The sequence below is a fragment of the Cajanus cajan genome, chromosome 3 (genome assembly GCF_000230855.2).
Source record: "Cajanus cajan strain Asha chromosome 3, NIPB_CcT2T_4, whole genome shotgun sequence".
Lineage (NCBI taxonomy): Eukaryota > Viridiplantae > Streptophyta > Magnoliopsida > Fabales > Fabaceae > Cajanus > Cajanus cajan.
In genome coordinates, this window is record NC_138519.1 from 16,810,608 (window position 1) to 16,882,696 (window position 72,089).

Here is a 72,089-nt window from a genome sequence, read left to right on the forward strand (position 1 = left end):
ATATTATTCTTGATAAATTAAGTAATATAATATGTTTGATTACGATATTCTAAAAAATATTCATGTCAAGGTATCCTATAGAATTTTAAGAATTAACTATTTAGGATTTCGTTTTATAACGTGCTTGAGGTCTAGTATGGGTAAGCAGGTGAATAAGAGAACGTCAGCTAAAGTGGATAGAATTGGATGGTACAAGTTTAAAAAATACTTTTTATTATTTTTGTTGTTTCCCTACATGTTTAGCATCCGGTTGTAATGAATGTATTATTTTGTTATGGGCATATGTAAGTATGATGTATCCATGTAAACACCAACTTGCAATTAATGATGGGCTATTTTTATTGAATGATGTTGTTTTTTTAGTTTTTTCATGTGTTTTTCATATCATTAAATAGTAAATTGATATGAATTAAATTTATACTATTGATATAATGGATTAAATATAAACCATTAATATAATATCATTCATTAGATTAATAGAAGAGTATATAATGTCATAGGATCAAATATAACCAAGTATTATTTAAGTTAAATCATGATAAATACTTTTTATTTATCAAAATTATAATGATAACAATAAGATTTCAATCTAAGATCTTGTGTATATAAATAGTTTGTATAATATATATATATATATATATATATATATATATTCCTTTGTTTAAATTGTTATTAATCACCACATATCATTTCTGCATCTGAACATTCTAAACATCAAAGATTCAGAATGCATATTTGAAAGAATTTTTGAACAAGCTTAACTTTATTGTAAAACTACATATTTGAATTATACAAATCGGCTATACTAAAGTTACTTTAAATCAGTTCAAATGATTTATAAATCAAGTATGAAAGCTTTAGAAAAAAAAACATAAAATTGGATTTGAGCATCAAAATTGTTAAGAAATATTCTTAAAACAACTTTCTAAGCAGTTTTATATTTAAGTATCGATCGAATCTGTAACATTGTTAAAAAAAAAAAAAAAAAAAAAAAAAAAAAAAAAAAAAGAGGTTGATTCAGTAGCCCAGAACGGGCCGTTCCCAAACTGGAACGTGCCGTTCCAAGCTACTGAATTGAACTACATATTGTAGTTGAGAACGGGCCGTTCTGGGAAGGAGAACGGACCGTTCTAGAAGGAGAACGGACCGTTTTGGAGGGAGAACGGACCATTCTGGAGGGAGAACGGGCCGTTCTGGAGGGAGAACGGGCCGTTCTGGAGGGAGAACGGGCCGTTCCGGAGGGAGAACGGGCCGTTCCGGATGAGTCCCGGAACGGGCCGTTCTGATTTCAGAACCGGCCGTTCTGGGCGTTAATTTTGTGCGTGATTTGGGAGTTCGGAACGGGCCGTTCCGAACTCGGTACGGGCCGTTCTGGGCCAATCCGAAAGTCTATAAATAGGGGGTTGGGGGCCTTCAGGAGTTTTGGAGTTTTTAGAGAGAAGTTTTAGAGAGAAGGTCTCTGGGTCAGTGAGCTCCTTTCTCTCCCAAATTTCTCTGTTTGACTCCTTTTCTCCTCTAGATCACTAACTCCTTCTGACTTTTCTTGAAATTCATATTAGAAAGCTTGTTTTGGGAGGACTGAAGTTCCGAGTTGAGCCTCGAGGGGAAATTATACTTTTGTTCAGTCTTTGGCTATCTGAGCCAATCTTCAGGTAAGGGAAGCTAGAATGTTTGTTATTTAAGTTGCATGTGAGTTTAGAAACTCAATTGATGCATGAAAGTTGAGGATCCATGGCTGGATCGGAGAATTCGCTAATTGTTCAAAGTCTTGGAAAAATGGGGGTTCTAGTGAATTTGATGCATCAGATGGGTGCATGTTGATTCTAGGTTTATTTAAGTTGTATGGAGTCTATGCATTGTATTTTGTGTTTGCATGTGGCTGGATTTGTTGGTGTGGATGAGAGTTTGTGAACTCTGTTATTGGAATTTAGGCCGGGCGCAGGTTGAATGCGCTAGGCGTGGATGAGTCTTGGGACTCTCAGGCTGGGATTAGGCTGGGCGAGCTCAGGCTACGTCGAACGTGAATAAGTTTATGAATGAATTGATGCTTATGCATGTTTAAAGTTAAAGTTTTAGATTATGTATGTATGATATATGATGTATGGTGAGGTGTGATTCATATGTATGCTTTGTGATGATACGTATGAATGTTTGAATATGATATGACATGCGTATATGTTCATATGTGTATGATTGTTGATCATGATGGTGGGCAGACCATTATGATGTATGATGCATTATTGCATGTGATGTCTTATGACATGTGTATGATTGTTGATCATGATGGTGGGCAGACCATTATGATGTATGATGCATGATTGCATGTGATGCCTATGGCATGAGTCTAGCCTAGGACTTGAGGAGAGGAAAAATATTTTCGAACTGGAAGAGCTCACATAGAGTTTCTTGAGAGTGGTGCTTGGATAGACCACTAATATATGAGAGTGGTGCTCTGGGAGGCCACTGGATTTGGGAGAGTGGTGCTCAGATAGGCCACTGGGTTGGGTGAGTCTCCTCTAAGTCCTTAGCTAGTGTTGGAGCGGGGTATGAGGTCGAGGGTTTTTCCCTTAACCAAGTACTCGGGAAGGTGCGTGGATCCTTGCGGATAGTCGGTGGGCGAACTCCACAATTGACTTGGTTAATGCATGCCAAGGTCGTGGTAAGCCCATACCCAGCTGTGCTATACCTGACGGTGGATCTGGACTTCCAAGTGTGTAAGTGACATCATCCGAGTAAACCCGAGGGAGGATTATATCCTGTTTAGCTGTGACCGAGCGGGCGCTTTGGGCGTGAAAACGGTTGGGGTGGTTTCGGTAGGATGGAATGTCACTTATACAGCTCTATTGTTGTGGAGATCTCCTAGGTGTATGCGTGACGACGCATTAGATGATTGATATGCATTGATATCTGTCATGAGATGCATTTATTGCATGATTATTAATATGATGAAGTGTGGTGTTTGACTTCATGATTGGTGGATTGTATTTTTTATGCATGAATAGTATTGGATAGAGTGTATGGTGTGACTCTATGAATACGATTGTGTAGTATAGATTATTATGATTTATTTGTGAATTCTAGCTTACCCTTCTGTTTCCATGTGGTGGAACTGCGATGATCATACTTGGTATGGGAGCAGATCAGGGCTAGCTTGGAGTCGAGGTGACCGCTGCGAGACGGGGAGTTTGATCCTCGTGTTAGGGTTACCATTTTGGGTAGCGATTTTTGTCTGTTTGACCGGCACTAGGAAATATTATTTTTGGGATGATTGTACATATATGACATTTTATTTTGTATTTAAAGAATTTGGTTATTTTTATTCTTATCTATACCTGTATGTATGAGTTATCCAATTTAATATTTTCCGTAGTTCACTAGTAGTAGTGCGATTCCACTAAGTGTAGAGACCATGGCGGGTCGTTACAGAATCTTTTGAACAAATATGTTTTTCAATATAAAAGCCTATTAAGAAGATTTCAGAACAGTGTCGTTGTCAACACTCAACACTCATGATCTTCTGAACATGGAATTTTGCATATACAAAATGTATCTTGTGAACATGAGCATATGTGACTGGATGTTAAGTCCTTAACAATAAACTAAAGCATCATGCAATAATTGTTGTAAATAACCACTTCGAAAGTTAAACATTAAGAACACCAAGTTAGCCTCAAGTAAAAGTTCAAAAAACTCTGGAAAAGTTTTCATTGTCAATATCCAATCCCTCTTCTCGTGACATTTTGATCCACTTTAGACAGATAGTATAATACCCTATAAAAATCTTACCCTTTGAGATTCCAAGTAAAACTACATTTTATCGTTTACGTTAGTCTATAAAAGTGGGTGTTTGTTTAGTAACGTTGTCAATGGAGTTGTAGTCACGCATTATGTGTCAAGTAATGTCCATGTTGGCCGTCATGTGGCATTCACATAGAATAAATTAAAAAAAAAAAAAATACTTCTTAAGTGTCTATTCTTCCTCTTCTTTCTTCTTTCTTCTTGCTAAAATACTAATTTATAAATTATATTATAATTAAAATTTTTAAATAAATAAATATATTTAAATATGTAAATTAGATTTTATTGTATAATAAATAATTTAAATTATGATATAAGATTTTTTTAAAATTGAAATGGATAAGCAATTTAGAAAATCATGTATAAAGTTAAGATAAAATGTTGGTAGTTTGAGAAAATTGACAATTTGTTTTTAAAAGAAGAGTTAAAAATCTCTAACCGAAATAATGAGAAAAATGACAACTTCACTGTCTAAATTAGATATTTTAATTTATAATACAAGAATATACAAAGTATTGACTTTTAAAAAAAAAAACTATGAATATGTTAAGTTAATTATAATAAGATAGAATGAGATAAGATGAAATTATTTGATCTACCAAGATATAATTATTTTAATCTATTATTTACTTTATTAAGTTTAGTGAAATATGCATCCCAACAAGAAAACATGATGAAAGAGTTCTTTTTCCTTTTTAACATTCACCCCTCACCCCGTTTTAGAATGAATTGAAATACTTACTGTGCACCATATCTTCCTAAGAATTATACTTTCAAAAAACATATGAAATCATGTAAACTAAACTCGTTAGAGAAAGGCACCAGAGAGAGAGAGAGACTATTCGCTACATTGGCAATGTAGGAAACAAAAAGCACACACACACACAAGGAAGCTAATAATAACATGTCCAATTTGTTCTACAACCAATCTGATTCCTCTTCTTCTTCTTGTTCAGCAAGAAGCTTCAAAAATAGTGACAAGATGGATAGTACTAATCACATAGTGCAGCCAGCGTGGAGCATGAGTTCCCTCATCACTGCTCTGCCAGAATCTCCCTCAACCACACATAACTCCCATTATTCACACTATGCCACTGAATTCGCCACTCCAAGTAACCAGGTTTGTATTTCAAGAAACTCCTTCTTTGGCTCATTTTCTTTGTCATCTCTCACATGTCTTGGACATGCACGTGTTGTTTTCTTGGTGCCTTTTGATTCTTTTCATATATTTCTTTTTTGGGTTCTTGAAAATGTCTGCCAATGCTCCATTTTCATGTCATTAATAACAATTTTCTTGATTCACCTGGTTTGGTGTTTGTCATCATTAAACAATAATGATGAACTCATTACTCACCAACCTACCCTTATTTTGTTTCTGAACTCCAGAACTTTGGCATCGCCAGCAATATTGACATTGATAACAACTTGTCAACTCGCCTCTCAGATATTGATGAATGGTTGGAACATGCCAATAAGTTCTGCACATCCTCTAACCATCTCACAGGTTTGTCATATCGCCTCATGCATGTGTACCTAGTAGCTGCTTTATACTCATGATCTATAATCTACATAAACATGTACGTATATGATATGGCGTTATAGTTATTTTAAAATATATAGAAAATCTGATATAAAGATATGTTTATTTTAAAATATATAAAATACGTACGTGTCTTCATATGCATTAATATTCATAAAATATAATGTGCAAATAGTAATTTTGATCAAAATTCATAAATATAGAGTCATGATGCATGCTCTAATGTTTTCATCAGAATCTGTTCATTCGGGGAGGAATAGAAGCCCAGAAGAAGACTCGAGATTGTCAGCAATATGCAACACCTACCTTGGGGCTTCAGAGCATGAACTTCACAACATAACATTACCCTGTGTTAGAGAAGAGAGTCCTGTTTTTCAGGGCCAGACCTGCACACACAAAACCCCAAAATATGGAGGTGGAGGCTATGAACGCACAAGACTGATGGAACCTTATGATGACATATTGGATGGTGTGTGGAGGAGTAAACAGGAAGCTGAAAGAGATGCACGTAGGAGGGCCAAGCATGTTGAACTTATGCTCAGGTGGGTGAGAGCAAAGCAGAAAAATCTAAAACATCACTTTTGTTGGTTTCATAGATTTGAGACACTAACAAGGCAAGTTTTGATGATGAATATGTTGATAGGATGAGAAGGAAGGAAAACGCTATAAATGATTGGGAATTGCTGCAAACAAGAAAGGCTATGGACAAGATGGATAAATTTCAGGCATGTAAGCTTATTCCATTCATGACATACATTTTAATATGTAGATTGTTCATAAGTTATACCCTTCTAGACGTGAATGTGCAAAAGTAACTATTAGTTTTTTTTTTTTTTTTTTTTATCAAAGTGGACGTGATTATTCCTTGGATGTTTAACAATCTATGCCCATATTTTGATCTGAATTTTTTGACTAGACTATATGGCATGATTTTGTGAGGGGCTGTCACCTTATGCCACATTAGCAGGATTTTGTGAGGGGCTGTCACCTTATGCCACATTAGCAATATGTCTTGATTGTCCCAATTTTTTTTCATTAATCCTCTCTCCTGTGATTCCAGAATGAGCTGGAGAGAAAACAATTCAGGGCTTCAGCCAGGACTCAAACGAAAATATGCATGGTGAGAGAAAAGGCAGAAAAGCAAAAGCTGATCTTGAGGCGATCAACAATGAAAATATTTCAACGGATGCAATCATCCGAGAGTCGCTCCACTTCAGAAACTTCTTGGGGTTCATGCCTACCATTATGTTAAATCCATGCAGCATTAATACACATATTGTCCCTTGTTATTACTACCAGAGCTTTGTAGCTCATTGTGCAGAAAATAGTTGGTTAGAGTTTATATATGAGTGCAAATTGCTTTGTCGAGAGGCTGAAGATGCCACACTCAAGGCATCGCTGAAGTTCCAAACGTTTTCCAGTAAGATATCTTGAGAAGGGTTGGAGGGTGAGAGTAGTAGTGTTGGAGCTTTTACACCACCCTTTCGTGAATAGAAACTAATGCTGTTCCGTTGAACAAATGGGTTGAATCAAGTTTTTCGTGAGTGAAGTTAACTTGATTTTGATTTTTCTCCCGTTATTTCAACTTTATTTTTACTTTGTTTGGTAAGTGAAAATATGTTATGTTGTAAATAAGGGAGTAGAAAAATCCATTTTAGAAATAGTGATTTTTTATTTCCTAAGAAATTCTCCTCTTTCCATTTAAACCAAACAACTTAGTATCGGGCACTTTAAATTTCATACCATGGTGAAGGGTTATATCTTGCTAAAACCAAGGTAAAATTTTGGCTCTTTTAGAAAGTAGTACTACTATGGTAACTAACGACTAACGAGCTTTATTTATAGCGAGAAAGCAGAAGAGGAAATCAGTTTCTTTTCTCCATTTATATGATGATGTCGTATTGAAGCTCTACAACTACGTATCATCTGGAATTAAGACTCCAGCTACAATATAATTCACAACAAATACATCATTTACAATGTAGACACAACAATGTTCGGTTAACAACAGTGTAAACAATTAACATGGTTAGCTAGCCTACACAGAAATAACAAAGCAGAAAATACTATGGACACTACAGTCAGACCCAAGCCGAGACCATACTATCATCAACTGGTTTTGGACCTCCACAAGATCTTGACACTGATTCAAAAAGTTTTTCAATCTCCGGCGCACATCTTATGAAAGTCCGGTTCCAGAAATTATACCTAGGATTCTGGAAAGATGAAAATAGATTCTGTTAACACAGAAGAAAAGAGACTGTTGATAAAAGAGAAAATTACACAAGCAAAAAACGAATATACCTTGATCAGCTCAATAAAGGTAATGAGGAGGCCCCAGGGATGAGGACGGTTAACAATTAGGCGTTCTAACAAGACCCTAGTAATTTGTTCTTGGATAACTTCCTGCCATGTCACAAAATGAATATACAGTTAAATGTATGCTATAAAACATTGGCAATATAAGTTTAATAGAAGTGCAAAACAGGCTTCACTTTTTGTTTTTGAATTCGTGTAATTGGGCTACAAGATAAAAATATGGCACAAGTTTAGATGTACCTGGTTTGATTCTGCAAACAAGTAGAGAAGGATGAAGGAAAAGTAGTGTGTATTAGTGTTAGGATAACGCAGTTGGTTAGCAATAGCATTTAGGAAAAGGTAGCGTCCTTCAGTGTCCAAGTCCACAATTAGTGTCTGGAAAATATCCAATGCAGCACCAACAGAAAATACGGCTAATGGGAAAGCATTTGCTGATGCTTGTGTATGGGGAGTTCCCTGAAGCTGCTGGATTGCCTATACCCAAACACAAAAGTTTGTTAGGCACTTATGTTAACTATTTATAGCTACAACTTAAAGTTAGTCACAGTTCAGTTACTAATTTGTTACTTGGTAATCATCACATATGTTGTTGACTAACACTGTCAAAATGAACCGAAACGCATGAGCCAACCCCAAAACCAGATTATTAGGTAGTTAAAAATTAACCCACCACAATTACGAACTAAATGTGACCCGGCTCACTTGGCTTGCGGGTTGAACCTATGGTGCACTGAGCTGGTTCACGGGTTGAGAGTACACAAATAAAAACTCACTTTTCTATATGTATATAACATATCCCATCCCTGATTAGTAGTTATCCTCTGGTGCAACATTAGTTTAAAATCTAATTGTTCAATTATTATAATATTTTGCCACAAAATATATAAGGTTTTAATTTTATTTATTTATTTTAAGGGAGTCAACCTGTTTAACCTCCTAACCCATGGTGGGTTGAGCCAGGATGAGTAACCCTTGACTCACCAAAGAGAGTCGGGATCAGTTGGCTTACCTTTTAACCAACCCGTGGGGAGCTAATCCGGGGGAGAGCTGGGTTGGATCACTAGACAGCTCTTACCAGTTACAAACATTTTTGTATAGATATCATTTTCTAATGCTTTTAAACAATGGAATAAAAACATAATATTAGAGATCATAGCTTCACGGTTTTCGGCTTGCCTTTTCTTTCTCCATCCCATCTTATGCTTTCTTTTATTAACTAACATTTTCTATCCTGTTTTCTCAAGCTTATAAAAACGGATTACTCTTGAGGACAGAACCTAGACATAAACTATCACAAATCTTCAACATTGAACCATTATCCTAATGAATTTCAACACCAAGTGGGCCTGCATTATCCCTGCTTCAAGACCAATGCAGGTCTTCACCTAACGGATTAAGCTTTTGGGTTGGCTCAAGACAGATTTGCTAATATAAATATAAATATACTAATATAGACACTAAAAACCTACTGTTGTGCACTAAACAAGATTTATAGTACTATGCTTGCTTAGAACAAAAACATCCATAATTTTGAAACTACAATTTAAAATTACAATCTTAGTCCATAGCATGAGGTTATTGACACATTAATGCAGAGGAAAATATAAAAATAGAACAGTTTTAATTTAAAGTACCTGCATTCCAACATATAGCACGAGTGAGTTGATTAATGGAACATTGTACCGAGTCCCAGCAGAGGCAGCTTCATTGGGTGAGAGAAGCAGCTTCTCTTTCAATTCAGATAAAAATGGAGAACTTTGTTGCCTTGTCTGCAGAAAATTTGATTGAACACTTGTAAATAAAATATAAGTTAAAAAAGATGAACATAGAAATACAAAATCTAAGCAAGATAGTATGTACGTAGCAGTAGCTGAAAAAAAAAACGGAATTGGAGTGAACAATTAAAGAAATAAAAGGAAGAAAATCTACACCGAAAAGAATCAACAAATTATAGATAGGAAACAAATGCAACAAACATAACCATTCTGCTGAATTATAACATAACAAACCATCGATTAATAACAAACCAATTCAAAGAGAGATGGAGTCAGACCTTAAGGTATTCGTCTACATCAGCCTTCATCTGCTTTGCCTTAAGAGCTGCATCAACCTCAGAAAGAATGCGGGGTGATTGGGTTATTTCTTGAAGCAAATCAATCTGCATACATAAGCACACGGAAATCACATCAAATTAATGTTCCTTAACCTTAACAAAACGTTTAAGGGGAAATATGAGATTCTAAAACCTTCAAATTAGGAGTAGATGGATCTGGCAGCCTCATACTACGCGGAAATGCACTTAGAATTATATTTCTCATCTGAATGCAACTTGGAGGAATAACATCACAAAAGGTAAAGTGATAGTCACAAAGAAACTCAGGGAAGTCGTGAAGTAGCACTAAGAGCACCCTGAGTGTGCCTTTATAAAGGACACGAACCTGATCATAAATTTTAAAAGAAAAAAAGTGTAGATGTAAGAAGCATTATTGTGCATAGACCAGGTTGGAAGGAAATAATTGAGGCAGAGATAGAGACAAACCGGGTCTCCAAGTTCAGCATGCCTCAGAAAAGGCTCCATAAATTGGAACAGATCTACAAGCAACCTTTGGATATAAGGCCAACCTTTTTGACCATTACCAGTCAACATTTTTGGCATGAAGCTCCTGTGACTAATCAACTCAAGCCATGCAAAGCTGAAGAAACATTTCCACAAAAAGAACAAGTTATAAAACGAATCAAACAAAACAAGTATTAAAAATTGGACATATATGATAAAATAGGATTTGCAAACTTCACTTGTACAGACAAAAATAATCAAATGAACATAATAGAAGGTACTCACTCCAGAGTCCAAACAATGATAAAAGCTAATATCAGGAAATTAACATATCATTATCATTCCAATATATATGCAAAGCCAGTGAGAACAAAATACCTTATGGACATTAGTGGAAGTTCAAATTCTATATAGAGTACATATTATGTTAAATTCAAGAACCTTGAAGGCGGATATTTGTCTTGCCAAAACAGTCAAGCAAGACACACACACACAAAGATGGATGGATGGATAGATAGCCACCTATTACTCCTTTCAATAAGGAAAAAGGCATCGCCAAAAATTATCATATCATAATCAATACTCAGGTGCATGTCAAACAATGCCAAGATAGCAGACTATAAATCAAGTCTGCTCAGATTAGATTTAAAAGTGAGAAAACTAGTCTTAGGTTAAGTCAGCCTCAGTTTTAAGATTGCATAAAATAAAAGAGTACATGATCAACCCAAATTCCAGCGTAAGTCAAGCATAGTTAATGTGTATTATTTTTCTGATGTATTCAGAACCAGTTCAAAGTCTTACTTCAACATAAATTTGAAGGTCAAATACCCAGCCTCTTTACATATACTTCCATACCAATTGAGCAATGATAAAATACAAGTCTACTACTAAATTGAGAATGTGTTATCATTGTGTTTTGCATCATATGTAAAAAGTTTCAAATTCTACTATTACAATTCTTGGATATGAGCCACCATGACCAGAACCTCTTAAAATCATGTTAAAGAAGAACAACTCTAGCTAAGGTCTCTCCAAGGAAATCTAGCAAAAGATGCATGACTAAAATAGGAAAGACGAGAAAAAGTAAACTACATGTAATTATGTAAACGACTCCTAATCTACAAAACTTCCATCTTCCCACAAAAAGGAATTCTCAACAAATCCAGCAACATCAGCAATTCCATGATAACAGAACACAAACAGTTAACAAGGCTACAATCAAATAGCATTCCATTACAACATTGCCATTAAACTTAAACCACAGCCAACTATGAATCCCAAGTAAACAATCCTGACCTGAATGCAGGAACTTTGAGGGGCTGCAAAGCATGAAATGCATTGGCAAAAGCAGTCAAAATCTGCAATATATGAAGTGGTATTAGTCAAACACACGTCTGTAACATTAACTTATTGGGTGGGTGAAAGGGGGTTGAAATGCATTGGCAAAAGCAATCAAAATCAGCACAAACAAAACAATAACCAGCTTAATGACCAGTTTATAGTTCAATTATAAACAAAACAATAACCAGCTTAATGACCAGTTGTTTATTGGTCAGTTATAAAAGCATCTACTGATAAAATTCAACAGTTCCAAACTCACAAAACAAGTGTTAACTATGTTATAGGGTATAACGTGTTACAACCGCACCATGCCTCGTTTCTTTGACATGATTTGCATCTTGTTGATGTCCTTCAAGATAGCAAATTTTATTTTCAATATGTATGTCAACAACTCTTAATTATTTAATTTTAAGAAAATACATATAAATATATATGAATTGCAAAATTACATCAGATTGATTTATTCAATTCAACACTGATGTATTGTGATTCTGAACTCAGTTTAGTTTTACCATCATTTTTTTTTATTTCACAACAAATCTAAATGGAATATATGTAAAGATTCATTTTGTCATAAAGCATCATTTCATGTGACCTTAATTGCTTACTAATAACTTTCACAATAACTTCTGTATTAGTTGTTGACAAATGTCAAAGACCGAAGTCATCAATAAGAGCAAAATTTCGATCATTTTAATATAGCAAGTCGTGGAAAAGGGGGTTTTGTACCCCAAAAATAAAAACAAATAAACTAATTAACAATTGAAGAAGTAATTGAAATTTACAAACACCTGGAGATTTGCACCATCAGTAACAGGCTCAAGTGAACCAAGATCTAGAAGCCAGTTGATGAATAATCTGAAAAGTGGCCTTGGATTAAAAGAGGTCTTCTTCTCCTCTGCTTCTTTTATAATGAATCTGACAGTAACTGCCAGAACCTGCCATAAAGCAATGAGAAGTATTAGACCACAATTAAATCACCCAAGAGAGAGAGAGAGAGAGCTGCCTTCAATTTTTTGTTTATTACACACCTTGGAAAGAAGAAAGAGTTTGTTTGGTCCCTGTTCCACATCCAACCAAACAGCTAAGATGCTAAATCTAACCAAAAAAAGAATAAGAGAAACGAAAAAGATATACAGTGTACAACCTTCAAGACTGAGAAGATAAGCTTTGCATAAATATCAATTGCAAGAAATGACATTGCCTGCAGCGGTTGAGATTGCAGTGACCCTGAATTAATCATCTCAGAGGATAAGCAATGTGCAACAGCTAGTTCCTGAATAAAACGAAGGAAAGAGGTTAAATTGACAACGGGTTATCAGTAGAAAAGAGTAACCAACGCAAAGAAAGAAATGCCACCATCAACAGTCGGAAAAAACGATCTGTAAGATCATCTCCCTTAAGAAGCCCATTCTGATGCAATTGTAAGATGAAATGAGTAGAAGCTGCATCATTGGCACCAGGAAGTTCACATATCCTATACCATTCTGTAAACAACATGGAAACCTACAATATGTGTATAAAAAGTAATCATTAGAAATTCAAATTTTCTTTCTGCTGTCTCATAGAGATCATTGAAGAAAGAATTTAGCAAATACATTCTATATTTTCTTTTATGACTTAATTAATTTAGCAACAATTCCAGATTACCTCAACAAGCATGTAGTATTATTAAATGCATTACTATCAGATTTTAAGGTTTCCAAAATATAGCTTTTAAAAAGTACAAAGTTTGGAAACAGACCAAAACTCAGAAATATCTGGTTCTAAATGACAACTCTTGTGCGCAAGAGGATCCAGTAAAATTTCCAATTATTTTGGCATTGCAACTTCACAAAGGGTGCGTTTGGTAAAACTTATTTACAGCTTATGTGGACTTATATTATGAGTCTATGACATAAGCACTCATGTAAGTGTTTGAGAGAGCTTTTGATTATAGCTTATGATAGAAGAGAGAATACAGCCTAAGACATCTATCAAAGCAACTAGAAACAGCAAACAATAAAATATCTAATGGATTAAATATATTTAGTCCTTGTACTTTTGCCAATTTTCACTTATATTCCCTGAAAAAAAAATTATTTGGTTTAGTCCTAAAAATTTTCCATCATGAACAAAAAATCATAATGTCAAGGACCAAACATGTTAGAAGGAAAAAAAGTCCAGGGACTAAATGAAAATCAGCAAAAATTCAAGGACTAAAACTAGTAAAAAAAAATTGTTCATGAACTAAAAACATATTTAATTCATATCTAATTTTAACATGGCTTACTTCAATAAGCTCTACAGAACGATTTTTAAAACAGTAACTTCTTATATGAAAACAGTTTAAGTTTATTTTCAATTCAATTGTAAAAAATAAGGGGAAAATGTCTTTAGTACCTATACTTTCAGTCAAACATGGTCAAGGTCATGGTACTTTTATATCTATGAATTTGGTTCTCAAACTTTAAAAAAATGGTTTTAGTCCCTAATTTATTATAGATGAAAATAAAAACACATTTCCATTGATATGAATGTACAAGGACTTACAGGGACTAAAAACACATTTTTCCCTAAATACAACATATATAGGCAATCATTCCATAAGTTCTTCATTATGTTGTTTATACATACAGGCCTAAAATATAGCACTCTTGCACATTATATTCCTTCTCCTATGCCAAAGCTTATAAATATTACAAGGATGCTAAAAAAAATAATCATAATTTTGAGAGCATTTTAAGGTGTAATTAGCTCTTTTATATTCACATTCATGAATTATTCTACTTAGTCAAACCTCAGGTACAGCTGAAGGAAATAAAAAATTGGATAAAAACAATACAAATCATATAGACACAATGCATCTTTACAGTCAAATTATATAGCAGTTATGATCCATATACAACACAATTTGTGCCAAATAGCCATACAACAAAATTCAAACTCATCTATTGATTTCAAGATCAGGATACCTGCTCCCGGAACCCAGCAGGATCTGGTTCAATAGAATCTATGCTGTTGAACTCTTCCCTGTTAGCAGGTAGCAGACCAGGACCCTGTTTTTCATGAGGTGACAAAAATCCGGATTTCAGGAAAACCAAAAACAACCACAGATAAAAACAGAAGATAAAAAGTGCATAACAATATTGGCATTTGGCAGTTGAACCACAATTCTCGTGACCTTATTGTCTCTTGATTGTCTTGCCTTATCCTCTTTTCCAGCATTACTAGAAGATAGAGAAGCAGGATTCTTGAGCATTTCAAGAAGCTGTTGTAATGACTCAGGGCATCCAGGCTTTGTAGCAAGCTGAAAAATAAAATATTGCAAGGAGTTATTGAGGGCATAGTAAGGAATGCAGATACTCATTCGTAGATACAAACCTTAGCCAAAGCATCAACAAGATTGTGAAGTTCTGAAATAACTTTAGGTTCCTCAATAACCAGGATTTGAAGAAGGGAAATGGAAAATTCCGTTGCAGCCTCTGCACATTCATCCAGTGAAGTTGATTCATTATAATAATATAAGAAAAAGGTAAAACAATAAAAGATATTTTCTTTTGACATACTGTTCCTTCCTCCATCAATAAGTTTTGCCATATGAACATTATACTCGGTAAGATTTAGCAATTCACTACGGATGAGGCCAACAGTAATTTCTTTGTTAAATTTCCTTTCTTCTTCCGAGTAAATTACCTGCAACGAGTATACAATAGACACTTTATAAACAAATCATGGGCAAATGTTACTGCTGAAATAGCTGCTAGCTGACTGCCTTTTCCTCCTTGATTGATTGTATCCATAATATAACTAAAACATCAGTGACTAGAAAACTGTTTCAAGATTGTATTGGTTTTCGGCCAAATGTAAAACATCTTTTGTAACAATCATTTACTATTTTTCATCTTTAAATATTTTGTTCTTTATCTGTAAACAACATAAGAAACCTAAACCACCAAATTTAAGGAACGAGATTCAATAATTTTTATCAGAATAAACAACTTTTATTTATAAAAAAATGTATGCAGAAAATATTATTAAAGGTAAATAAAAGAAAGTCAAAAATTAAATTCTAACAATCTATAGAATTTCTTCATTCAAATAATGGCAACTTTTGTCAGTTCAACAAAACATACCCAACTAGTAAGCTCCTTGACAGCAAGCTTGCAAACATCACGAATTGCAGTCAGAATTGCAAGATGAGCAGAGACATGAATGTTGTTTGATGCATTATCATACAAACCCTTGAAAACCTGATTAAAAAACTAATGACTGTCAATTCCTTCTTGAAAGTGGGAGTATCAGACGTAAGGCAGACAATAAGTATGAAACTACTGAAGTAACCAATTTATGACGATACATCAGGCACTAGACTTTCAGTAAAATTCATGAATAATAAAATTCCCTAAAGAGGAAAGTCCACCTTTTGAGCCACAGCTAAAGCTGCCTCATCTCGACTAACACATCTTAGTATGATCTCAGGAACCTCAGAAATGACACCCTAAACAAAAGTAAGAACCCAAAACAGATATTAAAACATGGAAAGGAAATTATCAAGGAAAAATACGTTATAAATTGGAAAATTCTGAACCAAGCATTATACCTGTATTTCTGCATCCCTGGAATCATTGCTGACCATTGCTTCCAACTGAAACCAATGGAATACAGGCTGTCAATAAACATCTGAAACAAACTTTACATGATAATAGTCAAACAAGAGAAATAATTAACAACCCATGGCACAACTGGTGGCCCTATTTCAAATATGTAGGTTTAGGTTAATGCCCCTTCGGAGGATAAACACTGAGCAAGTGCTCATCCAACATATTGGCTTCCGCAATGTCCCCCCATAGATGCCTAACAGCACCTTTATCCCCCTTTGTCAATATGGATAAGAAGACAACAAAAATCAAAGAAGAATACAAAGCAAATTCCATCGAGGTGAAAGCATTTATTTTAAAAGGTATACCATTCAGAAAAGCTATCTGCTTCTAAACACATGCAATACCAGGCATAAGTTGAATTTACTACTTCACTTATCCTAAAAGGTTAAACTAACAAGAACAACACCAAGTGCATAAGAAACCAAGCCATGTCAAATTTCCAACCTCAGTAGCATTTGCATTTAATCATAAAATGTAACAGATTATAAAAGATGTCACATGAAACAGACAATGCTGAAATTAACTAAAATTGGTAATGTGTCAATTCACCAATAATTTCAAAAACCTAGTTAGCTAGGACAACTCTTCCATCACGACAGCCACACAATATTATGAAGCTTTTCTTATTGGTATACTTTGTACTACCTGCCAAATCCCAACACATGCTACCAAAGGTAAGCCTGTTATTCGAAATTAATGAACCACCCTCCATGAATGGAGCAAAACAGTGGAAATTTATTCACACTAATTTGTACAATTGTATAGAAAAATATATATATATACTGGATATATTAACCTTCTGCAATGGGATACACCAATTAATATCACAAGAATCTATGAAGATCAGTAACAACCTTTTGTGCGACAATTTGGAATTTATCTAGGGCATCTCTTGTAGTGAGGGAAGGCTCCAAGAAACTGCTTCCAAGGCGCTCCACAGCACCTGACGTAACTAGTGGCTGAGAAGTTCCAGATTCCTTGCAATGGTTCAAAATGCATTTAGACAGCAATCATGACACATTAAAAGCACAAGCAATAATGATGTTTATGTAAAATTCTCACTTTCACATCTGAAGAATCCACCGCATGCAACTCAGGGGTGGAAGCAGCTGAAGGAAATGAGGCAACAGAGTCTTTCTCCAAACTATGCTGGGAAACACTATCAGCTGCTCTAATGTGAATTGAGGGAGCACTGTAACATTAAATGCAGATTATGAATAAAAGTAGAATTAAAGACTGACTAAGAAATGGGCATAGTAAACAAAATCTGGACCTAAAATGTGGAGCCAAATTAGATTCTGTCATATCATCCAATGGTCGAGACACTCCTTCATATCCTGTGCTCACAGGGTAACCAGGGTTAATTTGCCCTGATACAGAACCATTGGTGCTAGAAAGACCAGCATTGCCAGATTGAACAGCAACACCAGGAGACAGAGAATGTGAACTCTGGCTAGACTGGTTTTGCCAGGGAAGCCGAACAAAGTCCTAATATAAACAATCAGATCAGACGTTAAACTCTGTAGTGTTCTTCTTAGTGATAAATCCCACCAAATATTTAACACAAGCCAAATGCATACCTCATAGACACGCTGTTGTGAGAGGGACAACTGACCAGGCTTGGGGCGAAGAGGCTCTGGAACACCACCCATTGAACCTTGTGGATACAAATTGGCATCAAAAAATGTAGAACCCATACCTTCTCGATGCTTCCTTCTCAAAGAGAGTTGTTGACCAATCTCTGTATCAATGGTGTTTATTGCCTGTAAAATAGTTGATAGCATCAAAGACAACAAGGTCATAAATATTCAACTAAACAGATCAAGCCCTTAAGAAGAAAAAGAACTTGCATTGTTTATCACTATAAATTCAAAATCTAAAGAGAAATGGTAGTTCAAGCCACCAGTATTAACCAATTATCTTAAAACCTCAAAACTCCAGTTACTCGAAAGTCGAAAAGCAATATATAAGTTAAAAATCACATAAAAATAAGATGAATAATCAAACCTAAGTAATACTATATTTCCATCAATATTGGATTTAAACTACTCTATAGATAGGCCCCAACAGAATATAGTACACATCAAAAGAAAGCCATCACCTACACGATGTACATTGATATTGCACCTATTGAGGTGCTCTTTAGGGTAGTACATTTTCATACATTCAAACAATACAAGGATAAAACAAATTGAGCCTATGGAGGTACTTCATCCTGCTTTTGTTTCGCCAGTTAATTATAATACAGAAAACGATTCACAAAGTAATCAAGTAATCACATACCAAAAAGGATACAATTTGATAAATACTCATTCTTGCAAACCCAAAAAATTTACAGAGGTGACCAATTGGTAGTTCACATATATCATTATGATATACTTAGGTAATTAAAGCAATAGAAACATCTAAAATATGGTGCAAATACTCAAAAACTAATTGTTATAATACCAAATTAATAAAGCAACAAGAGCACATTTCCCTAACTGCGAACACTGCCACTAAAACCTACAACCACAAACCATATTTAGCAGCTAACCTTATCAGTAGCAGCCTGTTCGATAACGGCACAGCCTAGATCAAGATTATCATTGGTGACAAGTTGCACAGCTTGTTCCAAAATTTCATTAGATATATTTAAGTTCTGAAGAGAAGTCCTCAGTTGACCAGATATTGATGCCCGTAATGGTTCCTTAAAGAAAGAGATACATTAGAGAGAAGAAAATAAAACAAAATTGAGCCTAAAAGCGTAAAATCCCAAAAGAATTTGCTAAGGTACAAACAAACAGGATATATATCATATTTAAAGGCATTACTTTGCAGGTAACATGAGCCAAACTCCCAGCTAGACTAGCAACCATCAAGTGTGCCGCATTTAATATACGAGTCTCATCAGATTCCATAGCATAATCCTGCAAATGAATTACATAAATTAAAAGCAAGCAAAACAAACAGGCACAAACTTCTTCTGTTGAAGGCGTCCAGTTAAAACAAAACTACGAAAGCCATTTCTATACACATTACCTAACAACAACAACCAGCAGTTAAAAGATACTAACACAACTAAAAAAATTGTGACATTATAAACCATAACATCTTATATATGTCTACTGTAGCAAAGATTAAATTAGGAAAAAACAAAAAATGGAATTTCAAAATCAAGCAGTTAGAAACAAGGCTTCACTAATATGTAAACCTTTAGAACAAGCTCTTTGGTTGTTTGAGTTGCTATGGAAACACTACGCTGCACAATACTAGACACAATCTCTTTGATAGCCCTGTCCATTGCAATGGGTACCGCTCTGAAATTAACAAAGATAAAAAGTAAATCGGTCATATAGTTTCAAACAAGAAGCAGAACAATATAGTGAGAGCACCATACCTCTGAAAATGCATTTGCAACCCAAAACCACTGAGTTTTTGATTGATAATAACATGAGTCCCGATATTAGGTATCTGTGTTGGAAGCTATAAGCCAAAGTGGAGATAATCAGTTATGCTTGAGAATAGTGTGCCATTAAGCTAAAATTGATCAAAGGGAAACAAGTTTTGGATTTCATACCTGGCTAATAGAAAAAGGTGCTGGGGATGGAGTTGCTTGTAACAGTCCTTGAGCAGAGGGAAGTTGATCAGACAGTCCCAGAGGTGTAACCTTTTCATCTTCCATCAATGCTGCCGATGACATATGAAGAGGACCAGCATACTATACATACAGAAATATCGACAGAAACAATTTATTAACTAATAAGGAAAAAGGGTTCACCAAAGCCTAAAAAATGTATGTAATAACAAACCTGAGACAGTAGATGTGGATGAGGCCCTGTATTAGATGGATTGGTGACTTCAAGAGGTAATTCCACTTGATTTACTGGAGGTACAAGACCAGATTTTATATCAGTAATCATTTGTGCTTGAGATGCCCCAACGTCTTTATTAGAGAAATCAGGATTTCCTTCAATTTCTCTTTTTCTATCCTTCAGGAGAGAAGTTGGTGTGACATCCTTCATATCAACAAGAAGATTTTTGAATAAAACCTGTATAGCACAAAGATTTCAATAAATGTGGATGAGGGACAAAATTGTGAAAATGACACTCCAGCAAGCAAACAAATAAAAAAAAAAACTGACCTCTATGTCAAACTTGAGGTTCATTTTCAAGTTTGGCATTGAATAAATCTCAGCAAGCAATCCTAAAATGCCCATAGTCCAAGGATTAGGAGGTTGATAAGCAAGACTGTTATGGCATGGTTCAAGGACCTGCAAAACGAAATTGAATCATAATGTAGCACACAACTGAATATAACCACTGAAACAGATAATCAAAATCATAAAGTATACCTTTGAAGTAAATGGAATAACAGCAATCATTAGCCCCTTCTCATATGCCTACAACATGGGAAAAAAAAATTGATAAGCAAATGATCACTTGAAAAGCCATCTTCCTCTGACTAATATTCAATTTATTACCTCCATAATCAAAGACTTTGGGTCTATTTCACGAGCCCTCAAAACCTGATTCCGGCCAATTGTTAACTTCCCAAGCCAACTCCCCAAGTTTTTAAGCAAAGAACGTTCCTCTGAACTTGATTTTATGAGCTCTGATCCTAAAAGAACCTGAAGAATATGCAAACACCAAGAATATGTAAAAAAAACTTTATTTTATAGACACATCTTCACTTTAATCAAGTAGGGAACATAAACAAGGCTCAAACCTTGCAATTTTCATATGTTGCCTGGACGATCTCTTTGTTCAAAGCCTTTGAATTAACCTTATCCAGGAATTTCAGGTACAAGTCATGGAAATTTGGCTCAATGCTTGCTCTAGAAAGAAGTATCAATTGGGTATAAGTGGAAGTAAATGGAGGTACCAATTATATAGATCAATATAGCAGCTGTATTGTAGGATGTGTTGAAAAATAAAGGAAGTTGGAAAAAAAAAAAAAGGATTCATTATATAGGAACAAAAACAAAGTAAAACATGAATCTTCCTCCACCTCCAAATCCGAAAGCACTCCCTTTAGATCCTGAGTTTTAATGACTTCCTGTTCTCTCTTAAATTCATTTTTTACTTACAATTCAAACTATAGAGAAATGGAAAGAATATTAAAAATGGGTTTTTTGTTTCATCTAATACCCCATTCTTGGCATGTTTAAGCTGAGTCAACAAATCAGTTAACTCTTGATTCAGTATATTTTGTATGGCAAATTGAGTACACCGAAAATATCTATTATTTCAACATAAATCATAATACAAGAATACAAAATGTGATTTTATACCCAAATTATACTTTGGTTTATTGGTTAACAATGCAGTAAAGCAGGACTAAAACAAATCCAACGCCAAATTTATGAGTTTCTAAAATCTGTTATAGTACCCTACGCTATTTATTTCTTGATTTACCCCAACAGTCCATTTAAACTTCCCAGCTGCACTTAATCATCATAAAACCCTAAATATATACCCTTGCCCCATATTTCTACATGGATTCAACTGTTTTAAGGAATTAGATGATACAAGAGTTGACTTATGAATCATGCTAACCTTTTCATAACCATATACTGAGCAAACCAAGGATAGTACTGCTCTTTCAAAATTTCAGTGAACTCTTTTGCTTTAGCTTCAATATTAGCAGCAGAAACATTATTAATTATAAATAATATCTTGTCCTGAACCTCTGACCCTGGAGCCTGTTAACAGCAAAATGAGGGTTAAATTACCGCAAAAGAAATCCAAATCTAGATTTGTATAAGATATTAAAATAAAATATGGAGCAGATGAAACACAAAACACTTCAAAACTATTTTTAAGTAGCTACGTAAAATAATGGAGAATCTAAATAACTAAACAAATCCATTAACAAAACTCAAGAACACAGCCAATCTGTTCAATTTATTGTAAAGGGCTAGAGCACCTCAATAGGAATTTCTCTTTTCTCAGCAGCAGCAACCAATGTTTCAATGTTTAAGGCAGATCCAAACCCTGCATCAGATGCAGAGATCAAAAGAGGGCAACATATATTCAGAAAATGAAAGCATAATAAAGGCTAATATAGGCTTTATGCTAAACAATAGAAACTGTTCACAAGTAACAGAAATATACTGGTAGAAGTAGCTCCACGGGAAGGACGAACAAAACCAGGTGAAGCAGAAGACAGCATTGACGAGGAGCTGACTGTGCTATGTAACTGCAAATGTAGCAACAAAATTAACTCCAGTATAAAATGATATGAGCATGAACAAACTATAAAGCATGAGAAACTGAGAATGTGAAGGAGTAATAACAAGAGTAATATTTAAGAAAATCACAAAAAATCACTTATTAAACAACCAACACAGTTACAATAGAAACTAACAGCTGTAACTGAAACTACAGAGTATCCTTCTCAACCACACAAGAATGTCTCTAACACAATAACAGTAAGAATACAAAATACTGCATGAAGGAGATATAAAGGTGGCACACCATTCACGTCATGCTCTAAAAACAAGATAGAAGTATAATACCTTATTAGTACTAGAAGCATCAGCAGGTGTTAGTACTGATGATTGCCCCAGAGAAGATAACAGTGGTTTCACATCTGTAGATGAACCAACAGAAGTTTTGTGACGATCATCCAAGGGATTTTCACGTCTCTGTTGAAGCTGCAGTGACAAATGTTGCTGCCCAGGTTGTACGACGCTAGGGCCGCTCAGCTGCTACAAGGATAAAGCATAAACAAAATATGTTACCTTAAACAGAAAAATTTTAAGGAAGTAATTAAACAAAGAAGCAAATAACTTGTCTACTATAAAGACAGAATATAATTTTGTCATTCTGCTATAACCTTATCAAGTAACAGGTTTCTTTCCCTACAATTATCACAGAAAAACAAATACCACAGCAATAGGTCTCCGCAAAAATAATTATAGATGAATAATGAGATGTAGGGGGAAAATGGGATTTGGATCCTCTCCTGCTGCAATCCTCTCTCTCCAGCCTCTCTCCAGCAACATAAATAACCATTGGATATATCTAATGGCTCAAATTCAATCTTATAAAAATCATTTAAAATAAATGTTAACTATTAGATTAACACTTAGACATTCTTTACCAGCTTCATCTCAACTTCTGCTTCCTCTAATGTAAACTCATAACCCACCCAATAAAAATTACATTGACAAACAATCCAAACCATGTAACCTCTTGTATTTTAATGTGCAAAAATATTATTACAAAACTAATCAAACAATCCAGCTTCATCTCAAATTCTGCTTCCAACGTAAACTCATAAACCATCCAATAAAGGCTACATTGACAAAAAATCCAAACAGCGTAACCTTTTGTATTTTTTCCAAAGCAAGTTAGCAATGAAAGTCAAATTTTTACCATAGTGAAAACCAAGATTTAAAGAATCACATAATGTTGAATTTCTCATTTACCATGTAATTTCTAAGTCAAAGGGCTTAGGTTTTAATTTTTCATACTGAAAACTCAGTTTCATAAAGATTACCAAAAAAAATAAAATTAAGCGGGAAAATAATTTTTATTCTCAATATACTTGTATATATTTCTTAAATAATTTTGATTATTGCATAGCCAAAAATATTATTACAAAACTAATGTGATTTCTTAAATAATATTGTAATAATTTTGATTAGTTTTGTAATAATATTTTTGCACATTAAAATACAAGAGGTTACGTGGTTTGGATTGTTTGTCAATGTAATTTTTATTGGGTGGTTTAGTGGTTTACCAGTTTACGTTAGAGGAAGTGGAAGTTGAGATGAAGCTGGTAAAGAATGTCCAAGTGTTAATCTAATAGTTAACATTTATTTTAAATGATTCTTATAAGATTGAATTTGAGCCATTAGATATATCCAACGGTTATTATTGTTGCTGGAGAGAGGCTGGAGAGAGAGGATTCCAGGAGAGGATCCAAATCCGGGAAAATGCTTGAGTGTTGAAGAACACGGCAGTATCTCTATTTATAATCATTTCAGATTGAGTTACATTTAACAGCAATAATCAGACTATGCAACTCCCAGGGTTAGAATAATAATAAGCTACTATACGTGAATCTGACCATTCAGCTCTCCTAGACATTAGTTCCCTGGTAATAGAAATCATTTCCAACACCCCCCTCCCTCAAGCTGGAGCATTCAAGTTGAATGCACCAAGCTTGGATCAAATAAATTGGATCTGTGGTCCCCTTAAGAATTTTGTCAAGATGTCTTCTGCGGGTTGATTATTTGAGCTAACAGACTCAGCATTGATTTCTTAGGACATAACCTTTCCACAAACAATGTGGCAGTCAATTTCTCTGTTAGGTCATTTGAGCTAACAGATCCAGTAATGGTCATGGATATTTTAAATTGGATACTTTTTTAGATGTGCATACAGAATAGGTAGCCTTGTTGCAATTTTAGTTTTCCCATGTTACTTGTATATAAAATTCGATGATTTTAAGGATAGCGTATTCTCCCCTACTTGTCAATTCCTTTTGTTCATTCTATTAGAATTTCATCTTCTATCAAAAATTGACATTGCTGAATGTCAACCAAATCCACATACCTCAAGCACAATTAGAAGTATAATCATATTGAACATAAGAACATTTATAAATGATCTTTTTTAATACAAAAAGTAGGTTCAGAACAACCAACTTAGGCACCAGTGGCAATATGTGAACAAATAAAAATACATGAAATGGCATTAAAAAAAGGCATAAACTGAAATCCTAACTGACTATCCATGGGCAACTGCACCACCTAACGCAAATTGTAAAATTAAACTGAGCCATAAGCTAGAAAAAGAACATACAAGACAAACACAAAGGAAAAAAAGAATTTACTTTTACCTCTACATGCCCTAATGTAGCCTGTGCAGAATGATGGTTACTAATGACAGAAGCATGACTCGCCCCATCAACATCTGAATGACCAGAGGAAATTCTGGCAAGACCCTGTTCGATGAAAGCAATTATTTCTGCATGTGTATTGCGCAAATGGGAAATTTGAAGAATATGATTGCAATACTGAGGCCACTCAATAAGACGTTCCACAAACTGCTCCAATGCCAGACTTCCAAACAAAAACATCTGTAACATGAAAGCACGATCAACCCTGATACCAGATGAAAACAAGAAAGAAATTCACTCTTCAAAACAATACAAACTTTCGAATCTACAGGCTTGCGCAATGCATCAAGAACATAACGAAGAGCAATCCCCAAAGATAGATGAGTTACAAGCTGATGCTTGATCACAGAACCTGATACACGTAAAAAAACATAAATACATTGTAAAATGATGCAAAAAAATGTATCAAAAAAGGTATATGCATTAGTTCCAAAACTGTGCACAGATAACATTAGCTAAAGCAAGCAGTGCATACTGAAAAAACATCAAGTTATATAGCATACACAAGTATGATGCAGAAATCCTCTTAATTAGTATGCTCTACATAAAAGAGATGTTTACATATAAGGATTACAAGTTTAGAAGTTAGAAACATAAAGTCTCGAAGGAATAAATTTTCTTAAGTATACAACTAGTATTGTCTCAGACTCAATTTAGCCCAGTCAATTTTGTCTGCAAACAGAATTACTAAAACACATCATCTAAAAGCAGTTATGCTGCCTTATGTATACAACATTCACCTCAGTTCAATATATGACACTAATAATTACAAAGAAGATGTGATTAATAAAAACACCTCAATAAATAAGTGAAGGCACTGTCAAACAGTAGCAGTGTGAACAAGTTGAAATCAAATTAAGTATTTCAAAAGGATCAAAATATGGGATGAACTCCACCAGGCTTGGTAAAAGCTCCACTTAGCTCAATTTGATACTCAATGGTATTAACTCAAGTTTGCACAATTATATATAATTTATTTTCGACATTCATTATAATAAGTTAGACAAATATTTATTTATATTATTATTTTATTAATGACATGATTCATTAGAAATCATTCACTCATTACCTCAAAGTCCAGCATCTTAATTGCTTTAACATTTTGGAAAATCTCCAAATTTAAATCTAGCTCAAAAAGGCATGGCTCATGATCGATATCAGTTATTTCTTGTTCAAGCTCAACATAGATTCAATCCCAAAAGTTTAAATGCTTACAAGATGAACACTTACAAGCATATTCAAAAACATTTTACTTAAATTGCAAATTACCAATTCAGATCTAAAGTTGCCTAGTTGAAACACCAACACAAACCCCAATACACTGGTGATCATTAAAAAGAAGTTAAATTTAATCATCTGCAATGCCAAAAGCAAACTTACCAAAGAGAAGAGCAGCAATTTTAAGTTGCCTTTCAGGATACTTTGGGAAAAATCTATACTCCTCATACAAGTTTGCAATCATGCATTCAAAAATTGAATTCTCCCTGTTAACTCGCACCAACATTGACAGGAATTTAGTACTTAACCAACAAGGACCACATAATAATTAAGCAATCTGGAAACAAATGATATCAAAGAGATCTAGTAATGTATTATTCCTGAAAAACTTCCAATTAAAGTTTCCTTTAATTTAAATACAATAACAATATACATAATTAAGACAGGACCCGCATGGTAAGGGTAAAGTTTCTTATTATTATAAAGAATACAGGCACATTCTCAATTCAAGCATGATGATAACAATCTTCAATGAGACAAGAAGATACAGATCAGATTCACCTACATGATAGAATTTTAGTTGGTCCAATCATGCATAAAACATTATGTTGAAAACTTAGAGTAAATGCTTAACAATGGTGATCTACAACAGGTTCAAGGATCAAACAATATTTAATGTATTTTTTAAATGATTTACAAAAAATTTCAATAGTTGATAGATCTATATATTATCTAAAGTTGTAAGATAAAAAGATACATATGATGCCATTGACAGAATTTCCAAACAAAGAACAAGAACATACACATGAACTTGACCTTGAAAGTTTAAATTTCCTAAGGTCTAAGGGTCATTAATAGATACAGTAAGCTTAAAGAACCACTATAGAAAGGTTACTACCTATCACAAACACAAAGTTTTTTTTGAACTTGAGCTTCAAAAATAATACAATACTAGTTATTTAAAGAAATGGACTGTCTAAATGAAATTTAAAAAATATAACCTGGTCAATGATGATTCCTTGAATCGAGCAAGCATTTGGACCATTGCATTAATGGTTAACTGATCAGAAAACATTTGATGGAATAAGGTGTTTGCTTCTGCTTCAACGTCTTCTGAATATCCATCAGAAGTAGATGAATCAGCAGTCCCACCATTTTGAAGCCTCGGATTCGAATCTATAATAGATATATGCAGCCTCTCCAACTCTTCAGAAAGTTGTCCAGAGGCAACTGAGTCAGTATGGGATTTAAGAACCTGAAATTGGAAAAGGTCAAATCCCACAATAAAAATGAAAATCAAATGAGACTAGTACAGGCAGGGAAACAAAATGATTGATGTATAACCTTCAAGACGGTAGCAGTTGTCTCGCTGTATAGACTAAGAACAGCACCAGACTGATGAAAAGATTTGCCAGAAAGGTTCTGTGATCCACCAAAATGGGCATCCTTTAAGAACTTGAGGCACTCCTGCAGAGTAAGCCTAACAATATCAGCCACTATTCTGCTACAATAAATTTAGAGTCGAACTAAAAATGCACAAGACCAAAAGAATGAAAAAATATGTAATTGTACTGTCTTTAAAAATTATAAATCAAGGCATGAGGGAAAACATTATTACCTCAAAAAAGACTTCCTTGAACGTAGTTAAGTTGCTACTCAACCACTTCTCAAGGTCAAGGAATTCTTTTCTTGATGCAACAGCTGCTAACCTTATACTATAATAAGAGGGGATAGTTTCCACCACAGATGATAGAATCTGTATGACAAATAAAAAACATGAGTTAAAAATGGCAAAAAACAATATCGAGACGTGATTGGCATTCATGAAGACAAACTGAAAAGCTTATTGCAAAGAAACAAAAGGACTCAAGGAAAGTGAAAATGGCTTATTTGAACAGAGATTAGATTCAAACAAGAAAAATCATGATAACTAACAGTGAAATCTATCTATCATGAAATCATACAAAATGATAAATATACACTTAACAAGGGAACAACCTTAAGCTCCTGGCAGATGTCCACAATTCTTATAATGCTGTCTGCATCATTGTTTTGAGAATCAATAAACCCTCTAAGGACCAGACTGGGATTAACATGCCAAAGGTGTAGAATCATCCCACTGCCTACAGCACTTTTGACAATCATGGGAAAAACAATCGAAGATACTTCCCGCAGCAGGAGGTTGTAGGCAGTCTGCAAGAACAACAAATGCAAACTTCATATCAAGAAAAGACATGAAATGGGATACAGTGGAGAACCAAAAAATATGAATACAATAAATTGTACATTAACATGTGCCATCCCAAGAAGCAAGACTTCCGGACAGTGTTTAAGGGGATACTCAAGGATTGATCGAACAATACTGGCGTGACCCTTCTCAGCTAGCTGGCAGAGGACATCTAAAAGATCAAGACACAGCCATGCATGATTTGCACGTCCATTTTGAAGCTTGTGACCATTAATTGCATCAACATATGCCTGCACAGACATTTGTTGTCATAAAAATTTGGCAACAGGAACAAGAAACAGAAAATGGGCAAACAGATCATAATACCAGCAATCTTCCCGAGTGTGCAAAGGTAAACATTTCTGGTGGTGCTGATACAGCATATTTAAGGAATGACAACTGACCCTCAGTATTCTTCCAGACAGACCCACAGATGGCATGGAGAGGAAATGGTTCCTGCTAAGGTTCATTTTCATACATTCAGAATTTTAGGCCAGTTTGTATGCAAATCAATTAAGCCCCAGGAAAAGCATATGTAGAGTTCCGATATTATACCTTACAGGCAAGCTTATACACAGACATGAGAAAAGAGAACGCTTCTTCACTAGGAAGGAAAAACCCTTCATGGTCAAGACTTTCAATAACACGTACCCAATTGGTTTGAGGTGCCTGTATCAGAAAGCACATTAAACTGAAAGCATTTACTTCATTCATTAAAATTCCACTAACTGGAATAAAAGCTTATGACGAGATTGGATTTTAAGTTTTATTGAAGAAAACTCACGAGATGCTTGACTGTATCAATCAAGACATCAATATTCCAAGAGTTCAGCGGCGGCAACTCAGACACATTGTATCCATGGGCTGCACGAAAAGTTAAGTATGTGTTTTGGTCGTCCTCCAGCCCAGTATGGGTACAAGCAATAGCACCAAGTAATTTAGAGAGCGTATTTTCAGTTAAAGGTGAGAAGAGCGAAAATATTTCCTTGCACTGCGAGACATCAACCGTACATCCATAGCCTAGTTCCTTCACGATATCACCCATGCTCATTTCCCTCTGTATGTCTGCCAAAATAGCATCAAAATCATTTTCCCCACACTCGTGGAAAAACTCCATATTCCTGTAAAGACACAGGGAAAGCCACTAAGCAAGCATGTAATTCAACATCTATCACAGATATAGCAACATCATAATCTCATGATTGAATTGATTATTATCAATAAAAAATAATATTAATAATTAATAATATAAAACAAATGTAAAATTATATTCAAAAGTGGATTCCAGTTTTATTTTACCAACATTTTAAATTTAATTAACGGTTAAAAGGATTCATATGTTAACCACTTATTTCAGTAGTTAAATTAATAAGTTTTCAATATTATTGACACAATGATGAGCAGTTAACTTATAAAATGGTAATCAGTCAGTGTTCTGTAATTAACATGACTTTTGACCATAATGCTTCACTCATACAATACAATACAATGAGGATTACTAAATAAGTTGCCACCTTAAAAAATCAGCCTCATGCATCTCATCAGGAAGCAATGGATTCAAGACAAAAGGTGGCGTGTCTTTGAACTGCACAAGTGATAATATCTGCATAAAGGAATCCACATGCTTGGAAAGACCCTCAGACTGCTTAAGGAAGATGATAATATTGTGAATTTGATCATGGCAACTCAAAGAACCAGGGTTGACACACAATTCCTCAATCCGAGCCATGCAAAAATTTTTGCCTGTACACAAGCAATATTTTAGGCCAAATATATAATAATAACCACAAAAATATTAACACAATAGATAGTATACAATGACCATGAAACTATCATTATAAAAATATGTAAACATTATTTGTCAAGTAAAATATATGTAGGAAAAACAATAAGAAAGAACTGAAATTATAAATTATCGTCATACTTACCACACAGCCTGACATCAGTATTCTCAGAATCAGATAAAGCAAGACTGGTGACAATTTTTTCCAATAAAGATAACTGCAATCCATTACAAAAACTTTCTAAAAAGCTTTCATTAATTTCTACATTCTTCATTGACTCAGAAAACACCGTACTAAAGTTTGGTCTGTCCAACAGGTACTTAATGACTGCCCCAAGAATTGGCTCATACTGCATGTCTTTCGTATCTCTTCTGAGATAACCATAGTGATCCAAGCAAGTTCGAAGCAGCAAAATGCATCCGGTAGTTCCAAATTCCGTGAACTGTCAGCAGAAGAAATTACAAATCAATAACCAATCCAATCGTTTTGACAATGCAGAGAAGATTCCAAATATGAATTAATTACAAATTAAAGATCACCTCTAAGCAAATATACTAAGGTCTGCACAAACCAATATTTGCTTATTATTCCACAAATTAAGGTAATTCACGAGAGCATAATGCAAAAAAGAGAGAACTGAGCAAGACAAGAGATAAACAAAGATGCAAGCCCATAAAGCATGCAGAAAAATAATAGCATAGAACTTCGCTCAAGATTCCATAAGTAAATCATGGTGAAACATCAAACATCATAAACCACCAGAGAAGCAACATAGAACACTGGACCATTATCGAAGAAGACAACTGTCTCAGTATCTTATATTTGTTCACTAAAACCATTAGTTTCCCTCGGGAATCCCTCGATTATGCAAACTTGAATCCAAGGGACAAAGCCTCCAGATCCTATCCTCTATAATCACCTCCCAAACACTGTCTGCTCTTCTCAGCTATTCACAAACTCAACACACCAGAAAAACAATGATTATCAATGCACAAAGCTCAAGGCCTACAACATCATGTTCTACATAAGCCAGAACTCATCAGTTAATCATCTCATACCCCAACTTACTAACACAAATCAGTGGGCAAGAAAAACAAAAGCTAGATTGATTCTCCTTGTCACAGGAAGATAACAACACCTAATGCAGCATTTCAAAAGAAGACCAACAGCATCATACGCATAAAACTGGATACGGAAAAACAACACTGGCATAAACCCTAAAAACACGCTCCTACACAAATCCACAAAATAATTTCCAAACACATCATATTCAACAACCGTACACCACGCTCGCCAAATTAAAGCATTGAACACACACACAAAGCACGTCAAGACAATTTAAAATTCGATTCCCTAAAAGGGAGTTTGGTTTTCCGCAACCCCACATGTGAAAGGAAGAAACTTGACGAACCCCACAAGACACAGATGAAATTCGAAAGAAACCCAGAAAGTAAAATTTGTAAAAAGAAGATGGGGTTTGGAGGAGAAGAAAGGGGAATGAAAAAATGACCTGAGAGAGTTGATGGAAAACGGAGTCAAAGTTGACTTCGTTGAGGGAGCTGAGGAGAAAGCGAATCTGGTTGGAGGAAAAGTTGGTCATGGTGGGCAAGGAATGAAGAAGTGTCATGACAAGGAAGCTGAGAAGAGAGAGCGAGAGCAAGAGAATGCGTGAGATTTGAGTGAAGAAGGTTTTTTGTTGCTGGGTGGTTTGGGTCTGAGAAATGGGGAAAGTGACAATGATGTGCGTGTGTGTGATAGTTATGTCTTTGGGTGAATTGGGTGTCCTTCAATTCAAGACTTGGACCATTTTCAATAAGGTGGGCCTTATCATTTTTCTTACTAATACCACCTCCCTTTCTTCTTTTTGGACTTCCTTTTTTCTACAAACTATCCTCATTTCTTTTTTCTTAAATATGTTTTTAATTTTTTAAATATGAAATAATTTTAATTTTAATTTTTTCATTTAAAAGTGATTTTTTAATTCATGCAATTTGAAGACTAGTTCATTTTGTTTTCAAACTTCTCCTTTTATCTATTTTCTTTTAATGGTGTATTTTTGTGTTAAAAAATTATTTATGAAAAATTATATCATGTGAGATAATAAAGAAGAATGTATATGATTATTTTATTATGCTAATTACAATATTATTATGCAAAATCTCATGGTGTTATTTTGGTTCAATTCTACTATGGAAAAAAACTTGACATTTTTGGTGCTAATAAACTTCAAAATGCCCAACCTAGAAGAATTGAGTGAATAAACAAGCATGTTAAGACAACTCATACACACGTTTTTTGGCTTTGTTATAAGAGCATACACGACCAAACTAACCTAGTGTTGATTCTTCATGTTTGCACCATCTTTTTCCATCGATACAAGTAAGTACATCAATAACAACACTACATTAGTAGGTTACACATGGACATGTAAAGTCACAATGCTGCTACTTAACATGTATTTATAGGCTTTATGTAAATGTTCACATAGAACATATCATTGTCTTTAAAATTTTGTCACATGTTGCGATTCAACTTGAGTTCTAGAATTGTTTTTTGTAACAAATCAATGGAATAAGAGGAGAGATTATGAGAAACAATTAAGAGTGGGGGATGCGAGGAACAAATGTTGAACAAATTTGTTTCAAGCTTAAGGTTTGCAAACAAATGGTACATAAGATTTGTAACACCCTCGATCTCACATACCATAATACTTGAAATAAATAAAATTGAATCAATAAGTTTATCATAATGAAAATCTATCGTGTTCAACACAGAGAATATCACATTTGAACAAAACAAAACCAATTAATATCCAAATGAAATCTAATACATTAAAGTAACCATAGTCCAAAGCATAACTAAAGAAACATTAATTATAAATTAAGCCTTGATATCACATCCTATCAGAGTATAAACTCAATTGCAAGGATTAGGCCTCATCAACAACATATTCAATCTTATGATGTAAATCAATCACCTGCAAGAACATACAATAAAGACAAACACAAAATAAGGAGAATAGAATCATCTCACTCAAGTTCACGGAATAAGATATAGTTGGACAACCAAACACAAACAAGACATATACATATATACACAACATAGATAGATTGTTAACAATAATTCATTTAACCATTTCATGACATAATAATTAAATACCACATAACATTAAGATGCATTATGCAATGGACACAGACTATATGTTATTATTCATGTGGCACCAGTAAAAACATCACATATCACATTTGTGTGTTGCTACTAGTAATACATGCAAAGTAGCCTAAAAGTATATGCCGGATTACATCCTCAACGCACTCGCTAGGAGGATATACTATCAGGGTTAGGTCAAGATGATTGAGTAGTGCAAGATACATCCCATACACATTAAAGACAAGATTGGGACTTCAAAACCAAGTTATCCCTAAGGTTGGCTCCCAAGTTTTTACATAAGGTGAAGTTAGACATGAAACACATAGAAGGGGGTGTTGAATATGTGTGTGTGTGTAAGAAGGAATTTTAAACTATTTTTGCAAGAATAATGTTCTTCGTCCAATGCACTCTTAGTGTAACATTCCAAAAAAATTTTATTTTTATGTATTGGAATTATTAGAAAGTTTATCATATTTTTATACGAATTTTACTATTCACGTATACGTATTGTACTATTTATATATACATATTTTACTATTCATATATACGTATTTTACTATTCATATATACGTATTTTACTATGCAATTGCATAGTAAATGGCTGCTGAAGGGAGCTCACGAGGGAAGCAAGTTTCCATTTATAAATGAATTTGAATATTTTAATGAATAGTGCATAGTAACTTATAATATTATTTTAATGAATAGTAACCTATGCATAGTAACTTCAAAAATTCTATAAATAGGAGCTTAAGGTTTTTGAAAATTCATAATTTTAGAGAGAAGAAATTCTATAGAAATAAAAAGAGAGAATAAGAGAGGAGGTTCTGCTCTAATTCCGGTCCCGATTTAAGAAAAAGAGGAGGAGGTTCTGCCCAAGTTCCTATTCATCCAGGTACGGGGGAAAAGGGGATTATTTATATGTAGAGTACATGAGGGAATTGGGTAGAGGAATAATTTCTTAAGATCACGTTTAATTTATCTGAATGGAAGGCTGAGCCTCCTATTATTTTGTAATTTAAATGTTCTTGATAAAAGACTAAAATTTACATCTTTGTTATATTTTTTATGATTTGGAAAATATAAATGGATTCCTAACTAGGAGGCACTGCCACCTTTACTGGAGTTAATTTATATTTTCTTTATTATTATCTATATATATATATGTATTCCTAGTTTTTCACTATATTGTAAGGATAGTACTTATAAGACTTAATCTGGTATGTATGAGTTTGAATTATCACATTGATTCCATGTTCTATGTATGATTGAGGTTGGATTGAGGGGAAAAGGTTTTGGTTAGGGTTTTCATGATTTCTTCATGATTTCCATGGATTAATGGTTAAAACTTAATTTGATTGCTTAAAATGATGTTTTTTTATATTGTTTATGTTTTTTTTAATGGTTCAAATTCGTGTAATTTGGATTGGATTCATGATTGGAAGGAATTTTCAAGGTTTTCATGGGTTGCTGGTTGCAGAATGCGCTGGGCGCGCTGAGTGCAAGTCTGGGCGCTGAGCGTGAATATTTTGATTTTGAGGTCTTAATGAAAGTTGTAGCCTTGGATTTTAGCTTTCCAATGGCGTTGGAATCACCCAAAAAGGAGGTCTAGAACTCCAGATATGGATGTTTTAGTGAAGAGGGGTCAAGCTGTCAGCTTTATCTATAGCTGTTGCGGTTTTTATCATTTTTCACAAAGTAGATGATGGAATTAGGACTTGATGTCTTCATGAGAGTTATAGGAAATTTTCTTATCTTTCATATGAAATAAGGATGAGCATGGTAGGAGTAGTATAACCCCTGATACGCTGTTTATAGTTTATACTAATTATTCTATTGATTATTATATTAGTTATTGTTACGTTATTTGATAGATGATATTGATGTGAATTTGAATTATGAGTTGAGATATTGTATGATTATGATTGTGATGTCTCACATTGATGACTAGGATGGCACGACCCCTGGGTAAGTGGTGCTATAGGGAAGGCGTGACCCTAGTATGATGTGGGATGAGTAGGACAGTTAACACCACCACTTATGTCGCTTATGGCAGCCCTGGCATAGGGTTAATTGCAAGAGATTGTATTGATTGTAATGTGATTGTGTTTCCTCACACCAAAATGGCGAGGGACGGCACGGCCCCTGGGTAAGTGATGCTACAGGGAGGGCGTGACCCCTGGTCTGGTGTGGGTTGAGTGAGGCAATTAACCTGTATCACTTGTGTCAGATGTGGCGAGGCCTTGGCATAGTGTTAATTGTTGGATTGGCACGAATGTTGTATGTGAATATGATGAGTAATTGATATATATATATATACACTATATAATGAGTTATGATGAAATTATACTGTGATATGATTGAATGTATTTTGCATATAGATAATTTTTCTTTTCTCACCGTATAAATTGTTGATATTTTAGGTGGAGAGGATCCAACTGCAAGTGGTATATAGAATGCCATCCGTTAATTTGGGAAATGCTCTGATAGTGTGACATCGGGGCAAGAGGATCTCTAGGATAGAATATTTGGTATTGTAATAAATGTTATTTTCTTTGAAAAATGTGTAAACTCTTGAATTTTATCTTTCAAGTTTTATTTTTCAGTCAGAACAGTTATGAAGTATTATGTGAACCCTTTTACCAACTTAAAAAGTTTATTTTCCTTAATTTTTTTTTATTATATTTCGATATATGTGTTGGGGTAGTAAGGGTGTCACACTTAGATACTAGACGGTTATGCAGAATTTGCTTAACACAAGGCCATTGCGTCTGAAAGATTTATCATCTACTGAAGAAAAATGTTTCATATAACAATAATGATTAAAGTTCTTGCATTTTCCTTTTCAAGATAGTTTCATTTAAAAATAAGCAATAGATAAAGTTCTTCAATATACTAGATATGTTAATCAAATTTTGTGTCTGCATCTGAAAGATAATTTCACTTAGAGGTTATTGGTGGACAAAGTTTTTCACAAAGATTTAATAAGTAAGGAAGATATGCGTCTAAAAGAAATATGACAAGTGGTGTACAACATTTTATACTGGTTCGCTCAGACTGAGTTACATACAGTCTCCTTCAACTGAAGGGTTCCACTAAATATGCAATTAAGTACATAAGTATTATCGACCACTTCTGGCCCGTTGACTTCACTCATCAACGCTAGTATTTTCTTATCAGCCTTTTCAAGCTAACATTGAGTATTATCGTCCACTCTTGGACCTGAGTATTCTCGACCACTCTTGGCCTGCCAACTTCACTCACCAGTGCTAGTATTTTCTTATCAACCTCTTTAAGCTAGCAATGAGTATTATAGACCTCCCAGGTCACGACCACTCCAGGTCACGAGTATTCTAGACCACCCAGGTCACGGCCACTCCTAGTCACGAGTATTCTCAACCACTCCTAGTTGGCTAGCTTCACTCACCAGCTCTAGTATTCTTAAACCACTTGTGGTTCCTCAAGTATTCTCGACCACTTCTAGCCCGCTAGCTTCACTCACCAGCGCTAGTATTTTCTTATCAGCCACTTCTGGTTAGTAGTGAGTATTCTCGACCACCTCCTGGCCCGTCGACTTCACTCGTTGACGCTAGTATATTCTTATCAGCCACTTTTGGCTAGCAGTGAGTATTCTTTGACTAACCTCTCTAGGCTTTACAAGTATTCTTTCCTTAGCCTCTTTAGGCTTTACAAACGATAAATGTATAATCAAGTTTGAGTGTTTGGGTTACTCTCACAGAGAGGATACATATATGATTTACACTCTCTAAGGATTCACTACCTTAGTCCTCCAGAGATTTTGAGTGTGTGGGTTACTCTTTACAAAGAGGATACATAAGATTACAACACTCACTAAGGTCTCCTTCCTAAGATACACTTGGAACACCTTAGACTACAAAGACGAATACAATGATACATTGTAGATTTGACTATGAAGAATCAATCTCTGATTTCTCTATTTTTCTTTTGGGCTTGATATTACTTTTGGTGTTTAATGATAAAAGCCCAGGGCAATGCCTATAGTAATTCTTTCGTTACTCCTTCCCCCCTCTTTAGGTTTGAGGTTATTGTTTATTTGTAGGCTCATGGAATCTGTCTGTTGCATATGTCCTTTGAAGCTGATATAGTCATTCATAACCAATTTGATCCTTCATTTAATGCTCAAGATCTTGCATTAAATGTTGCTTCCTGTCTTTAGACATTGTGTGTACTCTTCTCTGTCCTGTTGGCAGCAGTGTTTGACTTTATCTGAGACCTAGGAATTGTTTGTCTTTTTTTGATCATGCAACAATATAGTTGTTGTCATTATCTGAAAAAGTAACGTACTTTTTCTGACACATGCATGCTTTCTATTTTGACTCGTTTCTCTTCTCCTTCTTTCTTTCCTTTAACATTGAGAGCTTCTTGTATGATTGTGGATGATGTCTGAGTTTTCCTCTAAGATCTAATTCTATTCTTCATGATAATTTTTGTCTGCGTCTGATCATTTCATGTGCTTTTCAAGTTTTGGATCTTCATCTGACTTTCTCTGATTAGATTAGTCAATGTGTAATTTAGAACTTTGAACTTCGTCTGAGTATTGATGCATTGACTTCTCCTTTAGTCTAGTCAATTATGTAGATAGACTTTGTTTTCGTCTGAGTTTTTCTTTGGTCTGTGTTGTTTTTCTTGTCATGCAGTCGACTCTTCTTATTTATCTTTACCATCTTTCACCTGGTATATTGCATTCTCGATTGTGCATAGTACACCTTCGTTTGTTATTGATTGTCGTCTGGCGCATGCTCATCCCTTCCGTCCTTTGATCTTGTCGTTATTATTTTTGAATGATTTTGGCCACATTAATATGCTCATTGTCTGAATTTGGATGTGTTTGCTGACGAGGAACTCTTTTGTTGATGCAGATAGGAGATTTCTTCACGGCTATGTAGATCTTCTCATTTAATGCATTTGCTTGTATATGCGAGATTTCTCTAAACAGCTTGTTTCCTTCTGATGTCTGACTCTAATCATGACTTGGGCATCCTTGTATTTTGTGTGTTAGTGTGACTGCACAACGCTGTCTTTCTCTAAAGAGTAAGTGTCCTTCTTCTGACAGACGCAGTTTTGACTTGTGGATTTGTGCTTGCCTATTCTTTCATCTTTCTCTTTTTCAGACTTGATGTCCTCGTGTGTTCCTTTGTGATTTGAGGACAATGTTTGTTATGAGCTTCAGACGTGCTTCACTATTTTTCGACTTCGTCTAGATATTTAAATCTTTGTTTGAGAGGTAGACTCTAGCTTTTCACTCTGTCTTGGTCAAGTTTGAGAATGGAAGATTATGATTTCGTCTGGAATGCTTCTTCGTCTTTTGTTACTTGTTTTCTTGGCACCTTAGTTGACCTACGTCTTTATCTGTTCTTTGTCTGGTTATTTTTCATGCTTCATCTGATAATTTCGCAGACTTTAATCATGTACATTGGCTTGGTCTTGTATGATATTTGGTTCACCCAATCCATGTTCTCATATTGTCTAAAACACTAATACACATGTTAATAATAACAACATGCATTATATTTGTCTTCATTCAAAACCTTAGTGGGGCTTACGAATTGCTTCCTCTGACTTAACATAAGGGACCTTCCTTGATGGTGTACTTCATTCGTACCCTCAGAAACATTTTTATGGATATGATGTGTGTCAAACAGACTCTATGCATAACAAATCATATGATCTCACTAATTCACATATCACATGTCTTATCATATCATTTCACTATCAACTAATCTCAAAATAACAATTAATAATTCAAACATATCAATTAAATATTAGCAGTCAATTGCATAAGAAGCACAACACTACAATTCATACATAGCTCATAATCATATCTATAACATACTCAAATACCACAACTAGTTAACAATATTAATTAATACAATGATTACACATGTTTGCGGTTTAAACATAACTATGGAGAAAAGATAGATACTAGAAGGGGAGGTTGAATAGTGTATATTAAAAACTTCCATGTTTGCAAGTAAATAAAGTAATATCTACGATGGACGAAGTGTTAGCAAGAGTAATCAATGAACACAAGCAATTTTTATACTAGTTCATCTCAACCACTGAGGTTACATCTAGTTCTCAATTTAACCAGATTGAGTTCAACTAACTTTCCACAAAGTTACAAGTATTCTTTCACCAAACAACTTTTGGCTCAACACAAGTGTTCGTTAACTGGCACACTACAAAAAAATATTAAATAATATAGGTTATTTTGCAGAGGTTTTAAAAACCTCCTTAAATTATTAAATTAGGTGCAAATACTGCAATTTTTTAAATTAATTTACGAAAGTTTTTAACCTCTTCTAATTAAAAAATATTTTCCCGCTTAAATCTCATTTTTCTCTAAAATAAATTATTTTTCCGCTTAAACCCGCGCGTCCCTCTTCTTAAAAATCAGAATTCTCTTTTGTGAAATGTGAAACCCTAAACGACGTTCGAGTGGCATTCGTAGTGAAGCGTGGTGGCACCCAACAATTACATCTCCGTGCTCACGCTGCTGTTGCATTTCGTGCTGAGTTGGGTGGTTGTCTACAAATTGGGGTTTGGGCTGATTGGGTCATCTTTGACGCTGAGTTGGGTGCCCAGTTCTTGCACATACTTACTCATCAGGCGATTCTTGCGCACTGCTGTCTTTCAAAAGGTAAATGAAAACCCTTTAATAATGGTCGAAGATTAAACTCCTGCCAGTATGTTTTTCTGCATTATTTTTGTTGACTCAGAGTAGACATGCGCGTTGATTTTATATTCGAGTTTGAAATCCTTCTTCCATTTTACACTTCATGGGAAATTATGTGATGTTTAATGTTAAAATATGTGTTTGGTTGGAAACTGAATATGTGATTTTATATTCGAGTTTGAAATCGTTCTTCCATTTTAGTATATTTGTGGAAAAAAAAAATTCTTTTTGTAGCATGACCATTAGTCAACAGAAACACCTAAAATAATACCAGCTAAATAGCTTTCAATAATTCTACACTTACCTTAGCAGCACCAACTGTGTCATCAACTGCTTCTCGCACCAATCCGAATTTTGTTAGCGTGTTCTCACATTGAGCAAGAGCCTGAAAAATGTTAGTCTAGGATATGTTTGTGATTCATGAAAAGTCCTATGACATTCAAAAAACATATAAATTTTGATGGATTATGTTATATGGTGGATTTTGAGTGACCTTTTAGTTGAATGTATAAATAACACTCATTCAACAATCCCACCTAAACCCTTAAGACTTCCCTACTCTTTCATTCCTTAGTTTTTCACTCGTGGCCAGACTGTTGTTTCTTCCATCACACAATCCCTTCACTTTTTGTTGAAAGCAAATAGGCAATACAGACATTGATACAGTACTTTACAGACATTAGTTGTAAATGTCTAAATTCTTTTAAGTTAGTTATACCTATGATTCTAAAGTATTAGATAATGTCTTTTCCTAGTTTGTATAACAGGAGATTGGATTTTCTTAGGTTTTGTCACTCTGTTAAATAGAAAACTTTTCAAGAATATTCACATTTACAACTTAAAGATCGATTTTTGTGTATGGGAAAACACTTGTATTTTCATTTCCTATTTTCTCTATTAATTATAAAAATGAATTTTCTTAATTTGTTTCTTAGTTTCAAATATTAGAACTTGAAATGATGAAGGGAATATTTTTTATACTAATTTTATTTGTATTATATATGTAATTAGTTAAATATTTCCTAGTGGATTGTGAATTGATTAAGGTACATGTGAATTCGTGATTCTTTGGATTCTGTAACAGTTTTTCTGTATTTTCAAGTTGTGGAGTTTTCATAACAAAGCTGTGACATAATGTATAGCAGATTAACTTTGTATTCTTTATTAACACTCTCAACAATGTACCATATCTTTCTGCATTTATGCAGCAAGCAAATATATGGAAAAAAAAACATAGCAAAATCGCTTCTACAGTTCTAAAATAAACTTTTATTACATGAATATATAATAGTAATATTATTTTACAGAAACCTGTAATATATATTGTTGTTTTTGCAACAGGAACCAATAGAGAGTGTTAAAGGTGCTGTGTTGTGTAAGAACAAAACCATATAAGATTAACCCTTTTCTTTTGCAGAAATTAAGAAAGGATCTGACCTTGCACATCCTATGAGCTGAATCACAGATCCAAAGAGAAGGAAAGTACACTTGAAAGCCAACCCCACTGCTTTCCAATACAGACCCAACAACCCATCAAGCACCTCAAACCACTGAAACAGTGAGTTTCAATTTAGAATATAGTTAATAGTTAATATGATATTAGGTTCTCCAAGTGAAAATTGCTTAAGTATTATTTATATACATGTTCTTGTATTTGCTTCTCCAAGTCAAAATTGCAGAATTTATAGAATTAAGCTTAAAAAGAACAAATAAAAATGAGAAAATGTTGAGGGGCTGCAACTTCCTAATCTTCTACTCCACCTACTTCTCTGTCTGCCTCTTCATTAGTCACTCTTTTACCAAATTCACTCCTTTCTTCTACTTAGGAATTTTCTAATTCCATAGTGGATATTCTCATTATCTTTATACTGCCCATGTGGTGGTCTGAATTCTGATGCTGTGTAGCCCTTGTTTTCTCTTTTAATATGCCTTTTTAATAGGAGGTTTAATTTATTAAAATCGTTATATGTGGGAAAGATCTAGATGGGCTCGTCATCAGCTGTTATGTGGAAAACTTGATGTGCTAACCAAAGTGCTTGTGAAGCATGATGTCTGCTAGCATGTTTTGATTGTGTTCTGTGACATGATCACTTACAACCTGCCTATGTTATCGACCTGTTACTTTTGGTTGCATGCTGGGTCAGGTTTAGAATAGTTTGTATGAATTCCTCATACAAGTTGTCTTCAAGCTATCATTTAACTTGGGCTGTTATGCATGACAAACAAGTAATTTCTGTAAAATATATCTGACTTGTAGTGAAAGTTAATAATGAATTGTTAGAAATACTTGGAATATCACTTGTATCAATACAGTTTTATTTCATTTTAACTTTTAAGTAGAGCTGGTGCAGGCTCTTATTATAGAGACGTGCTGCATTGTATCTTTTCTTAGTTTTCTGTTTTTGATTCTTTTAGAGTTCAGTTACAACTGAACTATGTAATCATTCCTATGAATTACAATTTAAAAGCCTAATTAACTAAAGCAAACAGTTTCATGACAAGCTGAACAATTCAGTGTAGAGCCGCGACTTTAAAGCACGATTTTAGGTCTGAAAATGTCCAAACTGGGTTTTCGTCCAACATGAGAATTGTAGATCTCTGTCTTATCTTTACAGGGACACCAAGTTTTCCAAATTCCGAGTTGAATAGTTCCAGATATGGCTTGTACAAGAAACTGTGTCAAAACAGGAAATTCTTACGGAAAATTAGTAAAATTTATAACTAATTCCTAAATGATTCACTAATGCAAATCTAAACTAAAACATGAATATAGGATACTAAAATCAAATAAGGTAAAAACACATAACGAAAGATATACTAAAATATGACTATCAGTATGACAACTTAAACTGATATAAGCTGAATTAAAAAAAAAAATTACTATATAAGTTTCTTGTATACAACATATCATGGGCCATTTATATACCTTGAGAGTATTATCTGGTCTCAGTGTATCTGCTTTCAGTTCCCTCTTATTGGCTGTGTTTGACAAAATGGTGGATTCAACTATATTTCATGCTAACATAGGATTAAGAAGTGTTTTTCATAGTTGTCTTTTTGCTAAAGAACAAGTCTCTCTTTAGAGAGTTCAGTCAATAATGAACCGAATTATCAAGTCAAGATAAATTTGATTATGTATAGTTAGCAAGCATTTTTTGCATTGACCATTCAATGCTGGGTTGTTTGTAAAGCACTATTATTGAAATTAACAATAATACATCTAATATATGCATAAATTACTTGCTGCATTATTATAGGATGCTTATTCACATCTGTTAGTTGCTGCAACCACTTGTTATATGAAATCTTCATCTTTAAAATTGCGAAATTATGATTTCAATATGCACTTACAACATAGGTTCTGTGATTTTCTTTTTCAGAGCTACAAGGAATTAACTGGAACTTCTTGGACCTATTTGTACTTCATTAGCTTCTACGTAATTACTGTTTTGCTGCTTTTGAATTTGGTATGGTTTACTCTGTCCTTATTTAATACCTTTTCCGCTGTCAATTTTATGGAATACAAACTATATATCAGGAATGAGAACATTGAGAAGTGACAAGTGTTTCTCGTATGGACATGCACAATTCTAATTCTTTACAATTAAATACAACTTCTAAAATATATTTAATAGAAAACAGTAATAAAAAATCATTTTTGTTGAGATCTTTACAATTAATAATAATTGTACTGCACTGATTTCTCTATTTTTTTTATATTAGAGAACCCAACAAAGAACATGAAAAATAAACTATATTTAGGTCATTCATAAAAAGAAAACACTGCAGCCTATACCTATTTTTTCTACAAATCCTTACAGGAAGAGTTTCCCATATTGCCTCATCACTCATGATTTCTATTACAATTTTTGGTTTGGCTGGATGTTTTGTTGGTTTAGTTCTAGTTTTGGTTGTTCAGAGTCTGAATGGACTACTCTCAGTCCTTGGTTATTGGGTTGGGAACTAGTTGGCTGCTACACATCTCTAGTTTGGTGTTGCTATTATGGTTTTGGCTTCATGGAGTTGTTGGTTTGTAGTTCTAGTTTTAACTATGGGTTATGTTGTTGGTTACATTAATTGGTTGGTCTGTTTTGGTCCTTGGCTAATATAGTCATGGGTGTTTGGAATTGTCATTATCATATAATATTTTTATATATATTTTTCCTGACTGAGTGTTTTTTCTTTTCTTATTTCAGCCAAACGATGCTTCAAGTGTTCCTAATACACCTTTGGATGCAAGAGGATCATCTGGTGCTAGCAACCCTTAGTTTGCATATAATGTATTTTGGATTTAAAGTTTAGTATGAGGCTAATTTGACAATGTTATGGATTTTATGTTGTACTTGGATTTATAATAGAAGTTTGAATTATAAATCTTTGAACTATATGTTGTGTTTTTGGTTATTAATGGAATTTCTTCATCCATTTTATGTGTTTTTTTTTCCACTAAGTTTCTTATAAATATCAAAAGTGAAAATGGGAAATTGTAATACATGTAGATTATACAATTAAAATGAGTATAAAAATTATTATACAGGAAAATAGGGAGGATTAGAAACTCCACAAAAATATATTGATTAATGATCGTAATAATTAACTTACTTTAAAACCTCCACTAAATAATCTTTACTGTTATTCCACTTCAAAGCCTCCAGTAAAAAATCTCTGCAATTAGCATAGCTTTAAAACCTCCTTTAAAAAACCTCTATAGTTAGCATATCTTTAAAACCTCCTTTAAAAAACATCCACTATTAGTGTAGGTTTAAAACCTCCTTTAAAAAACCTCCACTATTAGTGTAGGTTTAAAACCTCCATTAACAAAATCGCCGCTAAACACTCACAATACCAGAGGTTTCTAAAAAATGCTGTTAATTGCTTGCGGCGAATGTAACTACGGAGGTTTTTAAAAACCTCTGCGATTTATTTTGCGGAGGGTAAAAACCTCCACTAAACGTAAAAATAACCTCCACTGTTTAGCTGATTTATTGTAGTGGCATTTTCAAGCCACTACCCAAGTATTCTTTTTACAAATAACTCTCTTAACTCAATCCCAAGTATTCTTTTGCAGACAAACCTCTTTAGGCTCTACAAACCTCTTTAGGCTCTATCTTATAAAAATGGTTATGAAGGTATTACAAGGTTGTTGTTGTTGTCTCTTTTTGACGTGATTATAACAAAAGTTTAAGCACAAGAGATCTTTTGAAAAAAAAAATCTATGTACATGATTCTCTCTAAAGTTGTATATGTTCTTTATGTCCCATTTTTGTTTCTTGAGTTCCATAACTTCTTATATAGTAGCTTCGAAAGAGATGACCGTTGGAGCTTCTTGAGTCTAATTCATATAATTACTTCATCTTACTCCTTCGTTTGTCTAGAGAGAGAAAAAGTATCCATTGGTGCATTAAATGCTTTAATTAATGTCTTTCACCTAAACATACTCATTATCTTTGATAACTCAAACTACTTATCAAATTATAGTAACAAAGTGGGTACAACAAGAAGTAAAGTCGATGTGCAACGAGAATGCAGTACTTTTTTAATGATTTTTCCATAAGATCCCGGATCTTTAATTGTCCTTTGTTCTGATACTTTACATGCCTTTATACACCTTTAATAGAATGTGAGTTCCAAAACAATGGTTTTCAATAATTCATTTGAAAATTCAAACGCGTCAGTCATAATAAATAATAAACGTTAAGAACATGATAGACATTTTTGTATGCTTTGTCTGATTTGCTTTGTCTTACAAATGCTACTTCATCTAAGTCTAAAATAATAAATTTTTGAAAATGTTTTCTTCTCGAAAGACAGTGTTTGTTATCATTAAAACTTACAAAAAGTTAGGGATCTAAGATCATCTTTTGACCTAACAATAACAATTACACAACATCATCCGATACTCCTTAGGAAAAAATCATTATTAGATCATCTAATCATATTCTAACACCTTGATCATAGTCACTAAGTATTCAAATCAATAGTTTAACTAGCTTAACAACCTTATCAATATCACACATTAAGTCCTCATACATCACTATCATCAAAATAGCTTGTCATTAACAATCAAACGCTTAAAGGATAAAACTATTCATCATCCTCAGTTACAAACTACATTTTCACAACTTTAATTTTTTTGAGACATTGTGTGATCTAAATACCCTATCTAGAGCTATATATATGATATCAAGTTGAACTTAATATTATTATTAAGTTAAAGACAATTATCTTCAACTTCTATATGTTGACCTCGAGATATAATTATATCATCTACTATTTTTAAAAAATACAAAATTGCAATATTTCAACCTAAATCTGACAATCTAATCTTTGTTCACTAATTTGACCATAACTCGAGTTATAGAGCTCTTTTTTAAGTGATTCCAATGGAATTTGAAAGCTAACATCCAAGGCTACAACTTTTATAAAGATTACAAAACCTAATTCTACCATTTAAGTCTATTTGAAAGGCTTACAATGTACACACGTTACATTTTGCATATAGAATATAAGGTTCATCTTTTAACTCACATAACTCAATCATTCCTTAACATTTTCATGTGATTCTTGAATATTAACTGTAGCCCCAAATGTGTATTTTCTAACCCAACAATCAAAACTCAATTTCATTAATCGCATAAGTATTAAGGTATATTCATACTAGAATTTTTAGAACCATACACAACTCACATCCAAACTCTTTTCTCCTAATCTAATTGGTAAAAACATAGATTAAAGTTTGATATTACTCTATTATACCATCCAATACTCAAATTCAATCTCAATTTCACATAATTGGATACTCATAACATCTTCTCATACGATTATCCAAATGCATTCCCTTAAGGTTCCCACAAGAACACGCACCAAATTAACCATCAACAATTACAATTAACATCAATAGGAGAGTTAAAGAGTCATGGAACAAATAACAAATCACCAACATAAAACAATAGGGTTTCCCCCTTCATATGTAACATCCCAAATTTTATTTAATGAAAAGAAATATTTTTTTATGTATTTATTATGTGAATAAGTATTTTATTTATGTATTTTACTATTTACGTATACGTATTTTACTATTTATGTATACATATTTTTACTATTTATGTATACGTATTTTACTATTTACGAATACGTATTTATGAATAGTATTTTACTATTCATATGAATAGTAATTTTGAAAAAAACGTGTCAAAACTCAAATTATTTGGATGAATAGTATTTTACTATTCATGAATAGTAATTATATTATTATTTTAATGAATAGTGCATAGTGCATAGTAACTTCAAAAATTCTATAAATAGGGGCCTAAGGTTTTGAAAATTTAGAATTCTAGAGAGAAGGAAATTTTGGAGAAATAGAGAGAGAAAGTAAGAGAGAGAGAAGGAGAAAGAAAAGGAGGTTCTGCTCTAGTGTCTTGTTTAAGGAGAAAGAGGAGGAGATTCTGCCCAAATTTCTGTAAACCCAGGTAAGGGGGGAGTGGGAAACCTTGCTTGGGGGTGTAGAAATAATTGTTAAATAGTCTGTTTGTTGGATTGGCTCCCGATCCCTTGCCTGTTGTTTATTTCTTTGAATATGTATTATTGATGTGTTTTGTTTTATATCTTATTTATTTACATATTAGAATCTGTTATTTGAATGGAAGGCTAAGCCTCCTAAGTATTTATAAATTTGTAATCTATTATTTAAATGGAAGGCTGAGCTTCCTTATTATCTTATATTACCTTTTAAGCTTCCTACTTTACTTAAAAGATCTTAATATATTATTATTGAAAAATATGATACCTAAGCAACCTCTGGACTGTTGGATTGTTGGACTGTTGGACTATTGGACTGTTTGGACTGTTGGACTATTGGACTATTAAATTGGATTATTGAAATAATTCTTAATTATGAAATATGAATATGATATGTGTAACATGCTAAAGGTTGAGTCTGTGAATGTATGACATGCATCATATGCACATATTACTCCAGGTGTGCCGCTGAGGCCGCATACCCACGACTAACAAGGTGTACCTTTGGGTCACCCACGATATGCTAACGAGGTGTATGAACACCAATGATAGGTGTACCTTAGGGTCACCGACAATTGTATAGGTGTGCCTTCGGGTCACCAGTGATGAATTCTGCAACTTCCGTATGGCGCCACATGCATACATTAGTGAGTCAAGTCAAGAAAATCATTATACATAAGCATATATGTGAGATTGATTATATATGTGAATTATATTGCGTGTGTGTGTGCTATTTAACTTTTATTTCTATATCTGCAACTGAGTGAGAAGTTTCTCACTCCCTTGTCATTTTTGTGTATATTTAAATTATGATGCAGATAATTAGCATGAGGCTGAGGGTGTTGGTGGTGAAGCTTAGGCTTCTGTTTGGGTTTCGCTCTAATAGGATGTGACATCGGGATTAGCTAGACTAATTGTTAAATTATTATTATTTTTCTTTTGTAATTTTTATGTTATTTATGTTGAAAGTGTGTATTTTTGTCATATTATAATTTTACTAAAAGATTATAAGTTAATTCCTAACTAGGAGGCCCTGCCACCTTTACTGGGATTAATCTATAATCTTTATTTTATTATTTCTTGACAATTTGATACTTACAGTTGAAAATTATGAATGTGCATCTTTTACCCAATGATACTTGAGATAATTATTTTATATTCGACTAAGAAAGTATTTATATATAGATGGTTTATATCTATTGTAATTATGTTGGGGTAGAGGGTGTCACATCATACAACACATACAACATACAGAGGTTGGGGGTCAATCTCACTACCAAATAATCTCACTCTAATAATCTTTAATTCTTCTCCCTGTTCTTGAGAGTATAGAGTGTAAAGAGGAATTGAAGAGTGTAAAATGTAAACTGATAAAATGATTTATTTTAATTTATAATTTTTATTAAATATGTATTTTATTTTTATTAAATAATTGTTGCAAGATGATTTCATGGGTCAATCAAATAAGACACAGTCCAATTTCCGATCAAGCTATATTTGACTAGTTGATCTGGTTTGATTTTGATAACCATGGACAAAAAAACTCTCTTCTTATTACAAATATTTATTCTTTCATTTGTCTTTAGTCGAATTCTTTTTTATCATCAAGAAGGACCTAGAAACTTTATAGAAATTGGTGACAAGTGTTACAAATTGGGAGACATTTGAGAAGATGACTTGCAAACCCTTTAAACCTAAACTTTTGGATGTATCCATATTGCAACATGCATCACACCTTTATAACAAAGAAGAGTTTGTTAAAATATGTCAATTTTCCAAGTTACACTGAAGGTTGAATTGAGATTAGTGACAAAATACTAAGATGGTGACCAGAAAAAGGTCGGTATCTACAAGAAAAATACTAAATAGCGACCGAAATTAGCGACCGAAATTTTTCGGTCGCTATTTTGCGACCGAATTAGCGACTGATTAAAATAGCGACCGATTTAGCGACCGAAATTTTTCAGTCGCTATTTTGCGACCGAATTAGCGACGGATTAGGGTGGTAGCGAGAAAATCGGTCGCTAAATCGGTCGCAGTTTAATTGTGGTTTTATGAAAGCGTGGTTTGCGACGGAATTAGCAACCAATTTTGAATAAATATCAAAAAAAATTGTGACCGATTTTAATTCGGTCGCTAATCCTAAACTTTTGAATATTTTAGCGACCGAATTAAAATAGGTCGCTAAAACTTTTTTTTATTTTTATTTATCATTCAAATGTCAATTGATGTGGCAATATTTATTAAAATGCCAAAGCTAGGATTCGAACCATGGACATGGAGAATATAGGACACGCATGGTACCGCTGTGCCACTTTAATTTCTTTGTTAAATATTAAAAGTAATATGTATATATAATATAATATCTTTTCTAAACTTTGAAAAATCCTCCTCATTATGTTAGATATCTTTTAATTTAATATTAAATATCTTTTAATTATAAAATATAATAAATCAAATCTAAAATCTGTAATAATTTATTTGATACAAATATTTAATATGAAAATATTTATTATAAATTTAGTTATGATTTTTATAATCTTTTAATTTAATATTGCATTTCTTTTGATTATAATATTTTAATATATTTTATTTGAAATATCAATTAAAATATTTTATTACCTTTTCATTTTAATTTATTGTAAAAGAATAAGAATATTTAATTTAGCATTATTAAAAAATAACTATTATAAGATTTAATTTGTTTAATTTTATTTATTATAATATTTTTAGTCACTGTATTGATAAAAAAATATTTTTATTGAAAATATATTTTAAAATTTTAATTAATTTATTATCATTCACTCATTTTATTAAAAAGTGATAAAATATAATTTATTTTCAATTAATTTAATAAAATAAAATATATAATATAATATTGGATTATAAAATATTATTTTCAATTAATTTTAAAATTTTAATATAATTTATTATAATGTGTATTGATTTTAGTTATATGTAATTTAATATTGGATTTCTTTTGATTATAAAATATAGTAAATAAAATCTAAAATCTGTATCAGTTTCTTTGATAAAAAATATTTAATTAGTTTTAATATATAATAAATTTAATATCAAATTATTTATTATGATTTGAGATATAATTATTATAATCTTTTGATTATAAAACATAATAAATAAAATTTAAAATTTGTAACAATTTCTTTGATTCAAATATTAAATATTAAAACATTTATTATAATTTTAGTTATGATTTTTATACTCTTTTGATTTAATACTGAATTTTTTTAATTATAATATTTTAATGTATTTAATATTTTTGATTTCTTTTGATTTGAATTATAATTTTTATAATCTTTTGATTTATTATGATTTAATTTTCATAATCTAACAACCTAACATTTAAAAATAATGTTTATTTTTAAGATAAATATTATTTAATTATTTATAAACTTTATTTATTAACATAATTATTTAATTATATTAATAGGATATGAAATTAATTAAAAATTTGATAATAAATTAATATGATTATCCTATTCGAGTGAAATTTAAAATAATTCCTTTATTTTAATCTAATTCAATAATAACATTCTAATTCAATAATAACATGTTTGATTCAATAATAACACCAAAAAATTTAAAAGGGGCTCAGCTTCACAATGACCCAATTTGGTTGGCTTGGGTTAAGGCCTGGGCCTTTTATTGTGTCATAGGTTTTAATTCAATACTCTGATAAACTTTAGGCCCAATATAATAATAGTTTCTGCGGATGATTTGTTGATACTTGATACAATATTACAACTTTTAATATATTTTTAAAATTTATGTAATCTATAAGTATATATTTAAATAATTTTATATTTAAACCTGTTTTATATTATTTTAATTTTTATAAATTCGTATTTTGAATTTTTTTTACAAGTATACTTGTACTTCTAAAAATTAATTTAATATTTTTAATTTTAAAATTAATATAACAACTTTTCTAAAATTAAGGAAAAAAATAAATATTTACTATTTTATTTTAACAGAGTACATGATACCTTTTTTTTATATTGAACTATAAGAAATAATTTTAATGTTATGTTAAATTTTATAATTGGAAAATATTCTATGGAAAGATATTTATTTCAATTTTTTCAAAAAAGAATTTATAGCATCAGGTAGAATGGTTTGGGCCAATGAGTCCATAACAAAAGGACTTTCCTCAATTACGAGTCACCACAACCTTTGCAACCAAAACCCCGTTCCTCTTCTTCACACTTCTCTCTCTCGAATAGCTTCTGCAAGCATATTGCTTCCGCTATCTCCTTTTTTCCATCGCCAACTTCCACTTGATATTGTGCACCCGACACAGGTGATTTTTCTCTCTTTCTGCGATGCCTCTTTGCAAGCTGTTACTACTCTAATGTTGCATCGATGTGTACGGTCCTATTGATTTAATTTAATTCAAGCGTGTTTCGTAGTTTTCTAATGTGCTTAACTCGTGTTGCGATTAGGATTAGGAAACATCGTTTTCTTTTAGGTTTTGTTTGGTTTTGTGATAGTAATGAGTCATTGATGATGATTTAGCAAAATGAACCTTTGTTGTTTTTCAATTGAAGATCTGATGATATTAACTAGGATGCCTTTTGTGACACCCTCTACCCCAACATAAATACAATAGATATAAACCATCTATATATAAATTCTTTCTTAGTCTAATATAAAATAATTATCTCAAGTATCATTGGGTAAAAGATGCACATTCATAATTTTCAACTATAAGTATCAAATTGTCAAGAAATAATAAAATAAAGATTATAGATTAATCCCAGTAAAGGTGGCAGGGCCTCCTAGTTAGAAATTAACTTATAATCTTTTAGAAAAATTATAATATGACAAAAATACACACTTTCAACATAAATAACATAAAAATTACAAAAGAAAAATAATAATAATTTAACAATAAGTCTAGCTAATCCCGATGTCACATCCTATCAGAGCGAAACCCAAACAGAAGCCTAAGCTTCACCACCAACATCCTCAGCCTCATGCTAATTATCTGCATCATAATTTAAATATACACAAAAATGACAAGGGAGTGAGAAACTTCTCACTCAGTTGCAGATATAGAAATAAAAGTTAAATAGCACACACACACGCAATATAATTCACATATATAATCAATCTCACATATATGCTTATGTATAATGATTTTCTTGACTTGACTCACTATTGTATGCATGTGGCGCCATACGGAAGTTTCAGAATTTATCACTGGTGACCCAAAGGTACACCTATCACTGGTGTTCATACACCTCGTTAGCATGTTACATCACTGGTGTCCCGAAGGCACACCTATCACTGGTGTTCATACACCTCGTTAGCATATCGTGGGTGACTCAAAGGTACACCTTGTTAGTCGTGGGTATGCGGCCTCAGCGGCACACCTGGAGTAATATGTGCATATGATGCATGTCATACATTCACAGACTCAACCTTTAGCATGTTACACATATCATATTCATATTTCATAATTAAGAATTATTTCAATAATCCAATTTAATAGTCCAATAGTCCAACAGTCCAACAATTCAATAATCCAACAGTCCAATAGTCCAACAGTCCAACAGTCCAACAATTCAATAGTCCAGAGGTTGCTTAGGTATCATATTTTTCAAAAATAATATATTAAGATCTTTTAAGTAAAGTAGGAAGCTTAAAAAGTAATATAAGATAATAAGGAGGCTCAGCCTTCCATTTAAATAACAGATTACAAATTTATAAATACTTAGGAGGCTTAGCCTTCCATTCAAATAATAGATTCTAATATGTAAATAAATAGGATATAAAACAAATCACATCAATAATACATATTCAAAGAAATAAATAGCAAGCAAGAGATCGGGAGCCAATCCAACAAACAAACTATTTAACAATTATTCCCACACCCCCAAGCAAGGTTTCCCACTCCCCCCCTTACCTGGATAAGTAGGAGTTGGAACTAGCGCAATAACTCTCTAAAAACTTGGGCAGAATCTCCTCTTCTCTTTCCTTAAAAAGGAATCGGAATTAGGGCAGAATCTCTTCCTCTTTCTCCTTAAACACGGCACTAGAGCAGAACCTCCTTTTCTTTCTCCTTCTCTCTCTCTTACTTTCTCTCTCTATTTCTCCAGAATTTCCTTCTCTCTAGAATTCTAAATTTTCAAAACCTTAAGTCCCTATTTATAGAATTTTTGAAGTTACTATGCACTATGCACTATTCATTAAAATAATATTATAAATTACTATGCACTATGCACTATTCATTAAAATAATATTATAAATTACTATGCACTATTCATTATTATATTCAAATTTATTATAAAATTTGAACCCGCGTCCCTCGTGCAGCCGCCCTTCACTGTGCAATTGCATAGTGAAATACTATTCATACATATGTATACGTAAATAGTAAAATACGTATACATAAATAGTAAAATACATATACATAAATAGTAAAAATACGTATACGTAAATAGTAAAATACATAAATAAAATACTTATTCACATAATAAATACATAAAAAAAATATTTCTTTTCATTGAATAAAATTTGGGATGTTACAATTCTCCCCTCCTTTTAGAAATTTCGTCCCCGAAATTTTTTGCAATGGTAAACTCTTCGCATTCTTACTTCTAATTCTTATGCAACATCACTACCTTGTTGATGTACAACTTTTATCAATTTCCTCAAAGGATTTGCTTAGGGAAAGATCTTAACGAATTTATCCACTTAAACACAAACAAAATCAATTTCTTAAGCGTCTTAGACAAATCTTCCACTAGGGTCTATCTATTCACCATCTTACTTCCAAAATGGAGCATCTAAGTGCTACAAGATTCTTAAAAACTTTTAGTATGCTAACCATAAATATACAATTGCTTTACTCCTCTCTTCATCTTAGGTCACAAAATATCTTCTTAAGATTTTGGTACATCTTAGTAGTTTCTGAATGGATACTAAAGATACTCTTATGACTTTCTTCTAGGATTGCTTTATTAAATTCTAGCACACTAGGAATGCCCAACTTATCCTTAAATCTCAAAACTCCATCCACTCTAAATTTAAACTCACTCTCCATACCTTGATTCAAGTTCTCTACTTCTCTTTCCATATTAGACCATCACGCTTCCCCTGCGCCACTCTGATACATTTTAGTAACTCCTAAATAAATGTTAAGAGTACTCTCATGTCCTTTCAAGTTTTATAACTAAACATCCAACTGTGTCCTTTCTAATCTCTTGCTTATTTGGGTCACTAATAAAGGATCTAACTCCTAGTTCCTCTAATCTCATCTATTAATCTGATAGTTACTTCCAACATAAATAATTCAATGCTACTAGGGTAATCTTACACATCAAGCATAAGTTTCTAAATTCTGCAATCAAATTCAATCCTTAAATCATCAAAATAATAATTTGGTTATCATTGTAATCCAGATATTTGCCACAACATCAACACCTAAGCATTAGATACACATATCAGATCACTAATTTTACTACTCTATCTACAACCAATTCAAACTCTTCTATGATCAATTCTAAAGATCAGGTACCTAAGCATAATGTACACTCGGTATCCATATCAGTTCTCTAGTTTCACCATTTCATCTTCACCCAAGTCATAATCATATCCATCACCTTAACCTATAGCCTTATAACTTGTTACCAAAATAAATCAACTAATTATGCTCCTATAATTTTCTTCAACAATCCATTCGTTATTCATACTTAATCTCACAATACTAGAAGTAACCTTATAATCCAAACTTAAATTTATAATTTGAGCCAAAAAGATTCATCTCTCTAATCATAATGAAAGATAAAGATTTCCTCAAAACATCAATCACCACAATGGCTTTAGCCAAATAATAAGATCAAAATTTTACTCCTTAAGAAATTTCAACTATTTCTTTTATCTCGTATTCAACCCCTTTGGTCAAAAGATATTTAAGGTTCTTATGATCACTAAATACCTCAACCATAGAATCATATAGTTAGTGTCTCCAAATCTTAGTATAAATGACAAAGTCGCTAACAAGGTTATGGGTAAGGTAATTTCTCTCATGAATTTTCAATTTCTTAGAAACATAAGCTACTATCTTTTCTTCTTGCCACAATATTCTTCCTAAACCTATTTTCAGAGACATATTTATATATCACAATAATCTTACTAAAATCTAGTAATATTAACACTAGTCAATCTTTCCTTAAGAGTTTGAAAACTACTTCCTCAATTGTTATCCCATACTAATGTAACTCCTTTCTAGTCAATTCAGTCAAAGGTAATAGTAAGTAATTCAAAGAAGTAAGCAACGAAATGATTTGGGTAGTTAAAAATATACATAGGTTCAAGAATTCCTGATATAGATTATCCTTACGGTTGATTCCAAGGGTAGGTAAGAAACAACCTAGTGAACTGAAACATCTTAATAACCAAAGAAACGAAGGCAAAAGCAATTTTTATAGTGAGAGCAGTTTAAACCATGAACAGCTGTTAAAAAAAAAAAAAAATTACTCACTGAATTTTCATATAAACTATCAAACAAGACTCCTGATTTTACTAATTGACTCAAGTATCTCTCACTTAAGCACAACTTAGGTAAATCTTCCTCCGCAAGAAATTTCATGGTCTAAAATACTCACCTCATACAATCCAAATTCATACTTAGACAATCTAGTTTAAATCTATACTTTAATATGATCATCTCACATCCTAAGGTCAAAAACATTTTATTATCGCAACCCTCCACTGATTGATCCATAAAGTCATCTATTCTTATTTCTACATACATGTATATCAAATCATATTAGAATACCTTTTTCATAAATATCATTCCTAAGCATGTATGAATTGATCATTGCTTACATCCTATAGCATGTACAAGAATCAACTTTTACTACTCTGCATTATATCATTTTAATAGACCTATCAAATACAAAACCTCAAAATATCATATTTAAATATATTTTTATACCTAACAACTCAAAATATCATGATAGCATATATCTGCCTGACACACAGAGTTGTATTCATCCAAGTGATTTCAAACTTATCTCAAACGAAAGTTAAGTGAATAAGCTACAACTCTTTATGAAGACATAAGATTTCCAAGAGATCATCTCTTTAGCTAAAGATTCAAATATCACCACTAATAAATTCAGTGCTTACTAAATTTCTAATTACCAAGGCAGTCATAACTTGAAGTTCTAGATTTTTGTTTCATCTTATCCTAGTTCTATTGAAAAGATAATATCTAAAGCCATATTCTTCATAAAGACCTCAAAATATAAATTTTGTCGATATAATACTCATACTATCATAACAAACTATAATGAAAATATTTTCGACACCAAATAGCAATAATGTATCAATATATCTAATGCCACAAAATACCTCAACTTTTTCCAAATTCACTACTTAATTTCTCATTCAAGTCTCTCCTTACTTTTCTCAATCAAAACAACTCTCATGCTACCTAAACCATAAATAATTAACATACCAATAATAACACTTAAGGGAATTACCATCATTTCGATCTCTCACCAAAGAGACAATCACCTTTAGATTCAACCTGCTACAACTATAGATGTCAGAAACTTCACCAATCATAAACTCTTAGTACACTCAATATATCACCTCCCATCCAAGGTTCTAATAATTCGAGTTGGCTAACACTATCATGATTATCATTCCTCTGATTACAAACTAACTTAACAATCTCAAACTCAATAATATCAACACAAGACGAACATCATCATCATAGTACACAACAAACAAGACATAGTCAGAGTACACAACAGAGTCATGATAAGCACATAACACACACGGTTGATAAAATTGACTTGCTCTGATACCACTAAATGTGACACCCTCTACCCCAACATAAATACAATAGATATAAACCATCTATATATAAATTCTTTCTTAGTCTAATATAAAATAATTATCTCAAGTATCATTGGGTAAAAGATGCACATTCATAATTTTCAACTATAAGTATCAAATTGTCAAGAAATAATAAAATAAAGATTATAGATTAATCCCAGTAAAGGTGGCAGGGCCTCCTAGTTAGAAATTAACTTATAATCTTTTAGAAAAATTATAATATGACAAAAATACACACTTTCAACATAAATAACATAAAAATTACAAAAGAAAAATAATAATAATTTAACAATAAGTTTAGCTAATCCCGATGTCACATCCTATCAGAGCGAAACCCAAACAGAAGCCTAAGCTTCACCACCAACATCCTCAGCCTCATGCTAATTATCTGCATCATAATTTAAATATACACAAAAATGACAAGGGAGTGAGAAACTTCTCACTCAGTTGCAGATATAGAAATAAAAGTTAAATAGCACACACACACGCAATATAATTCACATATATAATCAATCTCACATATATGCTTATGTATAATGATTTTCTTGACTTGACTCACTATTGTATGCATGTGGCGCCATACGGAAGTTTCAGAATTTATCACTGGTGACCCAAAGGTACACCTATCACTGGTGTTCATACACCTCGTTAGCATGTTACATCACTGGTGTCCCGAAGGCACACCTATCACTGGTGTTCATACTCCTCGTTAGCATATCGTGGGTGACTCAAAGGTACACCTTGTTAGTCGTGGGTATGCGGCCTCAGCGGCACACCTGGAGTAATATGTGCATATGATGCATGTCATACATTCACAGACTCAACCTTTAGCATGTTACACATATCATATTCATATTTCATAATTAAGAATTATTTCAATAATCCAATTTAATAGTCCAATAGTCCAACAGTCCAACAATTCAATAATCCAACAGTCCAATAGTCCAACAGTCCAACAGTCCAACAATTCAATAGTCCAGAGGTTGCTTAGGTATCATATTTTTCAAAAATAATATATTAAGATCTTTTAAGTAAAGTAGGAAGCTTAAAAAGTAATATAAGATAATAAGGAGGCTCAGCCTTCCATTTAAATAACAGATTACAAATTTATAAATACTTAGGAGGCTTAGCCTTCCATTCAAATAATAGATTCTAATATGTAAATAAATAGGATATAAAACAAATCACATCAATAATACATATTCAAAGAAATAAATAGCAAGCAAGAGATCGGGAGCCAATCCAACTAACAAACTATTTAACAATTATTCCCACACCCCCAAGCAAGGTTTCCCACTCCCCCCCCTTACCTGGATAAGTAGGAGTTGGAACTAGCGCAATAACTCTCTAAAAACTTGGGCAGAATCTCCTCTTCTCTTTCCTTAAAAAGGAATCGGAATTAGGGCAGAATCTCTTCCTCTTTCTCCTTAAACACGGCACTAGAGCAGAACCTCCTTTTCTTTCTCCTTCTCTCTCTCTTACTTTCTCTCTCTATTTCTCCAGAATTTCCTTCTCTCTAGAATTCTAAATTTTCAAAACCTTAAGTCCCTATTTATAGAATTTTTGAAGTTACTATGCACTATGCACTATTCATTAAAATAATATTATAAATTACTATGCACTATGCACTATTCATTAAAATAATATTATAAATTACTATGCACTATTCATTATTATATTCAAATTTATTATAAAATTTGAACCCGCGTCCCTCGTGCAGCCGCCCTTCACTGTGCAATTGCATAGTGAAATACTATTCATACATATGTATACGTAAATAGTAAAATACGTATACATAAATAGTAAAATACGTATACATAAATAGTAAAAATACGTATACGTAAATAGTAAAATACATAAATAAAATACTTATTCACATAATAAATACATAAAAAAAATATTTCTTTTCATTGAATAAAATTTGGGATGTTACACCTTTCTCTTTGGGTATTGCAGGTAACAAGAGCATTTGAGGGTCCAGAAAAATCTGCAGAGGTAAAGCAAACCAATCTTCTTCTTTTTTTATTTTTTTTAAATATTTTATTTTATTTATTTTTTATTTGTGTGTGTGTTGTTGTCAACATTTGTAACATCCCAAATTTTAGTCAATGAAAAGAAATATTTTTTATGTATTTATTATGTGAATAAGTATTTTATTTATGTATTTTACTATTCACATATACGTATTTTACTATTTATGTATACGTATTTTACTATTTATGTATACGTATTTTATTATTTATATATACATATTTTACTATTCATATATACGTATTTATGAATAGTGTTTTACTATGCAAATAGTGAATGGCTGCGCATGAGGGGCGACTACGAGGGGCTGCGGATTCTTAAGTTTCAAAATTATAATTAATTTGAATATTTTAATGAATAGTGCATAGTAACTTATAATATTATTTTAATGAATAGTGCATAGTGCATAGTAACTTCAAAATTTCTATAAATAGGGGCCTAAGGTTTTGAAAATTCAGAATTCTAGAGAGAAGGAAATTCTGGAGAAATAGAGAGAGAAAGTAAGAGAGAGAAAAGGAGAAAGAAAAGGAGATTCTGCTCTAGTGTCTTGTTTAAGGAGAAAGAAGAGGAGATTCTGCCCAAATTTTTGTAAACCCAGGTAAGGGGGGAGTGGGAAACCTCGCTTGGGGGTGTGGGAATAATTGTTAAATAGTTTGTTTGTTGGATTGGCTCCCGATCCCTTGCCTGTTGTTTATTTCTTTGAATATGTATTATTGATGTATTTTGTTTTATATCTTATTTATTTACATATTAGAATCTGTTATTTGAATGGAAGGCTAAGCCTCCTAAGTATTTATAAATTTGTAATCTATTATTTAAATGGAAGGCTGAGCCTCCTTATTATCTTATATTACCTTTTAAGCTTCCTACTTTACTTAAAAGATCTTAATATATTATTATTGAAAAATATGATACCTAAGCAACCTCTGGACTGTTGGATTGTTGGACTGTTGGATTGTTGGACTGTTGGACTGTTGGACTGTTTGGACTGTTGGACTGTTGGACTGTTTGGACTGTTGGACTATTGGACTATTAAATTGGATTATTGAAATAATTCTTAATTATGAAATATGAATATGATATGTGTAACATGCTAAAGGTTGAGTCTGTGAATGTATGACATGCATCATATGCACATACTACTCCAGGTGTGCCGCTGAGTGTGACACCCTCTACCCCAACATCATTAATAAACATAAACTATATTTATAAAAGATTTTCATAGAATGATATAAAACAATAAGTATCATAAGGTAGAAGATGCACATTCATAATTCATAGACATAAATATTAAACTCAAGAAGTTATTATAAAACAAAGATTATAAATTAATCCCAGTAAAGGTGGCAGAGCCTCCTAGTTAGGAATTAACTTATAATCTTTTAGTAAAATTATAATATGACAAAAATACACACTTTCAACATAAATAACATAAAAATTACAAAAGAAAAATAATAATAATTTAACAATAAGTCTAGCTAATCCCGATGTCACATCCTATCAGAGCGAAACCCAAACAGAAGCCTAAGCTTCACCACCAACATCCTCAGCCTCATGCTAATTATCTGCATCATAATTTAAATATACACAAAAATGACAAGGGAGTGAGAAACTTCTCACTCAGTTGCAGATATAGAAATAAAAGTTAAATAGCACACACACACGCAATATAATTCACATATATAATCAATCTCACATATATGCTTATGTATAATGATTTTCTTGACTTGACTCACTAATGTATGCATGTGGCGCCATACGGAAGTTGCAGAATTCATCACTGGTGACCCGAAGGCACACCTATACAATTGTCGGTGACCCTAAGGTACACCTATCATTGGTGTTCATACACCTCGTTAGCATATCGTGGGTGTCCCAAAGGTACACCTTGTTAGTCGTGGGTATGCGGCCTCAGCGGCACACCTGGAGTAATATGTGCATATGATGCATGTCATACATTCACAGACTCAACCTTTAGCATGTTACACATATCATATTCATATTTCATAATTAAGAATTATTTCAATAATCCAATTTAATAGTCCAATAGTCCAACAATCCAAACAGTCCAACAGTCCAAACAGTCCAATAGTCCAACAGTCCAACAATCCAACAGTCCAGAGGTTGCTTAGGTATCATATTTTTCAATAATAATATATTAAGATCTTTTAAGTAAAGTAGGAAGCTTAAAAGGTAATATAAGATAATAAGGAGGCTCAGCCTTCCATTTAAATAATAGATTACAAATTTATAAATACTTAGGAGGCTTAGCCTTCCATTCAAATAACAGATTCTAATATGTAAATAAATAAGATATAAAACAAAACACATCAATAATACATATTCAAAGAAATAAACAACAGGCAAGGGATCGGGAGCCAATCCAACAAACAGACTATTTAACAATTATTTCTACACCCCCAAGCAAGGTTTCCCACTCCCCCCCTTACCTGGATAAATAGGAATTTGGGCAGAATCTCCTCTCTTTCTCCTTAAACCGGAACCGGAACTAGAGCAGAACCTTCTCTATTCTCCTCCTCTTTTCACAACCTAGGCAGAACCTTCTCTCTTATTTTCTCTTTCTATCTCTCTAGAATTCCTTCTCTCTAAACTTTTCTTCTCTCTAGTTATGAATTTTCAAAATCCTTAGGTCCCTATTTATAGAAATTTTGAAGTTACTATGCACTATGCACTATTCATTAAAATAATAATATAATTACTATTCATGAATAGTAAAATACTATTCATCCAAATAATTTGAGTTTTGACGTAAGTGCTTACGTTTTTTCAAAATTACTATTCATATGAATAGTAAAATACTATTCATACATACGTATTCGTAAATAGTAAAATACGTATACATAAATAGTAAAATACGTATACGTAAATAGTAAAAATACGTATACGTAAATAGTAAAATACATAAATAAAATACTTATTCACATAATAAATACATAAAAAAAATATTTCTTTTCATTAAATAAAATTTGGGATGTTACAATTCTCCCCTCCTTTTAGAAATTTCGTCCCCGAAATTTTTGCAATGGTAAACTCTTTGCATTCTTACTTCTAATTCTTATGCAACATCACTACCTTGTTGATGTAAAACTTTTATCAATTTCCTCAAAGGATTTGCTTAGGGAAAGATCTTGACGAATTTATCCACTTAAACACAAACAAAATCAATTTCTTAAGCGTCTTAGACAAATCTTCCACTAGGGTCTATCTATTCACCATCTTACTTCCAAAATGGAGCATCTAAGTGCTACAAGATTCTTAAAAACTTCTAGTATGCTAACCATAAATATACAATTGCTTTACTCCTCTCTTCATCTTAGGTCACAAAATATCTTCTTAAGATTTTGGTACATCTTAGTAGTTTCTGAATGGATACTAAAGATACTCTTATGACCTTCTTCTAGGATTGCTTTATTAAATTCTAGCACACTAGGAATGCACAACTTATCCTTAAATCTCAAAACTCCATCCACTCCAAATTTAAACTCACTCTCCATACCTTGATTCAAGTTCTTTACTTCGCTTTCCATATTAGACCATCACGCTTCCCTTGCGCCACTCTGATACATTTTAGTAACTCCTAAATAAATGTTAAGAGTACTCTTATGTCCTTTCAAGTTTTATAACTAAACATCCAACTGTGTCCTTTCTAATCTCTTGCTTATTTGGGTCACTAATAAAGGATCTAACTCCTAGTTCCTCTAATCTCATCTATTAGTTACTTCCAACATAAATAATTCAATGCTACTATGGTAATCTTACACATCAAGCATAAGTTTCTAAATTCTGCAATCAAATTCAATCCTTAAATCATCAAAATAATAATTTGGTTATCATTGTAATCCAGATATTTGCCACAACATCAACACCTAAGCATTAGATACACATATCAGATCACTAATTTTACTACTCTATCTACAACCAATTCAAACTCTTCTATGATCAATTCTAAAGATCAGGTACCTAAGCATAATGTACACTCGGTATCCATATCAGTTCTCAAGTTTCACCATTTCATCTTCACCCAAGTCATAATCATATCCATCACCTTAACCTATAGCCTTATAACTTGTTACCAAAATAAATCAACTAATTATGCTCCTATAATTTTCTTCAACAATCCATTCGCTATTCATACTTAATCTCACAATACTAGAAGTAACCTTATAATCCAAACTTAAATTTCTAATTTAAGCCAAAAAGATTCATCTCTCTAATCATAATGAAAGATAAAGATTTCCTCAAAACATCAATCACCACAATGGCTTTAGCCAAATTAATAAGATCAAAATTTTACTCCTTAAGAAATTTCAACTATTTTTTTTATCTCGTATTCAACCCCTTTGGTCAAAATATATTTAAGGTTCTTATGATCACTAAATACCTCAACCATAGAATCATATAGTTAGTGTTTCCAAATCTTAATATAAATGACAAAGTCGCTAACAAGGTTATGGGTAAGGTAATTTCTCTCATGAATTTTCAATTTCTTAGAAACATAAGCTACTATCTTTTCTTCTTGCCACAATATTCTTCCTAAACCTATTTTCAGAGACATATTTATATATCACAATAATCTTACTAAAATCTAGTAATATTAACACTAGTCAATCTTTCCTTAAGAGTTTGAAAACTACTTCCTCAATTGTTATCCCATACTAATGTAACTCCTTTCTAGTCAATTCAGTCAAAGGTAATAGTAAGTAATTCAAAGAAGTAAGCAACAAAATGATTTGGGTAGTTAAAAATATACATAGGTTCAAGAATTCCTGATATAGATTATCCTTACGGTTGATTCCAAGGGTAGGCAAGAAACAACCTAGTGAACTGAAACATCTTAATAACCAAAGAAACGAAGGCAAAAGCAATTTTTATAGTGAGAGCAGTTTAAACCATGAACAGCTGTTAAAAAAAATTACTCACTGAATTTTCATATAAACTATCAAACAAGACTCCTGATTTTACTAATTGACTCAAGTATCTCTCATTTAAGCACAACTTAAGTAGATCTTCCTCCGCAAGAAATTTCATGGTCTAAAATACTCACCTCATACAATCCAAATTCATACTTAGACAATCTAGTTTAAATCTATTTTTATGCCTAACAACTCAAAATATCATGATAGCATATATCTACCTGACAAACCGAGTTGTATTCATCCAAGTGATTTCAAACCTATCTCAAACGAAAGTTAAGTGAATAAGCTACAACTCTTTATGAAGACATAAGATTTCCAAGAGATCATCTCTTTAGTTAAAGATTCAAATATCACCACTAATAAATTCAGTGCTTACTAAATTTCTAATCACCAAGGCAGTCATAACTTGAAGTTCTAGATTTTTGTTTCATCTTATCCTAATTGAAAAGATAATATCTAAAGCCATATTCTTCATAAAGACCTCAAAATATAAATTTTGTCGATATAATACTCATACTATCATAACAAACTATAATGAAAATATTTTCGACACCAAATAGCAATAATGTATCAATATATCTAATGCCACAAAATACCTCAATTTTTTCCAAATTCACTACTTAATTTCTCATTCAAGTCTCTCCTTACTTTTCTCAATCAAAACAACTCACATGCTACCTAAACCATAAATAATTAACATACCAATAATAACACTTAAGGGAATTAACATCATTTCGATCTCTCACCAAAGAGACAACCACCTTTAGATTCAACCTGCTACAACTATAGATGTCAGAAACTTCACCAATCATAAACTCTTAGTACACTCAATATATCACCTCCCATCCAAGGTTCTAATAATTCGAGTTGGCTAACACTATCATGATTATCATTCCTCTGATTACAAACTAACTTAACAATCTCAAACTCAATAATATCAACACAGGACGAACATCATCATCATAGTACACAACAAACAAGACATAGTCAGAGTACACAACAGAGTCATGATAAGCACATAACACACACGGTTGATAAAATCAACCTGGCTCTGATACCACTAAATGTGACACCCTCTACCCCAACATCATTAATAAACATAAACTATATTTATAAAAGATTTTCATAGAATGATATAAAACAATAAGTATCATAAGGTAGAAGATGCACATTCATAATTCATAGACATAAATATTAAACTCAAGAAGTTATTATAAAACAAAGATTATAAATTAATCCCAGTAAAGGTGGCAGAGCCTCCTAGTTAGGAATTAACTTATAATCTTTTAGTAAAATTATAATATGACAAAAATACACACTTTCAACATAAATAACATAAAAATTACAAAAGAAAAATAATAATAATTTAACAATAAGTCTAGCTAATCCCGATGTCACATCCTATCAGAGCGAAACCCAAACAGAAGCCTAAGCTTCACCACCAACATCCTCAGCCTCATGCTAATTATCTGCATCATAATTTAAATATACACAAAAATGACAAGGGAGTGAGAAACTTCTCACTCAGTTGCAGATATAGAAATAAAAGTTAAATAGCACACACACACGCAATATAATTCACATATATAATCAATCTCACATATATGCTTATGTATAATGATTTTCTTGACTTGACTCACTAATGTATGCATGTGGCGCCATACGGAAGTTGCAGAATTCATCACTGGTGACCCGAAGGCACACCTATACAATTGTCGGTGACCCTAAGGTACACCTATCATTGGTGTTCATACACCTCGTTAGCATATCGTGGGTGACCCAAAGGTACACCTTGTTAGTCGTGGGTATGCGGCCTCAGCGGCACACCTGGAGTAATATGTGCATATGATGCATGTCATACATTCACAGACTCAACCTTTAGCATGTTACACATATCATATTCATATTTCATAATTAAGAATTATTTCAATAATCCAATTTAATAGTCCAATAGTCCAACAATCCAAACAGTCCAACAATCCAAACAGTCCAATAGTCCAACAGTCCAACAATCCAACAGTCCAGAGGTTGCTTAGGTATCATATTTTTCAATAATAATATATTAAGATCTTTTAAGTAAAGTAGGAAGCTTAAAAGGTAATATAAGATAATAAGGAGGCTCAGCCTTCCATTTAAATAATAGATTACAAATTTATAAATACTTAGGAGGCTTAGCCTTCCATTCAAATAACAGATTCTAATATGTAAATAAATAAGATATAAAACAAAACACATCAATAATACATATTCAAAGAAATAAACAACAGGCAAGGGATCGGGAGCCAATCCAACAAACAGACTATTTAACAATTATTTCTACACCCCCAAGCAAGGTTTCCCACTCCCCCCCTTACCTGGATAAATAGGAATTTGGGCAGAATCTCCTCTCTTTCTCCTTAAACCGGAACCGGAACTAGAGCAGAACCTTCTCTATTCTCCTCCTCTTTTCACAACCTAGGCAGAACCTTCTCTCTTATTTTCTCTTTCTATCTCTCTAGAATTCCTTCTCTCTAAACTTTTCTTCTCTCTAGTTATGAATTTTCAAAATCCTTAGGTCCCTATTTATAGAAATTTTGAAGTTACTATGCACTATGCACTATTCATTAAAATAATAATATAATTACTATTCATGAATAATAAAATACTATTCATCCAAATAATTTGAGTTTTGACGTAAGTGCTTACGTTTTTTCAAAATTACTATTCATATGAATAGTAAAATACTATTCATACATACGTATTCGTAAATAGTAAAATACGTATACATAAATAGTAAAATACGTATACGTAAATAGTAAAAATACGTATACGTAAATAGTAAAATACATAAATAAAATACTTATTCACATAATAAATACATAAAAAAAATATTTCTTTTCATTAAATAAAATTTGGGATGTTACACTGAGGCCGCATACCAGTGATGCTAACAAGGTGTATGATCACCAGTGATAGGTGTGCCTTCGGGACACCAGTGATGTAACATGCTAACGAGGTGTATGAACACCAGTGATAGGTGTACCTTTGGGTCACCAGTGATAAATTCTGAAACTTCCGTATGGCGCCACATGCATACAATAGTGAGTCAAGTCAAGAAAATCATTATACATAAGCATATATGTGAGATTGATTATATATGTGAATTATATTGCGTGTGTGTGTGCTATTTAACTTTTATTTCTATATCTGCAACTGAGTGAGAAGTTTCTCACTCCCTTGTCATTTTTGTGTATATTTAAATTATGATGCAGATAATTAGCATGAGGCTGAGGATGTTGGTGGTGAAGCTTAGGCTTCTGTTTGGGTTTCGCTCTGATAGGATGTGACATCGGGATTAGCTAGACTTATTGTTAAATTATTATTATTTTTCTTTTGTAATTTTTATGTTATTTATGTTGAAAGTGTGTATTTTTGTCATATTATAATTTTTCTAAAAGATTATAAGTTAATTTCTAACTAGGAGGCCCTGCCACCTTTACTGGGATTAATCTATAATCTTTATTTTATTATTTCTTGACAATTTGATACTTATAGTTGAAAATTATGAATGTGCATCTTTTACCCAATGATACTTGAGATAATTATTTTATATTAGACTAAGAAAGAATTTATATATAGATGGTTTATATCTATTGTATTTATGTTGGGGTAGAGGGTGTTACAACATTCCTTTTGATTTGTGAATTGTGATACCCTCTACCCCATCATCAATTCACAATTAAATAATAAGAAAGATTTCTTTTTTTCTTTTCTTTTTGGGTAAATAAAATCTTTCATAGTTTAATAACATCTTTCATGTATAAAACAATTGTTTCAAATATTATAAGGTAGAAGATTCACATTCGTAACTTATCAATCATAAAAAGTCAACATATAAGTATTAAGATTCAAGAAATCATATAAAGAAAAATATAGATTAATTCCAGCAAAGGTGGCAGAGCCTCCTAGTTAGGAATTAATTTATAACTTTGAAATCATATAATAAAATAGTATAATAAAGAGGTACATTTTGGTCTTTTCTCAGGAACGTTCAAAATTACATAAGAAGAGAAAATTAAAGCTTTTTAATATAATAACATCCAAAATAAACCTAGCTATGCCCGACGTCACATCCTATCAGAGCATGCCCCACTGAAGCCTTTAAGCCTCATCACCAACATCCCCATGATGCTGATCATCTGCAACATAATTTAAAACATATACAAAAATAACAAGGGAGTGAGAAACATCTCACTCAGTTTCAGGTGCAGAAATAAAGGCTAGATAGCACCCACACACACAACAAATATAAGTCACTTATAAACAATACACATATATCATCAATATCACATATACATTCATTTATCATGCAATGATGTCATGGACTCATATCATAAATGCATGCATGTGGCGCCATACGGAAGTTTCACATATCATCACTGGTGACCCAAAGGTACACCTGGTTACATCACTGGTGACCCTAAGGTACACCTGGTTACATCACTGGTGACCCTAAGGTACACCTTGTTAGCATGTTACATCACTGGTGACCCTAAGGTATGTGAGACCCATGATGTTTGTTTTTTTCTTCCCCGGACCCTCACCCACTCTCACTTGTTTTCTCTTTTGGGCACATAGTGGTTGATCTTTCTTTTCTCTCAATTCTTAACCTTATTCAAATCTCTTTTTCTAGCTAAATCCGTGAGTGATTTTGAAGACCCTTCTTTGCAAGCTGGAAGCTAAGGGTAGCATACCGTGTGCGGAGTTCTCTTCCTCTTCTTCCCTTCCATACTCGTCTTCCCGGAGCTTGGAGTTTTTGAGCCAAGGTAAGGGAAGTTAGTTGTTTATGCTGATTGTTTAGAAGTGAGTTAGAAACTCACTTGATGGCTGATTTTTGTGGATTGATGGTGGTGCTTGATGAAAATTTGGGGTTTTTTGATGATTGATGCATGTATATTGCAATTGTTGATGTTTTTGGATTGTATGTGGTTGGTAGATCATGTTTTGAGGGTAAACATTGATGGATTTTAGCTGAAAAATAAAAAGGGAAGCCATGGAAGTGTAGAATTTCTGCACTTGGTGCTGAAACGAAAAAGGAAGCCCAGGAGAAAATGAGCTGGCAGAGAGTTACAGCTAAAGCGCTGGATTGAGCGCTGCAGCGGTGGGCCTAGATGACCGAATTTGGTCTTGAGGTCTTCATGAAAGTTGTAGCCCTGGATGTTAGCTTTCCAATGGCGTTGGAATCACCCAAAAAGGAGGTCTAGAACTCTAGATATGGCAGTTTTAGTGAAGAGAGGTCAGGCTGCCAGCATTGGTTATAACTGTTTCGGTTTTTATAATTTTTCACAAGGTAGATGAAATAATTTGGACTCGGTGTCTTCATGAGAGTTGTAGAACATCTTCTTATCTTTCATATGAGATAAGGATGAGTATGATAGGAGTGCTATAACGCCATATATGTCTGTTTTAGTGAAGAGGGGTCAAGCTGCCAGTATTCCTTATAGCTGTTGCGGTTTTTATCATTTTTTTTAACATGGTAGATGAAGGAATTAGGATTTGGTGTCTTCATAAGAGTTATAGGAAATCTTCTTATCTTTAATATGAGATAAGGATGAGCCTGATAGGAGCATTATAACTCCAGATATTCTATGATTAGTAATGGTTGTCACTTCACAATGAGTGATTAAGATATGTTGAAGGTTGTTTTGGATGTGTTATTTCATGAATATGTTGACTAATATTGATTAACGTTGTTGAGACGAGTTGAGTTGTATCAGTTGTACATTATTGTAAGTTGCTATGTTGAGCGGTACGGTTGTGTTGTGTTGTGTGTTGATATTGGTTGTTGTAGGCCGCAAGGCTGAGTTGTTGTAGGCCGAAAGGCTGAGTTGTTGTACGCCGCAAGGCTGAGTTGTTGTAGGTCGAAAGGCTGAGTTGTTGTATGAGATCTCCGAGTTGATATGCATGACGACGCATTACATGAATATTGATGACCAAGTTGAAAAATCAATGGGATGTATGTTGATGAAGTGTTGATAGTTGTGGTTATTTATATTTCTTAAATTTTCTATATGTTATTTCTTTTATACTAGCTTACCCTTTTGTTGTTTCCATGTGGTTGGACTGCAATGATCATACTATGTATGGGAGCAGAGCAGGGATAGGTGGTGTATCTGTAGCTGGAAGGTGGAGCTGAGTCCTTTAGGATGCTTTGTTTGTTTTTCAGTCACTTGGCATAGTGACTTTTGATGAAATGTTTGTATTGTACGCCCTAACTCTAGTTGGATTGGAACATTCGTATATATTTATATTCTAGATCCTATATTTATATACTCGTTCTATTCTACCTAGTGTTTCCGGTGTGCTGTGGTTGTGAGTGTAGTGGCCTGTCGGGTCGTTACAAGGTACACCTTGTTAGCATGTTACATCGCTGGTATGCGGCCTCAGCGGCACACCTGGAATAATATATGCGTATGATGCATGTCATACCATCATAATCTCATTGACTCAATATTTAACTTGTTACATAATTTCATTTAGTACATCATGTCCTCATTTGTCATAGTCTCATAATCATAGTTTGTCTCAATAGTCAATTCTTAGGTCTCATGTCATTTGTCCATATTTCACATGGTCATGTCATCAATACTCCTCATAAGGTCCGCATAGGTATTCACAGAGATTCAGAGAGCATTCTTATTCATATTAAAACTCATGTATTATTAACATTAATTTCATATTCATTTATTACTTCAACAAAGAAAAAGGTAGAGTAAATAGAAAATCAGACAGAACAACGGCACTTTCAACAAAAACAAAGTAGAATAAATAGAAAATCGGACAGAACAACGGCACCTTCAACAAAAAGCAAAGTAGAGTAAATAGAAATTTAGACAGAACAACGGCACCTTCAACAAAAAGCAAAGTAGAGTAAATAGAACAGAATAACGACAAAGGATTGGGGGCCAATCCGACAAACAACTATCCAACAATTATCCTCACACCCCTGAGCGAGGTTCTCACTTCCCCCCCTTACCTGGATAAGCGGAGTTGAAACTTGGGCAGGGCCTCCTCCTCTGGATCCCCTCTTTCTTTTCCTCTCTTTCTTTCTTTCTTTCTCTCTCTCTCTCTCTCTCTCTCCTCTTTCTCTCTCTAAGATTACCACTTCTTGCTCAATATAAATTTTTCACCCCCCCTTGGCCCTATTTATAGGCCTCCTGGCGCAACCGGAACGGCCGTACTGATTTCGGAACGGCCCGTTCCGGATCCTTCAAACGTGGGCAAATTTCTCAACTGGAACGGCCCGTTCCAAAATCGGAACGGCCCGTTCTCAAAAAGCAGAACGGCCCGTTCTGAAACCAGAACGGCCCGTTCTCAAACTCAGCAGAACGGCCCGTTCTCCCTCCGGAACGGCCCGTTCTCCTTGTTGGAACGGCCCGTTCTGGGCCCGTTCCCAACCTAAAATTTTAGCTTATTTTAAATGCTCAGAACGGCCCGTTCCACTTTCGGAACAGCCCGTTCCGAGTTACTCAAATGCCCTTAATACCTCTATAAAATTACGAA

General features: G+C 33.1%; 3 protein-coding genes and 4 long non-coding RNA genes across 14 annotated transcripts in view; 4 read left to right on the plus strand and 3 right to left on the minus strand.

Annotated features, from left to right (window-relative positions):
- The first annotated feature begins 1,185 nt into the window (after positions 1–1,185).
- On the plus strand, positions 1,186–3,337 carry LOC145955607 (uncharacterized). The gene is made up of 2 exons (XR_014432266.1): positions 1,186–1,652; positions 3,140–3,337. It is a non-coding gene; the product is annotated as an uncharacterized LOC145955607 (long non-coding RNA).
- A 1,038-nt stretch (positions 3,338–4,375) lies between these two features.
- On the plus strand, positions 4,376–7,058 carry LOC145955606 (uncharacterized). 2 transcript variants are annotated; one of them, XM_083070579.1, is made up of 6 exons: positions 4,376–4,656; positions 4,755–4,918; positions 5,185–5,302; positions 5,574–5,880; positions 5,982–6,067; positions 6,399–6,511. In XM_083070579.1, coding segments are annotated over exons 2-6 (651 nt in total). In that variant the 5' UTR covers positions 4,376–4,656; positions 4,755–4,780; the 3' UTR covers positions 6,401–6,511. The 2 variants fall into 2 exon arrangements, with proteins under 2 accessions (XP_082926705.1, XP_082926704.1); XM_083070578.1 differs by having other exon boundaries at positions 4,379–4,656; positions 5,982–6,063; positions 6,399–7,058.
- A 135-nt stretch (positions 7,059–7,193) lies between these two features.
- On the minus strand, positions 7,194–32,065 carry LOC109812609 (transcription regulator). Of its 7 annotated transcripts, none has more exons than XM_083070577.1 (51): positions 31,831–32,065; positions 30,465–30,762; positions 30,051–30,279; positions 29,321–29,657; positions 29,092–29,205; positions 28,864–28,992; positions 28,596–28,787; positions 28,308–28,502; positions 27,928–28,065; positions 27,654–27,776; positions 27,311–27,564; positions 26,472–26,575; positions 25,349–25,443; positions 25,032–25,271; positions 22,699–22,887; positions 22,295–22,379; positions 22,107–22,174; positions 21,737–21,882; positions 20,907–21,015; positions 20,662–20,808; positions 20,533–20,580; positions 20,323–20,451; positions 19,990–20,229; positions 19,758–19,898; positions 19,578–19,663; positions 19,392–19,497; positions 19,012–19,107; positions 18,735–18,887; positions 17,779–17,961; positions 17,472–17,686; positions 17,261–17,390; positions 17,053–17,175; positions 16,138–16,182; positions 15,958–16,035; positions 15,671–15,787; positions 15,104–15,230; positions 14,919–15,019; positions 14,719–14,844; positions 14,510–14,593; positions 12,915–13,061; positions 12,703–12,831; positions 12,587–12,616; positions 12,347–12,493; positions 11,511–11,572; positions 10,197–10,350; positions 9,904–10,095; positions 9,711–9,815; positions 9,292–9,426; positions 7,898–8,131; positions 7,643–7,744; positions 7,194–7,554 (listed from the first exon to the last, which is right to left on the minus strand). In XM_083070577.1, the coding sequence occupies exons 1-51, from the start codon at positions 31,945–31,947 to the stop codon at positions 7,420–7,422; spliced, it is 7,209 nt and encodes a 2,402-aa protein (XP_082926703.1). In that variant the 5' UTR covers positions 31,948–32,065; the 3' UTR covers positions 7,194–7,419. The 7 variants fall into 7 exon arrangements, with proteins under 7 accessions (XP_082926703.1, XP_082926701.1, XP_082926698.1 ...); XM_083070575.1 differs by having other exon boundaries at positions 22,699–22,890; XM_083070572.1 differs by having other exon boundaries at positions 22,699–22,890; positions 25,304–25,443.
- A 1,124-nt stretch (positions 32,066–33,189) lies between these two features.
- LOC145955608 (uncharacterized) lies at positions 33,190–36,161 on the plus strand. The gene is made up of 2 exons (XR_014432267.1): positions 33,190–34,362; positions 34,948–36,161. It is a non-coding gene; the product is annotated as an uncharacterized LOC145955608 (long non-coding RNA).
- A 15,670-nt stretch (positions 36,162–51,831) lies between these two features.
- The window catches only part of LOC145955609 (uncharacterized), a 26,226-nt gene continuing 5,968 nt past the window's right edge, over positions 51,832–72,089 (plus strand). Inside the window, exons 1-2 of the mRNA XM_083070580.1 lie at positions 51,832–52,024; positions 59,536–59,574. The gene's annotated coding sequence lies outside the window, so the exon portion shown is untranslated. The remainder of the gene's footprint in view (positions 52,025–59,535; positions 59,575–72,089) is intronic.
- LOC145955610 (uncharacterized) lies at positions 52,394–56,641 on the minus strand. Its single transcript, XR_014432268.1, has 2 exons — positions 53,633–56,641; positions 52,394–52,711 (listed from the first exon to the last, which is right to left on the minus strand). It is a non-coding gene; the product is annotated as an uncharacterized LOC145955610 (long non-coding RNA).
- Positions 57,625–60,132, minus strand: LOC145955611 (uncharacterized). The gene is made up of 2 exons (XR_014432269.1): positions 58,890–60,132; positions 57,625–57,967 (listed from the first exon to the last, which is right to left on the minus strand). It is a non-coding gene; the product is annotated as an uncharacterized LOC145955611 (long non-coding RNA).

Excerpts from the sequence above, each read along its gene's own strand:
- LOC109812609 (XM_083070571.1), bottom strand. The coding sequence starts at position 31,947 with ATGACACTTCTTCATTCCTTGCCCACCATGACCAACTTTTCCTCCAAC. Across the intron at positions 11,573-12,346 it reads CTGATGGTGCAAATCTCCAG|ATTTTGACTGCTTTTGCCAA; the intron begins GTGTTTGTAAAT and ends CATATATTGCAG. Across the intron at positions 10,096-10,196 it reads ATGCTGAACTTGGAGACCCG|GTTCGTGTCCTTTATAAAGG; the intron begins GTTTGTCTCTAT and ends ATTTATGATCAG.
- LOC145955606 (XM_083070578.1), top strand. The coding sequence starts at position 4,781 with ATGGATAGTACTAATCACATAGTGCAGCCAGCGTGGAGCATGAGTTCC. Across the intron at positions 4,919-5,184 it reads TCGCCACTCCAAGTAACCAG|AACTTTGGCATCGCCAGCAA; the intron begins GTTTGTATTTCA and ends TCTGAACTCCAG. Across the intron at positions 6,064-6,398 it reads ACAAGATGGATAAATTTCAG|AATGAGCTGGAGAGAAAACA; the intron begins GCATGTAAGCTT and ends CTGTGATTCCAG.